This window comes from Ambystoma mexicanum, chromosome 5q, assembly GCF_040938575.1.
Source record: "Ambystoma mexicanum isolate Mex_15411 chromosome 5q, UKY_AmexF1_1, whole genome shotgun sequence".
NCBI lineage: Eukaryota > Metazoa > Chordata > Amphibia > Caudata > Ambystomatidae > Ambystoma > Ambystoma mexicanum.
Window position 1 is genome coordinate 1,107,644,818 of NC_090933.1, and position 72,089 is coordinate 1,107,716,906.

Sequence of the window (72,089 nt, forward strand, 5' to 3'; positions counted from 1 at the left end):
GGATAATAAAAGACAGTATACTTTGCCCCATGGCTGAATCTTCTGCATTTGCATTGGAGAGGCTTTGATGGGCCCAAGAGTCTCTGCTAACGTGGGACATTGTTATTGCAAATCCCCAATTCATCTGGTACACATCTATTACTTTAAAAAAAATTGCTTCTTTTTAAAGTCTCTCTGACTTCATAAATAAATTATTTTCGTAAATGGACCCAACAATAACGTAAATAATTTATTTATGAAGGCAGAGTGACTGCAAAAATAAAGTATTTCTTTTTTAAGTCATATGGCTCCCCCACCTCATGACATTGAGGCCTCCAGCATGGAGGCTTCTGTTTCATTGGGCAGGTGCAGCATTCAGACTTCAAAAAGAATTTGTTTCTTTTTGAAGTCACTCTGCCTTTTTTAAGTCTCTAAGGCAGAGTGACTTAATAAAGAAAAGATTCAACAAAAAAAAAAAAAAAATGTTGACATTTTCTTACCCGAGGGGGCCCACTCCCAGGACATATACTGGCAGAGTCCTGCACCGTATGCCAGTGTCTTTTCTCCGTGCCAGCCTCTTCCCTCTTCCGAGCTGCTCTGATGACGGGCCAGTCTGCACCTGCAACCCTTTGTGTGCAGCGGTCTTCTGTATACTTTGGTATGCAGTTTTTTTTACCTGTGTTACATAGATCACATGCAAAAGGCTGCTTTTCCACTTTCCATGTGCACCGCAAGAGTTTATTTGCTTCAAGGTAAGCAGCTCCAACTTGCCTGTTAACTGACAGTGGGCCTCATTATGAATGTGGCTTTAGCCTTGCCGTTAAAACTGGCAGGCTGCCGCCAAACTTGAGAACATTTCCGGCTCCGCAAATTGGCAATTACCGGTTCATTACGGCCCTGCTGAACCCAGTAATTGCCCATTCGCGGGTGCCGGCATGGAATGCTCCCCATTCCCATTTGAGCCCCATAGGGCTCAATGGGAATAGGGAGGTTGGATGCACGGTGCCGGTGCATCCGATATACTCTGCTCGCGGTTGCCGGTACGGCCGCCAGGTCAGACCTGGCAGCCGTAATGGCACTCGCGAGCAGCACTCGCAGTTTTGCTGGTCTGGGCTCTATGGTACCGGTGTAGTTGTAATGACCCCCAGTGTGCTATGTTGGAGGGATAAAAAGTGACAAAGAATGGATATGCTTTCCCTAAATAGTAAGGCATTGCAGGAAGAGACAAAGAATGGATATGCTTTCCCTAAAGAGTAAGGCATTGCAGGAAGAGACAGATAATAGATATGCTTTCCCTAAAGAGTAAGGCATTGCGGGAAGAGACAGATAATGGATATGCTTTCTCTAAAGAGTAAGGCATTGCAGGAAGAGACAAAGAATGGATATGCTTTCCCTAAAGAGTAAGGCATTGTAGGAAGAGACAAAGAATGCATATGCTTTACCTAATTAGTAAGGCATTGCAGGAAGAGACAGAGAATGCATATGCTTTCCCTAAATAGTAAGGCATTGCAGGAAGAGACAAAGAATGGATATGCTTTCCCTAAAGAGTAAGGCATTGCAGGAAGATACAGATAATGGATATGCTTTCCCTAAAGAGTAAGGCATTGCAGGAAGAGACAAAGAATGGATATGCTTTCCCTAAAGAGTAAGGCATTGCAGGAAGAGACAAATAATGCATATGCTTTCCCTAAATAGTAAGGCATTGCAGGAAGAGACAAAGAATGCATATGCTTTCCCTAAATAGTAAGGCATTGCAGGAAGAGACAACTAATGGATATGCTTTCCCTAAAGAGTAAGGCATTGCAGGAAGAGACAAAGAATGCATATGCTTTCCCTAAATAGTAAGGCATTGCAGGAAGAGACAAAGAATGCATATGCTTTCCCTAAATAGTAAGGCATTGCAGGAAGAGACAACAAATGGATATGCTTTACCTAAATAGTAAGGCGTTGCAGGAAGAGACAAAGAATGGATATGCTTTCCCTAAAGAGTAAGGCATTGCAGGACGAGACAGATAATAGATATGCTTTCCCTAAAGAGTAAGGCATTGCAGGAAGATACAGATAATGAATATGCTTTCCCTATAGAGTAAGGCATTGCAGGAAGAGACAAAGAATGCATATGCTTTCCCTAAATAGTAAGGCATTGCAGGAAGAGACAAAGAATGCATATGCTTTCCCTAAATAGTAAGGCATTGCAGGAAGAGACAACAAATGGATATGCTTTCCCTAAAGAGTAAGGCATTGCAGGAAGAGACAAAGAATGCATATGCTTTCCCTAAATAGTAAGGCATTGCAGGAAGAGACAAAGAATGCATATGCTTTCCCTAAATAGTAAGGCATTGCAAGAAGAGACAACGAATGCATATGCTTTCCCTACATAGTGAGGCATTGCAGGAAGAGACAACAAATGCATATGCTTTCACTAAATAGTAACGCATGGCAGGAAGAGACAAAGAAAGCATATGCTTTCCCTAAATAGTGAGGCATTGCAGGAAGAGACAACGAATGGATATGCTTTACCTAAATAGTAAGGCATTACAGGAAGAGCCAAAATGGAAAGCCACCCTAAGTCCATTAACAAAAGTGGTAAAGAAAATGATGCCCCATATCATCTCTCCACTGTGTTGCATCAGCTACATTAGGCCAGCTCGTATATATTTGAACTGACTACATCTGGAGAAAAATATCAACTTGAAAACTTGGTGCCTCGCTCAACCAGTCACAGACTCGAAGAGCCCTGGGGATATCTCACCTCTATGAGACTTCAGAATCGGGTCAACCCGTATGTGTTTGAATCTCCATAAAGAAGACCATACAAACACGCCCTGAACGCCCTGCAATGGCTCATGGGAAGTGGATAGCGAGCGAGGAATGAAGGATAGGGACTCAGGGTGCACACCTGGTGGGATTCTAACAAATCTCAAACAACAATAACCAGACTAGCCCCCTTTTAGGCACTTCAAAATCACCAAAAGATTAGATGGAGCACTTCATAAAACTCGGCGAATGAATAAACTAGGCAGACAGACATGGCTGACATTTCAGAAATGTAGAGCAAATCACGCGACTCACTAAAAGCAGTCTGGCAGAAGATGCATGCAGGAGAGCTGACTTGATTTTCCCGGGGATGCCGGTAGACAGCTTTTTAGGAAGTCCCATTGAAGGTATTGGGACTTTTAGTGCAGATGGCTTTTCCTGGGGGGGTGCCCGAGCCCCAGAGCACCCACATACTCAGTTCTCCTGGAATCAAGCACACGCCTACCCTGAAGAAAAGGATCTTCAACTTCTAGCACTTTTGACATTTCTGACGTCAACTCCCACAGGGGGGCAACAAAACATAAATTTGGGGTGTGGGGGGAGGAGTGGGGCTAACTGGTTATGGGAAGGGCCACTTCAGAAACTGGGTGGGGCAAAAGTGGAGGCTCCGCCCCCTCTGTTCTATCTGTAGGGTTTTCTGGCATGGGGCCCAAGTACTTTTAAAGCACAATATGCCAGTGAGAAAGGCTAAGTGGTTGGATTTAAAGAAAACATACACACTTACAGGCCGATTCATGTAATTCCTCACAAATGTGTCGCACGCGGCTGGCGCACAGCGTGCCCGTGCGAATGCCTGCGTCAGCCGCGTGCGATAAAATCAATTTCCGCGCACAGCGTATTCATGGATTCTCGCTTCCAAAAGCAGACGTGGCGCAGCGACCCTGCAGCAGCGCCAGTTACGCCCACAAGTACGACCTCGCGCAAGGAAAAGCCATCAAGATCTCAAAACCATCGCAAAGGGCTGTGCCAACCCTGTACCAGTTTACCAGACTGGCAAACAGCAAACGCAAAGCGGGGAACGCGTATTACGGGTGTCGGGAACACTCGTGTGTGAGAAGTTTCACACGCGATCTGGCCTGGGGGAGCGTGTGTGTGTATTTCAGGCGTGCGCGAGAAGTATTACACGCGAATGGCCTGGGTGCGTGTATTTCAGGGGTGCGTGAGAAGTTCCACACGCGAATGGCCTGGGCGCGTGTATTTCAGGGGTGTGCGAGAAGTACTACACGCGATCGTGAAGTTCCACACGCAATCTGGCCTGGGGGAGCGTGTGCGTGTATTTCAGGGGTGCGTGGGAAGTCTCACACGCGATCTGGCCTGGGGGGGCGTGTGCGTGTATTTCAGGGGTGCGCGAGAAGTCTCACATGCGATCGGGCCTGGGGGAGCTTGTGCGTGTATTTCAAGGGTGCGCAAGAAGTTCTACACGCGAATGGCCTGGGCGCGTGTATTTCAAGGTGCGCGAGAAGTTCCACACACGATTGGCCTGGGCGTGTGTATTCCAGAGGTGCGCTTGAAGTTCCACACGCGATCGGGCCTAGGGGAGCGTGTGCGTGTATTTCAGGGGTGCGCGAGAAGTTCCACACGCGATTGGCCTGGGCGTGTGTATTTCAGAGGTGCGTGAGAAGTTCCACACGCGATTGGCCTGTGCCCGTGTATTTCAGAGGTGTGCGAGAAGTTCCACACGCGATTGGCCTAGGCGCGTGTATTTCAGAGGTGCGCGAGAAGTTCCACACGCGATTGGCCTGGGCGCGTGTATTTCAGAGGTGCGCGAGAAGTTCCACACGGGATTGGCCTGGGCGCGTGTATTCCAGAGGTGCGCGAGAAGTTTCACACGCGATCGTGCCTGGGGGAGTGTGTGCGTGTATTACAGAGGTGCGCGAGAAGTTCCACACGCGATTGGCCTGGGCGCGTGTATTTTAGAGGTGCGCGAGAAGTTCCACACGCAATTTCAGCAGGGTATGTGTATTTCAGGGGTGCGTGAGAATTTTCACACGCGATTTCAGCAGGGTACGTGTATTTCAGGAGTGCGCAAGAATTTTCACACGCGATTTCAGCAGGGCACGTGTATTTCAGGGGTGCGCGAGAATTTTCACACACGATTTCAGCAGGGTACGTGTATTTCAGGGGTGCGTGAGAATTTTCACATGCGATTTCAGCAGGGTACGTGTATTTCAGGGGTGCGCGAGAATTTTCACACGCGATTTCAGCAGGGTACGTGTATTTCAGGGGTGCCGGGGAGTCCTACATGTGATTTGGCGGTGTGGGTCCTCCCAGGTGTCCCCTGTACACCCTCCACGGCCCCTCAGGCAGCCCACACCACAAGGGACTACCCTGCATCGCTGGCCATGTCCTGCAGGCAGCCCACCCAACCTGGGCATGCCCCCCAGCAAAGGCACATGTCTCCTTGCACTACTGATTACCAACTCATGTCCCCTTGCACCCCACCCCCAGCATTGCGGGGCACCTACCAGCAGACCCCCACTCATGTCCCACTCATGTCCCCCTGCACCTCCACCACCCAGCATTGTGGGGCACCTGCCAGCAGGCCCCCACTCATGCCCCACTCATGGCCCCCTGCACCCCCACCCCCCAGCATTGCGGGGCACCTGCCAGCAGGCCCCCACTCATGTCCCACTCCTGTCCCCCTGCAACCCCACCCCCCAGCATTGCGGGGCACCTGCCAGCAGGCCCCCACTCATGTCCTACTCATATCCCCCTGCACCCCCACCCCCCAGCATTGCGGGGCACCTGCCAGCAGGCCCCCACTCATGTCCCACTCATGTCCCCCTTCACCCCCACCCCCCAGCATTGCGGGGCACCTGCCAGCAGGCCCCCACTCATGTCCCACTCATGTCCCCCTGCACCCCCACCCCCTAGCATTGTGGGGCACCTGCCAGCAGGCCCCCACTCATGTCCCCCATCCAACATGTCATCACAATCTAGATCCCTGGTCCTTATGGTCAGCCTCCAAATGCAAAACACCCACTCGAGTATTGCATCCACCCACTTAGAAATGGCAATGACATGATAGAACCCCAATAGCAAGTTTGGAAATGAACACATGGCCCTCACATACCCAATGGGTGTCAGTGAATCTCAAAACCCATATCATGATATGCATGTTACCAATGAGATGATACTACACATTGAAGTTTGATGAAAAAAAAGTATTAAAAACAGCATAAATGGAATTAAAAATAAACAAATGACAATGGGAATCAAAAACCAAAAGCAGCATGTCCGTAAAATAATGAAAAACGACAAATCATAATCCAAAGGAAAGGTGTCCAAAGTCACAGTTCAAGAAAGTAAATCCAAGGTAAAAACAAAACCGAAAACCATTGCTCCATGGGTAAATCCAAAAAAAATAAAAAAATCCAACAGTCAACTATATACAGATAAACAAACCAGGGTCCAGGATCCCAACTGAAGAAATGAAACCTACATAAAAATACTACCTAATAAAATAAAACTATATACAAAAATGTGGCCCATTGTCTAAAAGGTCCAAAATAAATAAAAAAGCAAAGGAAACCTAACACTAACTACATAACTATTTACAAGGGCAGCGGGCTAGTCCGACGGCTCACTGGTTGTTGTCATGGGCAAGGGCATCATCGAACTCCTGTTCAATGGCTTGGAGGCGGGCATGTTCCCTGGCCCCGAGGTCCCGCAGGGATAATGCAGTGTCCAGCTCCAACTCCCTGCGAAGACCCTCGAGGCACTCAGCCCGCCTCAGCGCCCTCCGCATGGCCTGACCATTGTGAGCCGTTCCTCCTCTGCCCGCTGCCGCTCTGCACCTATCTGCTGGCCTAACCGCTCCCACACGGAAGCCACTCCCATTCCAGGGTTCTCCTGCCCCCCTGATGTTGATGGCCCCGAGCCATGATGCCTCCCACGTCGAGCCTGCCGCTGCCTCCGACGCAACTGCCTGTGCCAGCACGATGGCATCCAGGCTGATGGAAACCACCGACGCCGTCGTGCACGTGCCCTGCCCGATGATGCCGTCACATCCTCCATCTGCTGGGGTCCAGTTGCTGGTGTGTCAACCCCTGCTGGACCTCCGACTCCCGACTGTGGCAGGGATGGGATCCCCACCAAGGTGGCTGCATTGGTCGGGGCAGGTCCACAGGGGGCCCTGGTGGCATCTGGGCCGGAAAACGGCATGGAGTACGACTGGCGCATAGCCTCCACAGAGGAGGAGAGGGTCGCCAGAGTGCCCGACACATGTACAAGACCCCCGACCATGACCGCTCCCAACTGGGCCACGTTGGCACGGTGCTCTTTGTGATGACGTGCGTGCTCCTCCCGGGAAGCACGCACCTCATCACGAATGACAGCCGTGCGCACCGCAACACCAATCAGGACCTTCTCCATACGGCCAGGGGTCCCCTCGTCCGCATGTGGAGGGGAGTCAGATGACATGGACATCCCCCCTACCTGCGGACGGGCCTGGAATGGGGCATCCCTGCTGGTGCATGGTGGTGCAGTCACAGTGTCAGGGACAGTGACATGCACAGGCACCTCCACGGCGACCTGTGCTGCCTCCTGCCCCTGCCCCTGGACTGAACCACTTGCACCAGCAGGGATGTCCCCACCAGGCCCCATGTGCGGCTCAGTAGCGGCCTCCTCATCCTCTGTGGAAACCACCAACCTGGATAGCTCCACACCGTCTTCCGCCGTTGCAAGCACCTGTGGGGGCTCACCCACCCCTTCCGCTGCAGCTGTGGGGGCATCCCACGGCTTATCTCCACAGCGCCGTCTCCGCCCTCTTCTTCACTTTGCGCTGTGTAGAGGGAGACATAGAACACAAGCATCAGGGTACTGTACAATGGTCCCCTAGACAGGAAGCAATAGCAGATGAGTGGCACTGTCAAAGATCACTTCCATCATGTCCCTCCACAACACATGGGTCAGTGCAGGCAAAACACATGCAGTAACAGGCATGGCGCATGCTATGGACATAAGCAAACATGTCCAAGGGACTCTTGAAGCATACAATGTTGTTTTTGGACTCACATGCATCATGGGTCATGCCTATCACATGCACACACTTCAACGTACTTTCATCCATCTGGACTCGTACACCCCAGACACAGTGGATGCAAGGATAACTAGGCTGCATCAGTGAATCTGAACATTGTCACAGACATGTGTCATGCATCCATGGCATTCACAAGTCACAGACACGCAGGTCAGAAACACAGACATGGACACCATACATGTACATGGCATCAGCACCCATCTCTCACCCACACCCATGTCCAGGAACAGAGACTGGCATGCTCTCATGTGTCCATTCCGCATAGGGCTCCCCATGTTACATTTAAACACATACACCAACCGTGTGCTTCACACATTACTGGTCTCACATGCATGACCATGATGTCCCTGCACACACACACGCGTACATGGCCTATGTCACACATACAGGCAAGTATCAGACAACCAGCACGCTGCAACATGCCCTGTCTCACACAGCAATGCTTGGCCACTTACCGCTCGACTCCAGATGGGTCTGCCTCTCAAGGATCTCGGCAGGGAGCGCTGGGCGTACGCGTTCCAGGACCCTCAGCTGGATGGTACTCATGCTGCCCCGGCCCCCCTCCATGAGGCGCCGGGCCTTTATGAGGGTCCTGGACCTGAAGTCCTCCCAGCGCTTCATGACTTGCTGCGGGTTGCCACCCCCTCCGCGTTGATGGCAACCACAAAGTCGTCCCAGATCCTGTCCCGTCCTTCCTTGTCGGCGCATGGTGATCCGAAGAGGGCATCATAATGCCCCAGGACAAGCTCCACCAGGACACCAACTTCCTTCTGACTGAAGCTGGTGGCCCTCTGGCTGGGGGTCGCCAGTGGTCTCGGATGGTGTTTTCCCCGACATGGCGACCCCCGAGGCAGGCATGGGTGGGCAACTGGGTCCTGGGGCTGGGCTGTGAAGCAATGGTATCCCAGTGTTCTGTTCCAGCACGGGTGGACACAGCAACTGGACCCCTGCAGATGGCTGATGTGCAGGCACCAAATGGCAGGGCACGGTGGCAGCAGGCAGGCAGGCAGCAGCAGATGGCTCGTGGGAGGCTGCTCGGGGCTCTGGGGGGGCAGTAATTCGGCCTTTTGCAGGAGCGTGGTCTTCTGTGTGCTTACGCGTGGCTAGCTTGATATGGAGTGATTTGGCACGTGAAAATTCTGCACATCAGCGTGTGAATCGAGGAAAGGCCCTTAGCGCGTAAGCGCGTCAGCACGCATACGCGATTCCATTGGACCAAAGGCCCTTAGCGCGTATGCGTGTCTGTGACGTATTGCGCACGGGCGTTGCTTTTCGTGGGGTGCGGTGCGTGTGTTTTGCAGGCGTTGGGTTTCACACGCTATTACTTCACAGCGGGTGGGTGTTGGCTACGCGTTCTTCTACACGCAAGGCAGACGGTGAGTGGTACCCTGCTCCCCCAGGTTCGATCGCGTGTAAAACCACCCGCGAGCCCCTGAAATACACGTACCCCGCTCCCCCAGGCCTGATCGCGTGTAAAAACACCCGCGAGCCCCTGAAATACACGTACCCCGCTCCCCCAGGTCCAATCGCGTGTAAAAACACCTGCAAGCCCCTGAAATACACTCGCCCAGGCCAATCGCGTGTGAAACTTCTCGCGCACCCCTGAAATACACGCGCCCAGGCCAATCGCGTGTGGAACTTCTTGCGCACCCCTGAAATATACACGCCCAGGCCAATCGCGTGTGGAACTTCTCGCGCACCCCTGAAATACACATGCCCAGGCCAATCGTGTGTGAGAAACTTCTCGCGCACCTCTGGAATACACGCACACGCTCCCCCAGGCCCGATTTTGTGTGGAACTTCTCGCGCACCTCTGAAATACACGCACACGCTCCCCCAGGCCCGATCGCTTGTGAAACTTCTCGCGCACCTCTGAAATAGACGCACACGCTCCCCCAGGCCCGATCGCGTGTGAAACTTCTCGCGCACCTCTGAAATGCATGCACATGCTCCCCCAGGCCCAATCGCGTGTGGAACTTCTCGTGCATGTAGAACTTTGGTGCACATTTTTTTCCTGCGCAGGGACGCTACCTGTGGCGGACATGTATGGGCCTGTGCGCGTCTTTGGCCGTGCGCTGTTTTTCCCTATTCGATTCCATGAATACGTGTTGTAGGCAAGCGTGTGGGCGTTCTGCGCACTTGCCTCCTGTATTTCCCCCGTGACGCCCACATTTTCACGAGTTGTTTCCCATTCTGCGTGTAACGCCCCGTGTTACGCCTACTTTTGTTATGTGCGCCGCGCTATGTGCGAATTCGCTGTGGCCTTATCGCACAGCGTTCGATGACCTGTGCGCCAGCGTGCGCCAGCGTGCGCCGCGCACTTTTTCAGCGCACATCCCACATTTTGCGCGTGCACGGACTTCCATGAATAGATGTGCGATGTTTTCTGTGCAATAATCACACTTGCACTGCGATTTTCGCTATTTCTCTGCGAATCGCACGTTTTCGCACGCGTGCACCATTTTTTCGGCGCACATTAATTCCATGAATTGGCCTATTAGTTGCTTTGATCATTTTTATATCTAAATCTCAGGTATCCGGTTAGGCATCACCCTTTAAGCAAATCCGACCACCAGGGAACCAGGCAGTACAGTGTGCCACAAATCCAACTTCCACATGAGATACACACCATATATTTCTTTTCATTATACCATTTTATATGCCAATGCAAAAACAGGTTCACACTGGCTGTGCCCATACATTTCTATTCTGGTTGTACTAAAATTTGCCAATGTTCTGCTGATATATAAAAATATTCATGTTTGCAACTGGCATAATGCCAGTAATGGTGCCATAAGAAAACCTGTCCACCCAGGCTCTGCCAATATATGGAAGTCTCCCCACATAAGGACATACTTCTGGTGGCTCTTTGCCATTAAAACTGCCATATCACAATAAGAAAACATGCCCAAAGCGGCTACACAATATTGCCAGTCTAGATACATAAGAACGCTTACTTTATAAGAGATGCCCAGTAAAAAAATGTCAAGCCACAAAAAAACATGCCACATAACACATATCATGCATATTGATCATGGTTGCCCACTAAAATGGCATGTTTACTGTGGGTTACATAAACGGTAGGGCCAGTGGGAGACACCAGACACAGATATTCTTTGGAAGGCATTAGTCTGCTTTTATTACATTTGTTACATCACCAGAATGTTTGAAACAGTATCAGTAAGGGTACATTCTTTTGTTTAGATGTTCCACTTTTGGCTGAGTATCCTTCCTAGTAAGGCCATTCCCTACTAACCCCTAGTGGGTTTCTTTGTTACCAATTTTTGGCAACCTTGTTGCTTAGGGATGTCATTGATAGGACTTGGTTACACATCCTACCTCAACTGTCCATCACCCTTTATACTAACCTTTACACTCTCTCCCAAGAGTAGTTTTGCTCGGTCTCTGTTCTCACAGAGGTATTGGACGACAGGCCTCACGCACACTCTTTACCCAGATTACCTGAAGCTCTTCCTTTTTCTGGGTATGGCTGAGAATGTGACATTAAGTTTCACTGACCAACAGATTCAAGAAACCATAAGTGGCTCTTCGTTCTTTGGCCCTATAGGTGACAATCCCCCGTTGGGCATAAAAAATACAGGAAACAGTATTTTACGTCTCAAAAAGAAGTGCTTCCGCACAGAATTACTTGCTCATTTCCTAAGAGAGTATTTGAGAAACAGCATCATTCCTAGTGGGCTTGCTGTGAGAAACGTCCCCTGTCTTTTTCTAGATGACAAAGAATATGTAACTAACTTTAGTTACGTAGCAACAAAGTGCAGCCGTGACTTAATGGTATTGACCATTACCACGGCACAGCGGATTGCTACCCAAATCCAAAAGGATCTAGATCTAGAAGAGACAGCTTTATAACCAACACAACCATTGTTAATACAAAAAATCTACTAACTGATCTTAACAAACAGTTCTCTGATTTCAAAACTGCAACTCTTGGTAGAAAAACTAAGAAACTCCAGAAAGACATCAAGGAGTTTAAACTTGAAGTCATCTATCCTTACGTCTCTAAAACATACAGTAATTTCACTAAGCGAGTAGAAATCTATGAATTACGGATGATTCAGTCCTAGGATTTCCAGAATATGGAAACCTAATTCCCCTTCTAAATAAATTGAAGCTAGTGGACAGATCCAGAAAATTAAATATCTGTTCACTTAATAATGTTTATGGTTTGAAACAGTATCAGTAAGGGTACATTCTTTCGTTTAGATGTTCCACTTTTGGCCCAGTACCCTTCCTAGTAGGCCATTATCTACTAACCCCTAGTGGGTTTCTTTGTTACATCACCAGAATGTGACAACAATATACATGATTGACAACATATGAACTGTTACATAAATCACTTAGTTGAGCGTGGGTGAGTGGCAATGATCATTGGGGCCAGAGGGTAATAAGTGACCCAGCAAACCGATCAGAAACCCAGTTCCATTCCCCCATTTCAGGGACCATTGAGGACCGCTCAAGTGAGTGCCTGGCATGACACCTCACCACCGTACATTGGACCATAACATAAATCAACAATAAATCTCCCAGCCAGTGACCAAATTTGTTGATCCCATATCTCAATTAAATGCAATGTGCCCCAACGTATTGCCAAACGGTCACTGGCCTACCAGTAAGGGGCATTCTCTCACCCCTCCAGAAGCAGTCTGGGTGCCTGTCCCTCGAGAACCTCTATGCCTTTGATGTCAATGCATCTAAATTACATTCCCACACCTTCTTTACTGGTACTTGTGGCAGAAGCCAATGGACAAATGCTTGTGAGCCCACATTCAATTGGGATGGCCACCACACTCCTCCTCGGTCCTGTGCAGGCCGCAGCTATTCACTCTCCTCAAGCCTTCTTGACACTCCTTCAACCCACACCCACCAGAAAGCTGCCTGTAGGGATGAGGTGGCCCCTCAGCAACCACCCCGATTGAGGATGTTACCCTGGGTGAGAGGTCCCTGACCCTTGATGTACATCCCATGCCCCCCTGGATCCTGATCTCTTGGCCCCTGTTGTCCCAACTGGCCTAAAGCCCACCTATCAGAGCTCTACTGAGGCCTCACACCTGGCACACTCCGGGTACTGGGACTGCAGCCAGGCAGCAAGGATTAAACAACCTCGACCAAGGAAACCAACACTGACCCTCCATACCATTGCAAGATGTGATACCCCCAAGGCCTCATCGCTGACCTGCAACTGGCACGCCCACACAGGTCCTCCCACCACGTAGCCCGATAGGACAACAATCCATGAGACATATAAACCTGCCAACTCTCAACCGCCTAACTTCTGACCGCATGGAAGCCCTTCCCCCATGTAAGGGGCCGGACCATCTATGAGGCCACCTTGGCCTTAAAAACAAACAAGCGCCCTTAAAGTTAAGGCCCTCCCCCGAGCAGACATCTACTATGCATAGCCCATCGCCTCCAAACTACCACCACTGTCTGCAATTTCTAACCTACTCTGAACACATAAGGGTGGGCCTATCTCCTGCCAAGCCCCCTGGGAATGATAACCAGGGGTCCCCAGGCACCTTGGCCTGTGCAGGGCCTCTCCCAGATCCCGATCCCCAGCCCCCACCGGCCCTTAGCCCTGTGCCATGCTTAGAATGTAATCCGACAATCTGTTAGTGCCATACACCAGGACTGCCCATAATACCACAGTGCACAGACGGGGGTGGCCCATCCACAGCCAAACCCCCTTGGAACAACCAGATGGAGCTCCAGGCCCATGCCTTCATCTTTGGGCAATCCCCTAGCCCTTGCAGTCCCCACTGCCCCGAAGCCCCTTGCCATGCTTGGACCGTAATCACACACTCCATTAGTGCCATACGCCGGTACAGCTGCCAGGGGGAAAGTCCGCCATCACAGGTGGACCCTTCCGCTACTAACACCCCTTTGGAATGACACCCCAGGGGGACCCACTTAGCCTTGCCCATATGCAGCTCTGCTCCCGGATCTCTAACACACGGCCCCCTCCGCCCCGACTCCTTGCCATGCTCCAACCATAACCACACCTTCCGTAGATGCCCAACGCCAGGACTGCAAAGCACCCATCACCTGTGTCATCACCATGATTATGGAGTGTGGAGAAGGTCCTGCATGCCCTTTTTTACACAAAGTGGTGCAGGCCGCTGGGCCTCTTATGTCCAATCTCATGACAACCTCACTGATCTGCTCCTACTACCGGAGAGCCATACCAGCCATAATACAACCCCCTGGCATCCCCTCTGTGACCCGAACTAAGGAGAACCGCTAAGGACCTTGTAGAGAAAATACACTCAAAAATCACAAATATTGCATCCAAGTACTATTGTTTGTACAAGTGCTTTGAACCAGCGCTGTGGCCCATTAACTTTTCACCTCTGCAGACCCCTGTCCTTTCTGCCTTGCTCCAACATACCTCTCTAGGCAGTCCATCGTTTACAATTCGCAGGTACGTAGCCTTTTCTAGACTGAAGCTGAGCGGATGTTACAGTCCCTGGAGCACAGCCAAGCACTGTCCTCAACTAAATCCTCTCCTAACCTAGAAATATGCCATTTTAAAAACTGTAAAATAAGATGAGAAATGAAACTTTTACTAGAGATAAAACACTCTTCCACCTAAATGAGTGTTCCCCGGCTAACCTTTTCATTTTTTTTGCCTTTATTTGTTAATTAAATTATTTATTGTGCATTTGTTAGGTGCTTATACAGTAAGTCAATTCTGTTTCAAAAGACCCACAGGGCAACAGGGAGGGAACAAGGGATTGAAAAACAATGAATAAAGTGGAAGATAAAGACAAACCTACTATGCCTTGTGAGTATTCAGAATGTGCAAGTGCAGTGAGAAGAGGAGAAGTGGGGGGTGAAGGTATGTTGGAATATCCGTGCTTTTGGGTGGGCAGCAGATGAAGTGCATCGTATGGTAAGTGCTATTTGGCCTGGGCCCACATTGGGTAGAAGGTGCAAGCCTACAGGATGGAGGCCGGTCGGTGTCGAGGCAAGTGCTGTGAGGTAGGCAGAGACTGTGGTGATTGGGTATTGGAGGCCAGGTCCCAGAGGAATACATAAGGGCCCAGGCCACCAATCACAGCGACTGTGAGATTAGCATATGAGGGACAAAGGGAAGGAGGAGGTGAAGAGGAACGTCTTGAGAAGCTTCCGGAATTTGAGGAAGTCCTGCTGAAGACAAAGAGGGAAGGGGAGGCTGTTCCATAAGAATGAGCCTGCTGAAGAAAGTGATCGGCCTACGGCCCTCTGTTTAGAAAAATGCTTTACACACGGAGAGTTGGTGCCAGAGGACTGCAGAGGTCTAGAGGGAGAGTATTTAGTAAGAGAAAGTTGCAGATAGCATGGTCCCAGGCCCCAGACAGCCTTGGAAATGGAGGGATTTGAATGTAATCTGTGCTGCAACCAGGAGCCAGTGAAGAGTTTTTAGGGCAGGAGAGATGCGGTCCCTGGGCTTAAGGCCAAGGATAAGTCTCAGTTCCCTATTCTGGATTAGCTGGAGTGGTCGTAATGTGGAAGAAGGTAGATTCAGGGGAAGTGAGGGAAAGGTTTTGGCTTATAGGATCCGGTCTGCCAAAGCGACGCTAAGTAAGCAATTTACAAATAAAAATTGTTCTAAGTACCTAAGAATTGTTAGAACCTATTTGTCGTGTCTTCCCGAGTTGTGGTTGCAAAGCCAAAGTGAACCACTAGTGGATATTGTAAGCCAAAAATACTCTGGAATCAGACAGCGCCAAAAGTTATTGCTTGAAAATTGAATTTATTCAAACTTAATTGCCCTTAATGATGACACATGTTTCGGCTTTTCTTGTAAGCCTTTTTCAAATCAGGGCCTTATTATAATTTCTTAAGATGTCTGTCCCCATTATGCTGTATATTAGTGAGTTGGTCAAATAAAAGGGTTCAATCCACGCAGTTTCTTTAGTATGCCACTCAGGGGGTATCTCATTTTCATTTTTTCTTCTGTTCTTAGTGAACCTGTACTTTTATATATTGTGGTCGTACAGCCATAAAGCTCTGCAATTATTGTGCATTGCTTAGCATTATTCCTTCATATCTTTTCTTCAAAGTGTTCTCTATTTGGTTCTCACACGCGTGTTCCTCTTGTATGCATGGTATACCTTTTTGAGAGAAGATATGAAAGATTAATGCTAAGCAATGCACAATAATTGCAGAGCTTTATGGTTGAAAAAGGCTTACAAGAAAAGCCAAAACACGTGTCATCATTAAGGGCAATTAAGTTTGAATAAATTCAATTTTAGTTTTCGGGAAGGACTGTATGTCTCCCCTTGCCTACGTTACACGGCACATGGGTTTAAGGTGGAACACCGGCACACTATCTGATGAACACTTCGGCAGCTTGTTCTGTCTTTCAAAGTCTCTTGGTAATGCAGACCATGGGCCTCATTGCGAGTCCGGTGATAACCCTGCCGGCACTACCAATTGGTTGCCGCCGGACTCAGAATGAATTACTGGTACCTGACTTCCAGGTAACACCAGAGGATTACAACCCCGGCGGTCGGGAAGTCAGGCACCAGCAATTTTGTAAATCCCTATTCCCATGGAGTGTCCATGGAAATGGGGATAGGGGACAGGGGAGCACCGGCACCGTTAACAACGGTGCCGGTGCTCCCATGACAAGTCTGCCTACCGTGGCTGCTGCACCCGGCAGGGTCAGACCTGTTGGGCACAGCGGCTCCGGCAGGTAGACTTGTAGTTTGCCAGACCGGAAACAATGGTGTGGGTAGGCTTACCGGCACTGTTGTTACCGGACCAGGTAATTTATAATGAGGCCCCATTTCTCACAATGGTTCAGCAATGGCTCCCCTCGCTCGGGCCCAAGCCAACAAAGTCTCTTTTCATCACTCACCCTTCCCCTAATGGTTTGCTAGCACCTTGTCAAGACTTCCCTCGGTCGGGCTCGAGTCTTCCTTTTTATGCATTAAAATTCATAGAACATTTCACAGAGACCTTTGACTGGGCTTTCATCCTTCGTCTGACCATTCGGTTACTCGGTTACTCTGTATCCTTATCTATTGCTTTCATATATGTTACCTAATCTTCGCTCGCGTTTCATTTTCATTACGCGCAGCCTTCAGCTTCTGACACAATTGTTGCAAGCATTGCATGACATAAATAGGGCTTTCATCCTCTCTTGACTCACCGATTGTGAAGGGAGGCTTGCTACTTTCGCAGCTTTTTAACGGAAGTCAAGGCCTTGGCTCACTCAATCTGCTGGTATCTCCCTAACTCTGCCGTTCACCCAGGAGGGCAGCTGTCAGCCTTGTGGCAGGGGATACAAAAGTCTCTTCCCAACTGTGCTGGATCTCATAACCTTCCTGGCCTCTTGGAGTTCTCGCGTTCTGGAAAATAAAGTGGCTTTCGCTTGCAGCCTTGCTCTCCTGGTTCTCTAATCTAGGACTCTCCTTCGCCTGGTCAGCCACCGCTCTGGGGAAGCAGCTCCTTCAATAGCTACAGTTCACACTTCCACAGGTCTCCCTCAGCCGGGTCTTGGACTGGTCTTCCACTTTAGTTCAGTATTCACAGTAGGCCTCCCTCAGCCGGGTTTGGGCCTTTCGTTCACAGTTCCTCAAAATAAATGGTTTTGAACTTGCAGTCCCAGAATGCATTTGTTTCTATGTTGCTCCTACTTGGCTAGCTCCCCAAAACAGAATTCTAGCGGTTTAGGATCAGCAGGAGCACAAGTGGATGTTTAACTGGTGTTAGGAATTTACCACCTGCCCCCCAGATGCCTGGGATCCTCTGTTTCACCCAGGGGAGCAGCTCTGATGTGGGTGCTGCCAGGTAACCCCAGCTTCCCCTGGGTTTAGTTTCCTGGGGGCACAACTTCTATTCCACACTGCAGCCTCCCCTGCACACTCAGGCTCAGTGTCTGGGTAGTTCTCCTTCCTCCAGGCTTTCTAGGTTCCACCTGTCTCTCTCTGGCTTCTCTGCACCCCACTGCATCCCCAGCTCTCTCAGTATGTGTGTCAGTGCTCCACTTTTTATACTACTGGGGAGGAGTAATATGAGTCCGGTGTGAGAAATTGTCCAGCCCTGCCTGACTTTGCCTGACCTTGTAAATGGGACAAGATGGAGACCGTGCATAGGAACTCATGGTTTATTGGTCCCTATGGGTAATCTCCATCACTCTCGTCTGGCTCATCCTCCTCCTAGTGGTTTTGGGAAAAAGCAGTGGGGAGGAATTATGGGAATTGTAGTTGTATCAGAATTATGGGGGTTCTTATCAAGGTGAAGGGGGTGAATATACAAAGGTGGTTTTATTTTCTTTTGTTGTTTTTTTTTCTTGTTATAGAAATATACAGGGGTTTGATTGACAGTTTCCCTAATGACTTGGGGGGGGTGTGCACGGGAGTGGCGGAAAGGGGGTGTTCCTCCCATAATCTGCAAGGGTCCCCTTCCCAGTTGATCCTCCCTCGCTTGTCCATCCCCAGGGTTGGGATCCCAGAGTGATTGCCCTTTCCTGGGCACCTGAGTCAGGGATCCCCGGACACAGCCTGGGAGAAAAGCCTCAGGTTTCTTACACAGGGGAGAAGGAGAGAGAGGCAGAAGGAGGGTGAGAAGCCATAGGAGGCAAGGGAGTGAGGGAGTAGTTTGGCAGAAGAGTTGCAAGCGTGCTCAAGATGTCCAGAGTTTTATTGGTTAAGTGTTTGGCCAGTGTGCTGCAGAGGGCCTGGGACGAAAAAGGGGAGGTGGAGACTGTGGAAGGGTTGGGTATTTCCCTGCAGATTTTAAAGTGATCAGCCATGTTGTTGGATGCATCCGATACCCGTGCCTGTATGTGGGCCCTTTTATTGGCATGGATGGAGAGTCTGGGAGCAGGCGGCAGGCCAGGTTGTCAGAGGGTAAGTCTGAGGTTTGCCACTTCCATTCCACAGCTCTACACTTGCGTTTCAGGGCTGCAAGTTCAGAGACGTAGCAGGTGTTATGTTTGGAGGTGGGTTTCATGCAGATCCTTACGGCTGGGGAAAGAATGTCAAGGGTGTTGGAAATGGCCAAATGGAGGTTCCTGAGAGCAGAGTTGATGTTGGAGTCTGGGGGTGGGGGAAAAGGGGTGATGAAGGTGGAAGTGGAGGCAGCAGCTGACACTCGTTTCATCGGACAGATGTCCGTGAACAAGGTTGGCAGGGCTTTTGGAGGGGCGATCAAAGGGCCGAGGAGACCCAGGGGTGAGGAGAGGAGAGAATGGTCTGACTAAGAGAGTGGATTGACCAGCAGGAAGAGAGAGAGAGGTCAGAATGGATGAGGGCATCACGAATCTGCCCAGCCAAGTGGGTTGGGCCAGAAGGGAGAATGGAGAGGGGTAGTGATGTGCAGAGGTCAAGGAAGAGAATGGAGGCTGTGACAGGGGAGTCCAAATGGATGTTGAAATCGCCCATGAGGAGGAGGCTAGAGGTGGTTGAGAGTAGTTAGGAACAGAAATCAGCCCATTCAGCGAGGAACAGGGTGGTATTACCAGGAGACGTGTAGATGATAGCAATGGTCAGAGAGGAGGACAGAGATATTACCAGCTTGCAGACCAGGCTCTCAATGGAAGAGTAGAGCTGGGTGGGTATGACGGAAGCAGAAACCCACTCAAGGAAGATTAAGGCAACCCCACCACCAGCACAGTGAGATATTGGCTTGGAGATGATTTTGAAGTCATCAGGGCGAAGAGAGTCAAAAGCAATGACTGAGCTGGCATTGAACCATGTCGGTATGAGTGAGAATGACGAGGTCAGTGTCTTCAAGAAGGTGGCAGATGTTGGCGGAGTGTTTGTTGGCTGAGCGGGTGTTAAGAATAGCCAAGTGAAGGCGGTCTCCACCTTTGAAAGTTTTCTAAGTTGGAGCACCGGGACATGGTACACCAGTCGGGGGGGGGGGACAGACAGATTGGTAGAGGGAGAGGCATGTGAAGGAAGGAACTTAATGAGGGATGGCAGGCTCCGGTCAAAGAGGAGGATGTTGGGTTGAGGAACCTGAACCAAGATAGTGCCTGTGTGAAAGACATTAATGATGCAGCATGACGATAGGAAGCTGGACAAGAGGACTTCCCACTTGATGCCACCATTAATGGGAGGTGATGTGAAAGGGAGGAGAGTGGAGATGAGATGAGGAGTCCATAGATCTGGAGAAGGGACAGAGAAGAGGATATCAGTAAAGACCTGTCTGGAAGTTGCGCTCACGTAGGTGTCTGCGATGGGAAGGCCAGGGTTCGTGGACAGGGTATGTTTTATGAGCTTTTTCCTTCCAGACTTCGTGAGAGAGGGAGGATAGGTAATAGTGAAGCAGTTAGAGAAGATGGGTCAGATGGTGAGAGCTATAGGGGCGGGAGAGTTTAGTTGAAGAATGAAAGAAGAGTGGCTGCACAGCACAGTTCTAGCTAAACTCACCACGTGGCCTAGTAGTCACAAAAGGCACACATGCAATCCCAAACGGAAAGTCGAAATTCAAAGAGAGTGGCACAAATGCAATGCAAATGGGGCGCAGAGATGAAGGAGCGCACATACCAAAATTAGAATTTTAACAACAGGAGCACAAATGCAATGCAAAGAGGGCGCCGAGATGTAAAAGCGCACTCACGTAAATCGAAAATTCAAAAACAGTGGTACAAATGCACCTCGCTTGCCCTTTCTTTATAGCCTGCCCGAGACCGCTCGGCCTTACGCTTCTGGTGCTTCATAGCGATGCAGGAAAGTGACGGCCTCATGTCACCTGGTGCCACCCTGTTCCTCCCATCTTCCTGGTGTCCCCCACTTCTTGGCCTGCCACCACAACTCCCAAGTCTGTGCCCTAATGAAACCCCCCATTTTCGAACCCGTCCCTCTCCCACCTAACTCCACACACGCCTAACCCCTACACTATACCCGGAAAAATCAGTTCATCTGTCCAGCATTACACATAAGTGCACACACACACACAAATACAAAAACATTCACTCACTCATTTAAACATACCATTCACGCACATTACATAACACATATACACACTCCTTGTACACATGCATACATACATAATGAACTAACATGCAACAATGCTTCCCTCACCTCTCTGCTTAACAAAAAGCAAGTACGCACATCGGTCCCCTAACCTCGGATGTGAAAGAACACGTAACGTTGTTATATGTTGGCTCGCAGCTGCGGGGAGGGCGCTGCTGATGTGCGCATTTGATTTTTGTTAGGCAGAGAGGCGAGGGAAGCCTTTGCTGAAACTAGCAGCTTTAAAGTTTTGTTCCATTTGTTGCAATTACTTTTTTTCTGCACGAACACAATAAAACTGCCCGCAGTTTCAGGGAAGGCTTCCCTCCCCTCTCTGCCTAACAAAAAGTATGTGTGGTAGCCCGTGCCCTAAACTCACATTTCGGAGTGGGGGGTTAGCTCAATGGCATTGTGCGCCTGGCAGTGGAGCCGATTTATGAATTTCCGGGAGGGGGGGGAAAAACGCAGGAAGTGACATCACTGGCAGTTATATGAACGCAAATTTGCATGTAGTCGCCCACCTGGTGCAACGGCGCGCCGGAAGGGGTGGGAGGTCGCGCACAGCGCAGAACAGTGGAAACATTGGCTAGCATGCACTGCATATACTAAAGTCAAGTAAGAAGGAGATTTAAGCCATCGAGTTGCATTCCAGTAAGACATCACTGCCCCTACTCCACCGCTCTATAATCGTCCAAGTTGTAGTAGCCCTCCCTCAAAAGGCAGAGCAACACAACTATGATGGGAGAATGAAATGCTTGCTAAACAGAAGGTACAGCTGCAAGGTGGGGTACCACCACCACCAAAAAAAAGTTCCCAATTCAAGGGAAACAAGAAGGAAAGACATTTCCCGATTAGAAACTACCAAGCAAGACGTGTGTGGTGCCATAGTTCAGTAAAACATCAACAATTCAAAATTACAATAGTGCTGCTGTAGATTGGCCAGCCACAAGTGACATTTGCTAAGATGTTACCTCTGGGTAACCAGATAGAGTTAGGGATGTAGCTTAATCTTAAACCTTTCAGTGGACACATCAGATGTTCTGCTGAAGTATAATGCAATCAAGTGTGGTTTCAGACTTGGGGGGAAGAGTGTTAACTGCTTTTAACATTGTAGTTTACCAGAAATTCTGGTAAAGTAGTGTACAATGTTAAAAAGCAGTTACCCAGGCTCACCCTGCACCCAAGTGATGTTTGGGACTGAGGGAAGCACTCGCGTCTCTAATGTTGTAGCCATGGTTGTCTCCATGTTTTAAAAACTCCCACTTTCCTGGTTTTCAACATTCATTTGAAACACCCCTTATTCAAAAAATGAAGAAGTCAGTAAAACAAAGTACACCCCACTTGTGCTTAATAACGTCTTACCTTCCAAGAAACGAGCATACACATCATTTGTCAGGGACTGCTATTAGAGGCTCTGGCAGGGCCAGTGCTATCACTAGGCAAGGTTGGGCGCTTGCCTATATGTTGGAAATGTTAGAGCTGCAAAATGCTTTTTTTAAGACCCCCCACACTACTGCCTTGCCTGGTGATAGCACCAGTCCTGTTTTTAGTTACTGGCTGCAGTAAGGCTGGCTGCAGCAGCAGACCAAATGGCGCAGTGAAGGTTGGGATTTGGGGCCGGGACAGGGTCACGATGGGTGAATGGGCGTGGTGGCAGCGCTGGCACCCGTGCAATGTGCAATAGCACGCCACCAAGCACCACAAGTGCCCCCTTGACCGATCCGATTGTCAACTCAATGGTATGAATGCTGCAGTGCAGTGCGACGACGCAGGAGTCAGGACAGGTGAGGAGGACCCCTGGACCGAGGTGCCGTGCCGACTACACTGCCAACCAAGTAAGTGGATGTACCAGTGCTCAAACCCACGTTAAACGTGCTTACTTACTTGCAGAACACATATGCTGAAAAACTGCATTGAAGGGATATGTGGCGGCTCAAGAATGGGTTCCACATCAAGCCCCAAGCAGACTATTCATATCAACAAAGCCAGAGTCAGTGCCTGCGAGATATCTCAGCAAGATTGGGGGTGGAGGACTGGGGTGTGGTTGCTGAAGATGGCAGTGTGTCGGTGACGAGCAGCATCTCCGCCAGCGAGTGCCTCTCTCTGGGACTGAAATCCCTTCACTGGCTCCCTGTGGCTGCAAGGCTCAAGTTGAAGACCCTCTGCATTGTCCACAAGGCTTTCTGGAGCCTTGAACCTACCTATCTGCAAGGTTGCCTACCTAAATACTGTCCCTCCCGAGTCCCCAACTCATTTACCTCCAACCTTCTGCGAATGAGCCGGTTCTCCAAGCAGAGATTGGGATGGAGATACTTATCCTCAGCAGGGGCCTCTCTCTGGAATAGCCCCCCTGCCACCCTCCGTCTTGAGCCTGATATCCTTAAATTCCGGAAACTCCCTAAGACCTTCCTTTTCTCCTCTTCCTTCTCTCTCCCTCTCTCCCTCCTTTTCTCTACAGCTTGCTGACTGGCCGCCTGGTGTACCTCAAAGTCTCACACGTCCCTGGCACCCCACCAGTCCTCTCTTGCACTTGCCTCAGCGCCCTGCACTCACCCAAGAGAGTGGCTCCCTCTGCACTTACCCTAGTATCCACCGACTGGGTGCACTTAGACCCCCCCTGGAACTGTCTGTGCACTTCCACTATCCGAATGCACTGTGTTTGAAGATTGTCTGTCTGTTCTCCCCTGTCTACCCACCTTAATTACACTTGGTAAAACTGCAAAATTGTCGGCAGGCCTATTTGCTGTGTCCCAACTGTTAATTGTGTTATTTGCACTTACTCTGCCTGTGAAGACTATTGTCGTCTCAGAATTTCAAGGGCTCTGAACGACTGTTGTTTTGTCCCCATGTTCCCACCCTCCTTAAGCGCTTTGAAGCACTTGCCTTGTGTATAGGTGCTTTATAAATAAACATTACCATACCATACCATGACTTTGAGCATGCTTTAGTCAAGCCTTACCATACAACTTTGTACTTGTAGTGGCTGTAAATGTTTTTTCAAAGCAGTCTTCTGAGAGTTATTCACTTAATTTGAGCTGTACGTGCTACTGATTATAATAAGAATGTCTTACCAGGCCTGCCCACAGCCACTCAATTTATAAGCACTATGGTGTCCTTCACTGAAGTCCTGTTAAAACAAGCCTTGGCAAAGCCAACAGTTTTGACTTGTATATAGGTACTAGGCATTTGCCAGGCACTGCAGTTATATGCCCAGGTAGCCACACCATTTGCACCTGCTACCATCAATGGCCAGTTTATACCACTACAGCAGGTCCTGGCAAATGCCTTTCCCATGTCTACAAAAAGGCCCAAACATTGGCATTGCCAATGCTTGTTTCTTTTGTTTTTGTGGTATGGTGCCAAATCTGTCAGGGCACCTGGAGCTGCTGTTTTGAGCTGCCCCACATTTGTTTGTTGATTTCTTTTTATGCATGCTGGCCTAGAAGTCACCCCCTCCTGCAGGGCAATACACATCTCGTGAACACAAGGCTGTGGGGGGGCGGGGTTGGTGGGAGGATGGTTGATTGAGAACGGTTAGAATCTGGAGTGGGGGCGGCAATCTGACAGTTTGCCTAGGGTGGCAAAATTCCTTGCACCGGCCCTGGGCCCTGGTACTCACACCATTTTGCACCTGCTACAATCAATGGCCAGTTAATACCACTATGGCTGTGCCTGGCAAGTGCCTTTCCCCTGCCTGCACAAAAGCCCAAACAGTTGGCATTGCCAATGCTTGTTTGAGGTTACTGTAGACGGATGAAGAGAGAATTAAAGTGTGCAAAATAAAAAACGGCATTCACCGAAATATTCCAAATTGCGAACACTTGGGCAGTTCCACACCACTGCTGCCACCAGGCTCGTTTCTTGGCCCGGGCAAGGCGGGCAGCTGCCCGGGGCACAATTACCCCGGGGGTGCAATTGCCCCAGTCCCTGCCCCTAGCTGGAGGGGTTCACATGTCTGGGTTTGTGGCGGCGATTGCCGAGGGCAGAGAGTTTGTCAGCGCCGTAGCAGGTGCTGGCGCTGCCTCTTCTGGCTGTAATGTCACGTAGTACTGAAGTGCTACTTATAGGCTCTCCCTAAGTACTGAAGTACTATGTGACATTACGGAAGTCAGAGCAGGCTCCCAGCCCACCCCCACTGGTCCCTGTGCCACAATGTGTGCCCCCACTGGTCCCCGTGCCACAATGTGTGCCCCCACTGGTCCCCTTGTCCCACTGTGTCCCAATGTGTGCCCCCACTGGTCCCGTGTCCCAAGGTGTGCCCCCACTGGTCCCCAAGTCCCAATATGTGCCCCCACTGGTCCCCATGTCCCACTATGTCCCAATGTGTGCCCCCACTGGTCCCTGTGTTCCAAGGTGTGCCCCCACTGGTCCCCGTGTCCCAATATGTGCTCCCACTGGTCCCCATGTCCCACTGTGTCCCAATGTGTGCCCCCACTGGTCCCCGTGCCACAATGTGTGCCCCCACTGGTCCCCTTGTCCCACTGGGACCCAATGTGTTCCCCCACTGGTCCCTGTGTCCCAAGGTGTGCCCCCACTGGTCCACGTGTCCCAATATGTGCCCCCACTGGTCCCCATGTCCCACTGTGTCCCAATGTGTGCCCCCACTGGTCCCTGTGTTCCAAGGTGTGCCCCCACTGGTCCCCGTGTCCCAATATGTGCCCCCACTAGTCCCCATGTCCCACTGTGTCCCAATGTGTGCCCCCACTGGTCCCCGTGTCCCACTGTGTCCCAATGTGTGCCCCCACTGGTCCCTGTGTCCCAATGTTTGCCCCCACTGTTCCCCGTGTCCCACTGTGTCCCAATGTGTGCCCCCACTGGTCCCTGTGTCCCAATGTTGTGCCCCCACTGGTCCCCGTGTCCCACTGTTGTGCCCCCACAGGTCCCTGTGTCCCAATGTGTGCCCCCACTGGCCCCCTAGTCCCAATGTTGTGCCGTGTTATATTGAGTTTTGGAGTGGCGCGCGGGGTGCAGTGGGAGTGAGGTGCGGTGGGAGTGGGGCGCAAGGTGGGGGGCTCATTCCTAGTGTTTCACCCTGGGCCCCAAATGGACTAGAAACTACCCTACTGCCACCACCCATAGTGAGACAGAGGCTGGGCCTTGTGGGGCCTCAGGCTCCATTAGGAGCCTATTCATGAAGAAAATAAAAAGCACAAACATTCTTTTGTCTTCATAAATAGGCTGTTAATGGAGCCTGAGGCCTCACAAAGGCCCGGCCCCTGTCGCACTAAGCATGTGTAGCAGGGGCCATGGATCGGGCCGCGGCTTATTGATGAAGCAACAGCCCGATCCTTTGGTCATTTATTCTCTTTTTTTTTTTTTCTTTTTCTTTTTCAAACTGTGGATGCACGCCCCTGTGGGCATGAGGCTGCTGCCCACCAGAGGGACGTGCCCCACAGTTTGAATACCACTGCCCTAAGCCCTCCCCTCCAGGACCAAACACCAATATGAGCCTAGAGGGGAGGGCTTAATCGGACATGTTCGCACTTTTACCCGGCCGGAGAGAAGTGATGCAGTATCGATGGAAAGGGCCATGATGCTGCATCACTTCTCTGCGGCTGGGAGGGGCCGATTTGATTTTGCCTGGGGGGGGGGGGGGCTCGGGCCCCAGGAGCCCCCGTATTCAGCGCCCCTGGCGCCTGGGCTCCCATGATGCATCACCATTGACTATTCTGGAGAGGGCTGGTGAGATTTGTAGTCCAAAACAACTGGGGAGCCAAAGGTTGCAGACCCTTTCATGAATGCATTCACTATTTAGGCTTGACCGTGATTTTCTGAATGTTTGTAAAGGCGTAAAAACACCCCTGTTCGCTGTTCATTGTTGACTCTGCTCTTTCATTGCTGTAACCATCTGAAGGTCTTGCATATTGTCGCTCTGCATGACGGGAACTGGCCCCATCCTGATCTGATCTCACTTAGAAGCAGTGTCTCCACGGCAATAGTGCTCTACAAGACACTTGAATAAATGCATATGTTCTTGGTTGTGGGGTGCAACCCGTTGATAAAGGGTTTAGTAGGAGGTCTTTGATGTGTATGAGTTCACCGCTGGTAGTCCTGTTTTCCGCCATATGCAGAGTTATTGAAATTTTATGTAGTTATGTAACTAACCCCCCACCCCCCTTGCAATCTATGCAAGAGGCAGCCCCCCTTCCGCCCCCAGCCCCCATAGTGCTACTTATAGGCTCTCCCTAATGCTGCAGCTGATGGTAACAACACGCTCTGTCCCCCGAGGTGTTATTAGTCTTCAAGGAACACAAAAGACTCCTTCACTCCCAGAACAGAAGCCAAGCTGCCATCACAAGCTGCGGAGCTCGCACCCTGCCGTGAATGGGGCAATTATCACTTCTCTCGCCCCAGGGATCCGGTGACACCTCGACTCTGCTCGCCTCAGCAGCCCTGGTCCGGTTCCTGATAGAAATGCAAGTGTGATGGCCACCGGAGTGTCATTTCTGAGTCCTCTGAATAGAGCTTAAATTGCGCCATTTAACCTTTTGGCTTCGTAATTACGCATTTCCCTCCTACCCTGGGTAGAAGAGAATGTGCTTTGAAAGACGCTGTCCGCCCCGAAGCGTGGAATGCTGAGGCCATATCTATGTCGCCTCCATAGGTATGCTATGCTTAGCATATGAGAACAGCACCGTCGCTTTTGGCACACCCTGCCACTGTAGTGCACTGGACATTGCCTCCAGTTCATACTGTTAGTATCATCAGTTATATTTGCAACATGTAAGGTTATGTTCAAGGCTTTCTTACCTCCCAGCTGTCACCCGAGTAACAACATAATCACATTCTAGTGCTTTCTTCTCCGCTCAATTCTCTAAAAATGATTCTCGGCAAGATAGCTCAGTGAGTCATTTGTTTGTCTCAGAGATCTGTCATCCCTCCAGCAGAGGTCCACAGTGTAGCATTACATTTGGCAAATAATAATAATAATTATTATAATAATAATAACACTTGTATTTGACAGTGCTTAGTGTGAGGAAAACAGAGAAATGCGCTGTAAAAGGACGTTACATTAACATCATTGCCTTCTTTTCAGTGTTTTATCAAAGATCAGAACTGCTTTTCAAGCATACAACATGCATTCAAGGACTTCGAGGCTGTTGAAGAAGATTATTGCTGGAGAAAGGAAATGATGCAGCCTGTGTACATGACAAAAACAAAATAGAAAGAAACACCGTCAGCACTTAAACAGTGACACAAACACAAATAATAAAATAGAGAGCAATGCGATGAAAAGGGTCAATAGAGCAGTGGGCAGCACGTGACTGAAAATGGCAACAGAGTGAATTCATATTAAGTGGAGGAGATAGCCCAGTGGGTTGCAAGCTCATGGAGGCGGGTCCCCTCCCCGAGTCGATGGGCCGCTGCATGGGTGGGGCGGGAGGCGCTGGGAAGACTGGGGGAATGGGCGGCTGGAGCAGCAGCTGCCGAAAACTGGCTGCGGGAGTGGTGACACCCCCTCAGCCAGAACAATAGAAAAAGCCACAAGGGACTCGCAACGGTGCAAAATGGCGACATTAAGAAGGGCCAGGGGTGGGGAGAAAGAGCAGCAAGGATAGCAGACCTTCACAGAGACCAGGACATTGAGATGTTGGATGACCATCTAGCGAAGCTGAGTAAGAACTTCTGCCAAGGACTGGATCAGAACCCAAACCCTCTGATCAGAAGACTCACTGCCGCCACTGCAAACCCCTTTGACTGCTACCCGCGGCCCATCACGGCGAAGACCCTTTGAAACCAGCCCTACTTTGACAACTCCACACAGACCAAGAAGAAACCAATCCCACGACTACATACTCAACCCGAGAAGATGGAGTAATGAGGCTCAACCCTCGGTATCCAAAAATCACAGCTGATGGATAAAATCTATCAGCAAGAAGAAGAAGAAGCACAGAGAAAGAGCAGCATCTCTTCCACGTTGCCATTGCGACCCTGCCGGACGCCTCGTGGACATCCTGGACCCTCTACCTGCCTGCCGACGTTTCAGGGGATGGGGCAACCAACGAGCATGACAGGTGAAATGGGTAAATAAATGTCCTCCTCGATCTGGGCAGTGTGCAGACTCATTGGGGGCTTTTCAAAGAATAACAAAGGAGTTGGGGGTGCCATTGGAGCAGGACAAAATGCAGGGTCCAGTGACCATTATCACATTTTTTGGGATCAAAACTGATTCAGTACAGGGAACATGCCTCCTCTCAGCCGAGAATGTGGCATAATTCCAAGAATCGGTGTACATGTGCCTACAGTCCAAAAAGGTGACCTTGGCACAGCTACAGTGCCTAGTGGGACAACTCACCTACGCTCTGAGAATGATCCTAATGGGGCTTCCATTCTCACGTGCCCTAGCTGGGTCAATGTCCTGTCTCACAGAGAAGCATCACCATACTAGACTGTCTGCTTCTATTAAAGGGGATCTCCTGGTTTGGGACAGTTTCCTGTCAGATTCCAATGGGCTCCAGGTGGGGCCAGAAAAAGCATGACCTAACCAAGAGATTGGGTTATACACAGATGCCGCAGGGAGCATGGGGTTTGGGGGCCATCTGGGGAAACAAGTGGTGCAGGGGAAGGTGGCCAAATGAATGGGCCAACAAGGGTCTCACTAGGAACGTTACGTTTTTGGAACTATTCCCTATCGTGGTAGCCCTGACAATTTGAGGTAAGGGCTTGCGGGGGAAACACATGGTATTTTGGTCAGACAGCATGTCGTTGGTGATGGCAATTAACAATCAAAGGGCATAGTGCCCCATGGTACTCAGACTTTTGAGACATATGGTGTTGATTTGTTTAAGGAACGGAGTGCATTTTCAATCTAACCACATCCCCGGGGCTTCTCAATAATGCTACTGAAGCATTATCTCCTTTTAAGATGCAGGAATTCCACAGATGGTTGCAACAGGCAGAAATAATGATGACCCCCTTCTCCAACACACTCTAGAGTTTTGGTGCCCCGGTTTAGCACCCCTGATCACTGGATCGCTGACCGGGAAGACAGACAGCATACGAAAAAGCATTCCAGGAATATTGCAAATTCTGTGGGGATAAGGGGAGAGGGGAGATATTCCACAGGGACACCTTGACTGCCTTCCTGGGTCATTGATATGATAGGGGGGTGTCCGCAGGGATGTGAAAAGGGAAGGTGGCTGCTATCAAATTCATGGCTGGTTTGCACGAGATAGTAAGTCCCCCCTATGACATTGCAGTGAAAAAGGCCTTAGCCGAATGGCAGAGGACTGGGGTCAGGCGAACAGACTTAAGGCGTCTGCTGGACCCGCAGGAATTGGAAAACATTATGCTATCCCTAGAAGGGATATGCAGAGATGGCTACAGGGACGTATTTATTAGGGCTGCATTCATCACGGCTTTCTTTGGGGCTTTCAGATTAGGGGAAATAGCAGGGGTTGCCAAGTTGGACACTTCGGGGGTCTGGCCTTCTCTGACATTTGATTTAGGGGACTTCTTGGGGTACAAATATATGTAAGAAAATAAAAGACGGATCAAGAGGGGAAGGGGGCTGTAGTGGACCTAGCCAGTAATGGGAACAAAATAATTTGTCGGGTAGCGGCTCTGGGAGGTTTCATCACACTCAGAGGGGACTCTGCGGCACCGTTGTTAAGGCACTGGGATGGTTCCAGTACCTCAAAATTCAAATTCAGGGTGATTTTTCAGAGGTGTATTGTGGCAGCAGGGCTGGGATGGCTAGGGTTTGCCCCTCATTCCTTCCGAATAGGAGCAGCCACTACTGCGGCAGGACACGGAATTCACAAGGCAAGGGAGATGGAAGTCCGGGTCCTACAAGGGGTACATAAGGCATCACTTGGCCTGTTAAGGGCTAGGGGAGTGCGGTAGCAAGGAAGATGTGAAGAGAAATGAGAGGGGGTAAGGAGAAATATCAACGCTGCTGATGAAAGGATGGTTTCTGTTGTTCTGTGCATAACATGTCCTTTTCTTCTGTCCTTCTGTCCTTCTCTTCTGTTATTCATAGAGGATGCCATAGAGGATGGAAGAAGAGTGAGGGATCGACACACAGAAGCAGCGATACACTGGATTGGAAAGGAAGGCATGAGAATAGGCCGGATTTGGTGATCCTGCACATAGGGAGAAATGACCTAGTGCATTTGGGGCGGAAGGAACTTCGACTGGCACTGGTCTCCCAGGGCGGTTGGTTGGGCCACTTTTGCCCATGGGCAGTAATTGCCTGGTATCAAATCATCCCAAGGACAAAGTGGGCAGTTCCAGGGTCAGCAAGGCCCCTAAACATCTCTGCAAGGAAATTAAACAATGAGCTAGCCCGTTTAGCAGGACGTTGACTGCGAATAGTGGCCAATGGACTGGTGAGCGGGACAGAGAATTTGCATCACAATGGAGTGCATTTATCAGACCAATGAACAGACTTGCTATTTCAAAACCTTTTGGCTGTGATACGCACAACCCAAGCGGGGGGAGTACCTCCGACCGGTTGGTCAAAGGTCCTGTGGTAAGCGGGGGTCGACCATGTGGTCAGTAATTTGCCCCTTCCGTGGGGACCCTGAGACCGGTTAGATGCAGTGGCGAGGGCACAGTCTGCCTCTAACTGGGATGGCTTTGGCCCGGCAGGGGCGTCCGATGGAAAGGTGCACAGATAAGGGAGGGGGTCGGGCCAGGAAGCAGAACGTGTTGGACAAGAGAAGTGTCTCCCGGGATCACACTCCCAACATACGGTATGGCGGGGTGGTCCGCAACAGCATAGAGGGTACCTCACTGCTGTACAATGCCATAAGAGGGCATAGTTTGCGTTCCACCTGGGACTGCCTATTACAAGGAGGAAGCACTATAAATATGTGTTTCATGAATTCTTGAAATGTACCTGTTATGGTCATGCGGTTTGGTATTCTTAGGCTTACGTTTATACTTGGATGTGTTCAATCTGCTTAGTAATGTTAAAGGATTAAACATGGCTATATATGTCCAAAAAGAAGGTGTCTGTGTTGTTTTCTCTGGTCTGACTGACACTGACTTCCTGCTGAGCCCATTGCTGAGATATGTAAATAACGCACAAATCACAAGTGAATCGAGTGAAGGCCAACCAACTCAACCTTTTATTCTTCAGAGGTCTGTATGATGAATAGAATTAAAATAGTTTAATAAATGAGCCTTGTTATAGCACTACAATGCTGCAGTAGCAAGCAAAATATGTTTCAGGCCTGTGGCTATCGCTATGGGCACTATCAGGAGTTAAGTTAAAAGGTCCGACAGTCTGACCACTGGGCCTAATTTAAGGTTGGATAGCAGTAGATTTCAGTACTAGAGCTGGAAAGTTACATTATTTACTCTGGGGTCCTACCAGCCAAGAGGCAGGTGGAGCGGATTGTTCACACCCTCCTCCATAAACATTTTCCTCTAAAAAGGTGAATCATGAACGCCTGGAAAATTACCTAAGAGAGGAGTGTTTCCTATAATGTTTCTGGCAAAGTATAACATGTTCACATGTTGAAATTCTTTTTTAAAACAAGTTAATTGTTTTAAAGATAAAAGAACACGAAGGAAGCCACAGAAATATAAAAAAAACAGTATTCAAATATTTCCTTTATAAACCTAAACCTAACACACATTTCTCAGATGATATTCAAGTGGCCTTCTGTGCAAGTACTGCATCCCTAATGACTGGGGTTCAAAATCAACCAATTGAAGACTCCAAATGGATTTTTTTCAGACTCGAGATCCAGGGAGAAATATTTTGCCACATGCTGGGTTCTTGGAAAATCCAACCTTAAAACCAGCACTACCCAAGGTCATTAATGCCTCGTATTGGCCCGAAGCGAGAGATTACTGGTAGGATGCTACATTTTGACATCCATTTAGTGGAACAGATTTTTTTTAAATATCTAATATGGCCACTGAGGAATTGATGTTTGGTAGCCAGGGTAGAGAAGCCTATTCATGATGTCATGACCTGAAAGAGAATGATTTGGAAGATGAGGGTGGACGAGGAAAAGGAGGCCGGAGAAGGAGATGAAGTGATGGGACTAGTAACTGCAGGGACGGAGCTTTGAAATCTTGTCACCTAATAGGATCCATGGCTACCCTGGTGATTAATGCTGCACAGATGTGCAGAAACCAAGTATCCTGATTCTATTTTAAAAAAATAAAGTAATTTGAACATGTGTATGGTGCCTACACAGCAAGAAGTATTTCCAGGTGCCACAAGACAAATGAGGGGGCAGGGGGTGAACAGAGGGGAAAAAAACAACAACAGTCCTACTAGGGCTTGTGACATTCGGATCGAGAAAATACAACAACAAGAAGTGCACGGGATAGGGAAGGAAGTCATGGGAAGGGATGAGATGGGGGGTGGGCGGTGATGAGGGAGAAGTGCTGAGTGGAGGGGGCCCAGGACCTGGGCAAGTGCAAAGGGAAGCCCAAGAGGGCAAGTGCAAGAGGGAAGAAGGGGAAGGGAAAAATAGTGTGAAGGAAAGGGCTGGACCAGCCTCAGCAGGCTGGGCAGGGAAGGGAGCCCGAGGTCAAGTGCTGGTAGGAAGTGGTTATGGGAAGGTCTGGTCAAGGGGGACCTGACCCCAGTAGGACTCATAAGGGAAACAGGCAACCAGTGACAGTGGCAGTGGAAGACTAGCAGGGGAGGGGGAGATGGAAGGCGTAGAAGAGTAAGGTCTTGAGGAGCTTCCAGAACATAGTGAGATTCTGTTCAAGATGGAGAGGGGCAGGGAAGACTTTCTAAAGGTCGACTCCTGCCGAAGAAAGAGGTCTTCTCCCCACTCTCTGCTTGAAGAAATGTCTGATGTGCAGAGAGTTGGAGCTAGAGGACTGAAGGACTCTTGCAGGGAGGTATGTAGGGAGAGAGATCTGGATGTAGTGGGGTTGCAGCCCCCAGAAAGCCTTGTGGATGATGCAAAGGGTCTTTAATTTGACCCTTGCAACCACCGGGAGCCAGTGGAGAGATTTTAGGGCTGGAGAGATTTGGTCCCTGGGCTTGCGGCCAAGGATAAGTCTCAAAGTCCTATTCTGGATTATTTGAAAAGGGTGAAATGAGGAGAGGTAGTTTGAGGAAGAGGATGTTACAGTAGTCAAGCCTCGAGAGACCCAGAGCGCTGGAGACATTGAGTTTCTGGGGGAAGGTGAGGAAAGGGAGAATGCTTCTGAGGAGGTGAAGCTGATAGTGGGCCTTCTTGGCAAGATCAGCGATATGAGTAGGAGAGCAAGGAGTCAAAAATGACACCCACGTTGTTTGCCACACACAAGTGTAGGAGGGAAGGAGGGCATAGGGGGCGTATTGAGAAGGATCTCGGTCTTACTGGCATTAAGGCAACGATCATTAGCAGCACTCCATGCCTGCATAGCAGTCAGACAGTCAGAAATGAGAGATGAAGGAGAAGAGGAGGAGAGCAGCTTAAAAGAGAGCTGGGCAAAAATGATTCCCCAGCATCTAAAAGCAGTTATGTGTTAATGTGGCAAGTTTGTTGATTTGGAAAAAGGATACACGAGTTCTAATCCTTATGAGCTAGGGGACTAGTTATTTGTAACTTAGTGGTCACAAGCAAGACCCATACATTCAAATGTATGATTAGCTGTACGTTTAGTGCCAAAGGTAATTAACACTGCCATGATTCTCTTCAGTAGAATTGGTGTACCTGCTGTAGAAAAAAATGATATTATAATTTATTTTTACTGCCAGCGTAATTACCCCTGGCAGAACCCCCCTTCCTCTCACACACACACCCCAATGGTAATGTCATATCACTGCACTGAACATAATGGGCCTCATTCCGACCCGGGCGCAAAGGGATACCGGGCACCGTTAAGGACACCAGTGCCAGTAATCCCTTTGCCGCCCTATTCCGAGGTCCCTTTGCGGGTCCCGCTAAGGCCGCCTGATTTTACCAGGCGGTGTTAGCGGGAGCCGCAAAGGGTCCAGGGAGCAAATAACGGTACCTCAAATTGCGGTCCCATTATTTGCACCTTCCCCATTCCCATTGAGCCCTATGGGGGCCCCAATGGGAAAGGGGAATTGTATTTTCAATGGGGACTTACCGGTCCCGCAAAAGTCAGCACTATTAGCGCCATGGCTACCTCCAGTTTCGGAATGAGGCCCAATGTGTTATTTTAATACCACCAGTGGTATTTCCCAGTGGAGTGGTAACCTTGCTGGAGCAGTATTTTACCACTGACAGTATTTTTTATGCAATAAAGCCATCATGTTCGGGAAGCTCATGCTGTGGTAAAAGTTGTCCAAAGGACTCTCCACTACTGCTTGGAGCTATGGCGGCAGTATAGCAAGGGCACGCAGGCAGCTGGCAGAGAACTATGAGTGGTAAAATGATGTAACCTCTGCTAGCGTGAATATGAACACAAAGCAATATGAGTATTGAGCTGATTTATGGGCTGTAAATTTCACTACTATAGATAGGTAAAGGGATCAGGGAACAAGCACTGCAAAAAGCATGGTCATTACTTTAGGTATAACGAATAGTGATTAGCAGCCACTTTCATATCTAGGACTGGCATTTGTTTCACGTGTACACTACTTTCAGACTGGAAAGAGGATATTTTGATATTTTTACCATTTAACAAAATCTTGATGACCTTCAAATAGGTAATCTGATATGATTTTCACATATGCAACATTGGGAGAATGAAGGGTGAGGAGCTGTAGCGGCCATGAAAGTTTGTTTATGAACTTTCAAAAGATATACACATGTGTTTAGTCTTTTACTACTTCTTCTAGTCTCAACATCAAACGTAGGGGATATATTATTTGTGTTCAAACCTTCTGACGAGCAGCAAAAGCCTACAAAGGTTAGCCTCGGACTCCACAAATGACTTTGGCACTGACGTATGTTTGCAGCTTGTGAACATAATAAGCACTGTGTCTTAAGTTAAAGGTTGATGCCTGTCTAGTCCTTGTCAGACCTCTCAACCTTTTAGGACCCAGAAGAAACCAAATGATTTTGTTTTGGGCGGGTGACAACCCATGGAATTATATGGGCAGGTAAAAGGCTTAGCTGGAGATTTAACTATTTCCATGGCGGATGACACCTGCCAAAAGCGTGTGAGTTAAGAGCTATTCCATATGAAACAATGAAACGACAACGACCGAGATGATTAATGAATGAACACCGGGAAAAATAAACAAGTGAGTGTGTAAAACACACTATCGTGGAGGGCTAATCCGCGGGTCCACTCTTTGGCCCTACAGCCCTTCCCTGGAGTTGAAAGTGGGTTGAGAAGTAGCCTGTGTGATGTTGCCAGAGATTCAATGGGAGGGCACAAACCAGGCAGAGGAGTTGGCATCTGCAGCTGGACCATCAGTGGTGGCTCCTCCACAATGAGTAATGGGATGATATTCCACCACCCATTGCGGAGTACAACAGAGGGAGACAGGCTAAAAACAGAAAAGGATGCCCAGCCTGTATGCTGCTGAATCAAGCTCGCCAAGCTCACCTGTGCTCTCTTCCAGGGCGTCACTGGCAGCCATCCACACATGTACATGAACCCATACGTGTCGTGCACACAATTCAATTGGCAGCACGTATGTGGATTTATTAATTTATTAATATTTTTAAAGCGCACAGCAGCCCTGAGGCATCGTGGTGCTGTTACAATACAGGTCTGTTACATATAACAGGCAGAGAATCAGATCTGGTTACAGTGGAGCAAAGGAAATGTTACAAGCATGAAAGGATAACAAATACAGTAACAGCTGGTTATGCATACTTAGTTACACATGTCAGTGTTAGGGGAATACAGTTTGAAGTCAGGTAGGTCAGTTGAACAAAGCTGTTTTGAGGTCTTTGTGGAATGAGGCAAGGGAGGTTTCAGCTCGCAGAGCGTTGGGCAGGGCATTTCAAAGTTTAGGAGCTAGATAGGGGAAGTCTATATCTCCTGCTTTGGCCCTTTTGATTGAAGGTATGCGTAGTTGATTGGTGTGATGTGTCCTTCTAAGGTATGTAGAGGTGTCTCGGGTGATGGTTTCAGAGAGGTAGGAAGGGGCGGAGAGGCTGAGGCATTTGTGGGTTAAGGTAAGTGTTTTGAATGTTATTATTTCCTTAACTCGTAGCCAGTGGGCATCTTTCCTAGCTTGGGAAATGTGGTTTCTCTTGGGGATGCTGAGGGCCGCTCTGACAGGGACATCATTTGGGGGTCACCAGGGGTCGCAAGTGCGACCTCTGAGGTCTCTCTTGCGACCTCTGTGGTCTCCCTTTCGACCTCTAAAAAAGAAAAAAGAAATGCAAACATTTTTTTTTTTTTGCAATGCAAGTGCCTGGGCTGTGGCCTGCACCATGTGGCTCTTTAATTCTGGAGTGGCTAGCTTTCTTGGTCAGTCCCCTTAAAAAAAGAAGGAAAATAAGAACATGAGGGCCACAAGTCTAACACTTTCAGCACTAAACCTAAATAAGAAAGAATAGGAATGCCAAAAAATGTGTCTTTCTGGAATTCTATACAATAATTGCTAGACTCATTAAAGGTTTATTTCAAGAACACTTCAGGGGGTGAGTCAGTGATTTAGTCTGTTCTCAAACGCCTCAACTCAGCCTTTCATCCTTCTGAGGTCGATAAATGGGTACCAACACAGGGTGGGTGATATTGGGTGTATGTTTCTTCTATGTAAAGTGCTTAAGCGTAAGTGCTATATAATAACACATCATTATCATTTGGTCATGGACGTCTGCTTGCAATCACAGTAATTTGGTAATATGGGCCTATACAATGGGCCTATACACACTGATCTTAATGATACATATGGCGATCCATTCAGGTATGAAATGTACATCACACTATAGTGATATCATAACCATATTTTTTGTAGTGTACAAAGCTATGTGATGCCACTTACTGTTTTGTCAACGGGTGAAAGGTCGTGTTACATCGCTTCCTGCGATATCACTTTGGGGTGGGGTCAAATTACACCACTTCCTGTGATGTCATCAGGGGTCAAGGGTCATGTGACGTCCCTGCGCTCTGAGCGCATTATTTTGTACCGTCTGAAGCCGGTTTAGGTTTTTTGCAGAGGTGCCTACTAAGAGAGCATTACAATAGTCTAGCTTGGCACCAATGGTGGTTGTAGCAAGGGTGAGGCAGTTTTGGTTGGTAAGGAATGGTTTAACAGCGTTTATAAGTTTAGTGGTGTGGGCAGAAACAGAGGCAATGGCACTGCCTTGTTTGTCCATGGATAGGGTGGCGTCAACGTATACGCCTGGGGTCTTGACAGAAGGGGATACTGGGATGGTGGTGTTTTCAATGATGAAGTTGTCATACTTGGGGTTCAGTTTACAAAGAGTTCCTTTAGGGCCTATGATAATAATGTTGGTTTTGTCTCCATTGAGACATAAGCCGTTGGTCGCCATCCAAGCCTGGATGGTAGAGTAAATTTGGAGAAGGGCTGCCAAATCATGGTCGTAGGAGCCTGAGAGTGGGAGGAGGACTGGAGTGTCATCGGCATAGTTGGTATAAGCTATGCCGAAGGAGTCAAGCTTGTCAAAAAGGGGCTTGGTGAACAAGTTGTAGAGTGTAGGTGCAGTGCACGATCCTTGTGGTACACCACAGTGGATTTTGGTGGCCTCTGCGTTGGATATGTCTGAGAAGACTTTCATTGCTCTTCCTTCTAAAAAGGAGGTGATCGAAGAGTTTTCTTGTGTTGAAAAATGGGCTGTGCTAGTGAGGTGGGAGGTGCGAGTTTGGTGATCTACAAGGTCAAATGCGGTGAATGAGTCGAGTAATAGTAAGAGGGCTGGTTTGCCTGTGTCCATTATTGTAGTAATTTGGGTCTTTAAATCCAAGAGGGCAGCTTCTGTGCCATGCCCTTTGTAGAATCCTGATTGCCTTTTGCCTAGGATGGAGTAGGTTTCAAGGAAGTCCTGGATTTGATTGTGGGCGGCTTTGTCAAGGATTTTAAGGAGAAATGGGATGTTGTTATGGGATGGTAGTTGTTAGGGGATGAGGGGTCTACGGATGGTTTCTTAAGAAGGGGACGGACCCAGGCTTCCTTGAGGCTGGTTGGGAGGATGCCTTAGGAGAATGAAGCATTAATGAAAGCTGTAATCAGAGGTGCAAGAGAGTCAGCGCTATGTTGGGTGGGCAGATGTTGCCTTTACATGTGGGGGGTTTAATGTGTTGTAAGAGTGCAGTGACTTCAGTGACAGAGACGTCTCTGAATGTGAAAAGTGGGGGGGCGGTTTCTGATTAGGGGGAGGTGGAGCATCCGAGGGGTCAGATTTGGATAGATGAGTGCGCTGCTTAAGTATCTTGTCCTGGAGGAGTGAGATTTTGCTTAGGAATGCATTTTGTATACTGTTGCACCATGCTTCATCTTTGATTATCTCGTCAGGGGTAGCGGGAGGGAAGGTGAGATCTTTGAAGAGAAACAGGAGTTGATGTTGGATTTGGCAGAGAATACTGCTTTTTTGTATATTGTTGACGTCTTCTTGAAATCATCTCTACTCTAGTGACATCACAGGGGTTGGATTGCCATTTGGACAGTGCAGTTCGTTTGATGTCACTGAGAGCCTGTAAGTCCTCAGTGAACCAAGAATTGGGGTTCATAGATTTTTTCTCTTTTTTGGCTTCCATGGGGGCAATGTTGTTGATGGCATGCGTGAGGGTGTGAGAGTAGATGTCTGCCAGGCCCTTGCAGTCATTGGAGAAAGGAGGTTTAAGTTCCTTAATGTCTAGGAGAGGGCAAAGGTTGTTAGCTGTGAACCTTTTTGAGCTTCTGACCATGGCGGTCGGAGCATACAAGAGTGTTTTGGTGGTGGTTTTGGTGGGGATGGAGAATTGGATGCAGTTGTGATCTGTCCATGGGTAGGCCGTGTTGGAAGTTATGTTGGAGGAGCAGTTGGGGTCTGCCACCCAGTCAAGGGTCCGGCCTTTAGAGTGAGTGGGGTCGGTGAGTTTTTGCGAGAAGCCTAGGTCTTTAAGGTCTTTGGCAAGGGCTGTGGCATCTCTGTCCTTCGGGTCGGTGAGACCTAAATTGAGGTCGCCGAATAGGATGGTTTTACAAATACAACAAGCCTATTCTAATTTTGTAAAAACGATTTTGTCAAACTCTTTCCAGATATAAAATGCTGCAGATGTAATTACTACTGAATCTCCTGAATATGAGGTGCTCCAAAACGGATCTAGCTTTATATGACCCCAGTCTGTAACACATTATGCAGATCCCTTCTTATATAAAATGCTTAATTTTGTGCAGTTCATTAATACATCTCTAATTGTTTCCACTTCAGAATGGCATAACCTACACACACGTTGGTCGTAGGGAATGTTAGCCCATGCTCGTAAAATTTCAAAGGTATAAAGCAAATTAAATCTGAACCGCCTAATAAAATTCTTTAATAAGACACATTGGGCCGTATTCAGACACTGCCAGTCCGGAAACAAGGGTGCCGGTAAGCTTACCAGCACCGTTGTTTCTGGACCGGCATATTACAGGTCTGCCTGCCGGAGCTGCCGTACCCGATAGGTCTGAACCTGCCGGGGAACATCGGCCACGGTAGGCAGACCCGCCACAGAAGCACCGTCACCATTCACAACGGGCCTGTGCTTCTGTGTCCCCATTGCCATAAAGTCCTATGAGACTCTCTGGGAATTGGTAACAACATTTTACCGGTACTTGACATACCGGGCCACAGAGGTTGTAATCTTCCGGTGGCACCGGGAAGTCAGGTGCCGGTAAATATTTACGGGTCCGGCGGCAACACGCCGGTAGCACCGGCACGGTTACGGCTGGACCTGTAATGAGGCCCATTGTGATTTGATTAAATAACTCAATGGGTTGATTAAATAACTAAAAGGATGCAGAAAAGAAAAACCCTGTCTAGCATAAACCTTGTATTTAGTATTTAGTTATAATTGTTCCAGTAGCCTTCCTCCATCCCACCGATGCACCTTCTTCTTTAAGCTCTTTAGTGCAATACATAGATTAAGAGGCTGCTCAATAATAAAACCAATCGTAATATGAAAATCTACAACTTCAGCTTCAAATCTACTAAAGGTATTTGATTGTATTCCAGTTCTATTCATCATCAGTGCAAAAAGGTTAATAAAGTATTCACATCCTCAAACATTTTCAAGTAAAAAGCAATACGTGGCGGTCTCCAAGAAGTCATGAGGGAAGTGAGTCCTAGTTCCAAAGGCAAATTCCTGCCATTCTGGGGTTGCCGGGTTGGTTGGGGGCCAGAGGGGAAGTGACAGGCAGATGCCTATTGAAACTGCGGGCTCTGTGTGCGGCAGGTAGGGGTGTGGCAGCACCAATCTGGGCGTAAATAGAGCCCCTTGGGGACGAAGAGAGCACAGATCTCTCCCTTGTCCTACCAGGGAATGTCACTCCCATGCCTGCACCGCCCGCCTGAGCCGACTGCCACTGGATTTCGTTTTTCGTGCCCTGCCTGCTTTTTGCCTTGACCCTGCCGCCATCGCTGTCTTGTGGATCCCTGGGCAAAGAGGGATTATTGTGTGGAGCTTGAGAGTTGAATCTCCCGTCTTTGCAAGGGGGACAGCAGACAGTGAGGTAAGGTGGGCTGGGTGAGGGAGCGAGGTGGGCAAGTAGCAGTGGGGGACCGAGCTAAGGCATGTGGGCAAGGTTGGGCCATTGGGGAGGGCAGAAAAAATAGCTTAGATGTTGCCACAATAGTGCAGGCAAGGCACAGGGTGTGAGGACGTTATTGTGTGCGCTCGCTTATGGGCGGCGTATGCGGTAAGGCCGAGAGGAACCACAGAAACAACCAAACAACCAGACAAATATTCTTTGGGAAGCAAGCGGCCTCATTTCTTACATTTCTTACATCATCAGGAAATGCAACAAAAACCCATACACGAATCTCATCACCAAAAATGGTTACAACATCATTACGCCATAGTTACATCATCAATTATGTCATTTCATCTAGAGCGTGGGGGAGTGCCATCCCCTACCATCCCCCCCAAACTCGGGATGGGCCTGAGGGAAATATGTGACCCCCTAAACCTCCCAGACCTGTTCCCGCAGAGCAGTGAGAACCACTCTATGAGCCCCTCGCATCACACCGCTCTGGCCGAACATAGACCCATAATCGAATTCAGCCATAAATCTCCCTCCCAGTGACCCAAAGGGTTGAGCCCCAGCTTAATTCAATGCAATGTCCCCCAACCTACCACCACAGGGCCACTGGTCTACCGGCAGGGGCACCCTTCACTATTGCCAATCACTACCTAAAAACAGCTCTTGTGACATACTATGACCTCTCTCCGTGATCACCTCCCCATTAAGACTCAAGGAACCACCATCGAACCCAGAACTTCCATTCCACATTATGCGGTCCCTCAATTGGCCCATGAATCGTGCCTATGATATGATATGATGTGGCATTTATAATGTGCCTGTACACAGGTGTTTCTAGGCATGACAAGACAAGGAGGGGAAACAAAGGGAGGACAAAATAAAGATCTTACTAAGCCTTGCGTCATTCAGATTGTGCAAATGCGATCTATACAGACTTAGACGAGCTAAATCAGGTTTGACAACTTGCATCACTTTTTTATTCCCATTGAATCCTGTGGCGAGGAGCCATCCGGGACTGTACAGATTCTTCCTTCAGCTTAGGCTGACCCCTATGGGTCTCTTCACCCCTGTGCGGCCTGCAGACATTACCATCCCAGCCGCAGTAGATCTAAAGATGCAAAAGAAGAAAGGTAACACATCATATGCTGGAACAGTGAACACCACGCCCAGACAGCTGTGACCCTCCAGGAAGCCCTGCCCGGCCCACCTGCCAACTACCAGTGAGACCAGGAAGCCGCCTTCACCGCCCAATGGCACCCTCATCAGCACCACCATCTCATGTGTGTGCCGGGCAAACTACGGTGAGCTCCCTCGCCTCCCGACGTAACCACTGTCGGGCGGTGCTCGCTAGACTCCCACGCCCCGCCAGTGCCAACTAACTTAAAGTCATGCAACCCCACTTGCTGTCCCACAGCGACCTCTGCAGACCCTACCATACTACCCACACAAATGGCTCAGGACGCCCGGACTGCAGAGGGGTCAAGTTTCTACCGCACCGATTCCCCCAAGAGACCACCACTGAAACCTGCCAGCCGATCCTCAGTCTGGGTCCAGCGCCCTAGTATCCTTGTCTTTCGGTCCCGCCAGATCCTACCTGCACCGAGGCCACTCAGCTGCTACCAGTCGGTATGACCTCCCATACCAATGACTTCTTACACCAAGCCTGATGCCAGGGGAAAGCATCCGACCCCCCAAACCACACTGAGCCACCACCACTGACACACTGTCTTCCGTATGGGCATTGCCCAACCGAAGGGTGAGACCCCTCGCCTGCCCCACCGCCTGAGAAACTATATCCGGGGTATCCGCAGACCCTTTGCCTGCCTCCAATGCCCTCCGGTCCTGATATTCCTGTCCCCCATGGACCCTGCCCACCCGAAGCCCTCCAGCCACTCCAAGTGGGAACACACGAAAAGGGCTCTGAACATGAGGACTGTCGCCAGGGGATAACATTATATCACGACCATCCATCCAGTGACCTACAGCTCCACTGTGTCATATGACCTGGCCAATGGACCACCACAACCACCTGAGAAACGATACCCAGAGTGCCCACAGCCCCCTGGCATGTGTCCTAGCGCCATTGGATCGTGATCGTGTGGCCCACGCAGAACATATCTGCCTGAAGCTTTCCCGCCCAACTCCAATTGCGACCCCCACACAACAATGGCTCCAGACACCAGGACTGGCACCAGGGGGCAAACATACAACACACCAGCCCGACCACCACTGAAAGGACTTGCCCCACACCATGGGCCAAACTTGGCAGAAAAAGTGCCACATCCTTTGCAACAAATGATATCTGGGAAGCCCACTGACCCATCAATGACAGTACCACCCGGATCCTGATCTCCTGGCCCCCACTCACCCTATCTGCCCAATGCCCTCCAGCCCCAATCCAATTGGGACACCTACCCGTCCATGGCTCTGGACTCCAGGCCTGGCACCAGGGTCAAGGGTCCGGCCCACAAGCCAAACATGCCCACCTCGGAACGACTTGTCCCCAATGATGGACAGATGCCCAGCAGAAAAACGTTCAGGCTCTCCTCCCAGTCCCGCCCCCTACGAAACTCTTCCTGGGTGCCCCCAAACCCAGGGACACTGGTGCCCCCTGAATACTGTAACTGACCAAAGCCCTACAGCCATGAACCAACTGAGACCCCCACAACCAATGGCTCCAGACACAAGGCCTGCCCCACCAGAGGGGGACCATTAAAAAACTCTCATCTCTGTGGTGACAGGAAAACACACTTTTTCACAGACCAACAAGCCGCCCCCGTGGGAGATGCATGGTGGTGAACCAAGTCTCTAACCAGCACCCTTCAACAACCCAGTCACAACGAAAACATAAACATTATAATCATAACTGTTCTTTTATGATATGATATGGCAATTATAATGCACCTACACACAAGTGTTTTATAATGTGCTTTATACCGGGGACCAGTTTCTAAGCGTGAGCCCGGGATTCGAATCTGTGTTACTATGCGCTGTCTTTCTTCCAAGACAAATGTGTTGCCCCCAAGCTATCCCCCGTATATAAGATATGTCAGCCCTGTGGAGGCAAACCTCACTCGCCCCGCCCCAGCATGGCTGTAAGTGGGCCCATTCCGGGGAACCACCCCTCACAACCTCCAGTCATGATAGCATCAATCCTGACCTTGATCCAATACTGTAGTATTTAACTATATAGTTTTAAACTGTGCAGACTTGATGCTGCACTGTGAAAATAATCTTCTTAAAATGCAACAATCCCCCTGGGACAACTGAATTTTGCACTCAGAATTATTCCCATGGGGAGGCCCTTCCCATGGTCCATCGCAAGGGCCAAGTCAGGTTTGATAAAAACACATCACCACACCGGGTTGTCAAAAGAGAAGAAGCAGGAACTGGTGATTTGGGACAGTTTTTTGGCTGATTTTAACGGGGTAAAGGTATGGGCACAGGCAATTGAGAATAACGGCCAGTTGGGCCTGTTCATGGACAAAGCTGGGAGTGTAGGTTTTCGGGGGCCATCATGGGCAACAAATGGTGCAGAAAGCGATGGCCGGACAGCTGGGGTAGGGATGTGGTTCTTTGGTTAGACAGCATGTCTGTGGTCTGCTCAATCCACAGCCAGAGTGTGACATGCCCGATGGTGCTGAGGTTGCTGAAGAGATTGGTGTTGCTGTGTCTAAAGGGCAATATGCGCTTCCAGGCAAAACTTGCACCAGGTGCTCTTCACAATGTGGCTGATGCTTTGCTTAGTTTTAAACTACAGGAGTTCTGGAGATGGTTACCAGGTGTGGACCTAGGATGTCATCCTTCCTCGGGATACTATGGGAACTTGGTGCCCGGAGTTAGCATCATTGATAGAGGTTTCAGTGTCAAAGAAGACAAAAAGGGCATACAAATGAGCATTTAAAGGCATGGTCTAGTAAACATTTTTATTGTCCCAATGGGTCGGCCATGTTTTTTTAAGCCTAAGTGGCTCGATTTTAGAAATCTTTCCTATGGACCTTACCCGAGTTTTCGTCCATTAAACACACGCGAAAACAAGCACCAGGGAGCCGCCATTTTCTGATAATCCTATCTTTTCCCCGATCGCCCTGGCGGACCTGCTTTTGCGGCACTAAATCAATTCCCACGCCCCTGAGCCTGACATTATCAAAACATTCATATTCCCCGCCTCTCCCCGTGACGTTACTGTGCTGCGTAGGCAAACGCGCCCAGTCGTCTTCTGCGCGACTCCACACAGAACCCGGAAACCAACACAGATCAACTCACAACACAGCGCGCCACAATTCGGAATATGAAACTGTACTTTACAATGAAACAGCAACACGGTACATTTGGTAAAGTACATTTATTTGACATTAAATGTTTAGAGAATATTCAGCAATTGCCATATGAACTCCGGAAGCCATTAATTTTCTTTTATCTGTATCCGCAATAACTGTTCCGTTTCATCTTGAGTCACGCGGTGTTCCTTTATGGTACACAGGGTGTTCATTTTCGTAAAAAGAATCACTTTGGAAGCGCGGGGAACCGCAAGGCTGTTCCATCAACTAGGCACTAGTCCAGCCTAAAGGTTGTTATGTTGCTTCTAGCCACTAGTACAGCGTAAGGGCATGTGGGCCCTTGGCGATCGTCCCATAATATGGTGATCGTGCTCCAGTTGTTGACACAAAGCTGCAGGTGTCTGCTGAAGATTCCATCCGCCGGTGTCTCAAACAGATGGCAGTGGCAGTAAGGGATCAAATACCTGTTATGAAAACAAAAAAATTATAATTAGTCTCGCTAGCCGAACTTCATTAATATTACTCATTTTATTTATTACGGCCGATCAGAAACTATTTGCTTGCAAGGGTAGTTCAATGGAGTATGTTCGTCTCTAAAATCAATGCGAAAAGTAACGAGATAAATCGAGGCCAACACACAATGATAAAGGACAGTCTACATGTGTGAGGAATGATATGATATATGATATGGCATTTGTAACGCGCCTATACTCAAGTGTTACTAGGCATGACGAGGCAGGTGGGGAACAAGGGCAGACAGACAACGATCCTACTAGGCCAGGTGTCTTTCTGATCGGGCATGGGGATGGGCTGTACAAGGTTAGTTGAATACAAATTAAATAATAGGGCCAGCTGGTGGCAAGTGCAAGGTAAATGCCGGGAGAAGGGGATGAAGGATACAGAGACAGTGCCGTAGTGCAGGGAAAAGTGGCTGGGCCATGGAGCGAGATCGGTGAGACCAGTGGACCTGCATGCCCATGTGCCCACTACGAACAGTTTTACTTGCTTTTCCTAGCTCTTCATTCATTCATTTATTCATGCATCCATTCATTAAATCTTCATTCCGGTATAAAAGCGTGTAAAGATTTACTTACATTATATTTGAAATTTCCATTGTGTCTCTTCGTAATGCAGTCTGTAAAACGGACCGTGCTCTTAACAATGATTTTTTGTATACTGACCTAAAACTGAAACTCGGTCTAGTTTCTGAATTTTCTGCCTTATCGTCTCTTACGTTATTGCGCACTCCCTTCAAATGTAGTTCTTTTGGCATGGTCCCTGTCTCAAGGTCAAAAAACAATAGACCCTTATACTTCCAGTGCGACTTGTGGGCCTCATCTGGGCGCTGTCCTTCGCATTCTTTATTTGCAACATCACGTAGTATATGCATCTATGAGAACTTGAAGTTTAGAATCCGTCTATGTAGTGCGCCTCAATGTGCAAACGGGAACTGGCTTCTCTCCCAAATGCCACGGCCCGCTTGGCTGGCGCGTTCTAAGTGCCCCAATTTTGTCACCGTTGTCTGCGAGCTTTGCAGCCCAAATTGAGACATTTAATTATTGGCGGAAGGTCAGGGAAAGTATAAAGTACCACAGGAGTTGAGTTAAAAGTGAGATTTATTGTTTGTTTGTTTGTTTTATTATTTGCAATACGCAAGCCTCCCCTCCGTTAACAGTGCGCAGCATTTACATTTACATGAGATGAGACATGAGAAAAATATATACATACACATATGTGAGGTGAATAGAGAGAATTCAAAGATGACACCCAGCTTGTTCGCCACCCATGATGGTGAAGTTAGGGGTTAGGTTTACAGGTACACTGTACAATAACATTTATTTACAAAAAGACAATCGTATTGCATTTATTTAAACCGGGATTTGTACTTCACAATCAGCTGTGCATCGGGTGGGCATGGCACAGTCGCAATGTTCGGTGGCAATGGATCACTGCTCTGTACAGAAACGTCCAAAATTCCATATCTGTGCTTCTCTAACACAGCAACAATAAGGCCTTTCACAAAGTCGAACTGCATTTCATCATAGACTGGTTTGATCACCCATTGCTTACTTTGTTTTGAAAACACCTTAGTGTAGCGAGGCATCCTTATTTTACCCCTAGTCCTAGATTGTTCACGTCCGACATTGCTGTTATGGGCCGAGACCACTAGTAGAGTGCGATGTTTCATGCCCCGAAAGCTAAAATGCAAGCGCTTTGGCCTGTACTTTAGGCACATATTGTGGAACACCTCCAAATCTCCTGTGTGACAGAATTCTGTCAGTCCTCTCAAATCTCTTGATAGAGTTTTGTCGAAAACAATCTTCTCAATGGCTTTGTGTGTCGGTGAAGATGGAATCAACCACTTCTTCTTCCGTGCCTCCTCTGGGGACAAAGGGCCATGTTCACATTGGTGGAAATGTTCATTTGCTGTCCAGCGGTGAACGTTGGTACAGTGGTGCATCAGTGACCACCATTTTTCAAGTAGTATTTCCACTGACCCCTCACAAGTTTTTGAGCTCCACCAAAGATGGTTGGTGATAGAATGTGACCACTGCAAAATACTTTCAAAACCTTTTTTTTTCCTGCAGCCGAGATTTTCTTATTGATTGATTTAGCAAGATGCCATATGTCAAATTGATGTTTAATATGTGGGAACTGCTCTCTCATTGTCTTGGCAATTGAAACGTGTCTATCCGTGGCTATGAGGTCGATGTGCATCCTCCTCGATGGTAGATGTTCCACTGATTTTATAAATCCTAGTTTCTCCATGGCCACTTAGGATGTACATTGTGTTACCTGCACGACCACCGAACTCACAATTTTCTTACTATCCATGTCCTGAAAGTGGTAGGTGCAGTACTTGGCAGAAAATCCAGGGCTATCGCACTGTCCATCGCCGGCTAGCCTGAATCGTTTGCCTTCGAATGTACTTGCTAGAGACAATTGTTCAATTTTCCAAGCATCACTAATGGCCGGAAACAGATAATCACGTTGGTATGTATAGTACAGCGCTTTAGAAATGAAATGGAGTCCCACAAACTGAAAGAAAGCCTCTAACTTTCTAAAACTGGAGCCACTAAAAAGTGATGCAGCTGCACACAGTAGATTGCCTGCTGGCATTTTCCCAGCATTGGTTGTGCAGACCATGAGAACCTATGATTTAATCTACAGGCGGCATTTATTTTGACGTTACTGCCTTTTATTTGACGAGTCACATTAATCAATGGCTTCCCACATACATTCCCTCTAATGGAACGCACACATTTCAGCATACTTATAATTTCCATCAAACAACTGTCGAATACAATGTATTTGCTCTCTTTCATTAGACTGTCATCCTGCGTCAACGTTGTTTCGGCCTTTGACGTTGTGGAGATTTCAACACATTGGAAAGTAATATCGCTGATATCAAGTTCTGATGCGTCTATGGATGCTGCGGCTGGTTCATTCTCTGTCATTTCAACATCTATTACTTCAACATTGATGGGAGAACACAACAATGTCGACAGGTGTTTTGGTGGCAAATTTTTGGTGGGTGTAGATTGTGTAAAATGATCTGCAACTACTTCAGAGCTATCTTCAATACATTCAATAACATCTTCTTGTGGTGGTCCGGTCGCACTGTAGCTATGGTCCAATGCAACTTTGCTGTAGTCTCCAAACACAGTTAATTCATGTTCTGGCCATTGGACATGAGCATCTCGAGCCTGAACACGCCTCGCCTCAATTAATAGTTCCTCCATAGTGTACACGGTCTGGCAAGCCACATCTCTCATTCGCTTCACTATCTGTGTGTGTATAGTTCTGACACCCACGGGTAACTGGAGGAGAGATTGGAAAAGGGATGTTCAGTTTAAACACAAGATGGAGTGTAGTAGAATTGACTGGAAAAAAACATAAAATAGTCCCCACCACAAAAAATGTTTTAAAGTTATGAACTGTTTGTAACTAACCTTCTTTTGTTTTTTTTCTTTGCAACTTTTTTGACTCGACCTTCAACATCTGCACGCTGTAGCTCCGATTCGTTTCCGCATGTCCTCCCTTCCTCTTGCGCTGCAAGGACTATATTTTCTGTATCCGCATAGACAGCACGGAATGAGGCTCCATTGTCTCCCTGAAACATAGTACTTTCATTACTATCTATCAAAATATTGTTAGCATAAAACACACGTGAGGACGAACACACAGGTACATCTCAATAGCCAAATACAATTTAAACATTGTGTGCAACAATCAAAGGACAAGTATTCGACCAGTGATGATCTATTTCGATGGAACTGTCAGTATCCATACCTCTGGCTCTGCATGGACTGCCATGAATGGTTGTATTGGAGAGGAGGCATCTGCATCTCCCTGAAACACAGTACTCGCATTAGTATGCTTTTCAATATTGGAAACACAACACACACTTGGGGTCGACGGCACAGGTACATATAAAGAGATAACCGCAAATGATGCATTGTCCAAAAGAATGAAGGAAAATCCAAATATGATCACATTTCATCGACTTATTTCAACGATTCCTTTACATCTGCATCATCTAAATGAGATGTTGTGATTGTGGTGGAAGCTCCGTCGTCTCCCTGAAACACAGCACTTGGATTAGTATGGTTTTCAATATTGGAAACATAACACACACTTGGGGTCAAACGCACAGGTACATATAAAGAGATAACCGCGAAAGATGCATTATCCAAAAGAATGAAGGAAAATCCAAATATGATCACATTTCATCGACTTATTTCAACGATTCCTTTACATCTGCATCATCTAAATGAGATGTTGTGATTGTGGTGGAAGCTCCGTCGTCTCCCTGAAACACAGCACTTGCGTTAATAGGGAAGAAAGTATAGCAAATGGAATCACGTTATACGATCACGCATGATGGAGCTGTCATTATCCATACCTCGTGCTGCTGAAGAAGATCTATGGATGTTGCAAATGTAGTGCGCACTTCCGAAAGCTGTTGCGCCGATTCGTATACTTGAATGTCAGGCTCTGCATCAAGTGCAGGGGTTGACGCTCCATCAACTGCCTGAAACATAGTACTTGCATTAGTGAGGATTACAATTGCGAAAACATAAAATACACCTGGGGTCGACAGCACAGGTACATATCAACGGCTAACCACAAATGAAACATTGTGTAAACAATCAAACAACAAGAATTCCAGCTCTGTTGATGACGCTCGATGGAGCTGTCAGTATCCATACCTCCTGCTGGTGAGAAACATCTAGACACGTTGTAGATGTGGCGGACGCTTCAGCATCTCCCTGAAAGACAGTACTTGCATTAGTATGGATAACACTAATTATAACTGAAAACAAACACCAGTGGATGATAACTAAGGTGTATATTAATTGGAAAGCAGTAACCAAACATTCTGTAAAATAATTACACGATAGAATAAAACTATTACTTGACATGCATAAAACAAGTATGTAGCGGATTAGCCTAGTAAGATTACCTGATACGCGCTAGAAGTGGTTGATAACTGCAACCACGTCAAGGATGTAGAATGTTCTTGCTTCAGATTCAAGGGATAGTCAAGAAGTTGTAAAGGTCAATTAATGATTGATAATGAAATGCCAATATTAAAAATAGCCATGTAAGCCGACAGAATACTTGAAAAATGCTCAATACAGCACAGTTCCCTGTCCCCATATATATATACATTGTGTTTGTGGGTTATGAAATCGAAAAAGAATATATTGATAAATGTCATTATTCAAAAAAGTATACACTCATATCAATATCGAAATTATTACAAGGGATAGAACACCTACAATATCTATTAATCCATTCGGCTACACACTACCGCAAGGCCTAAAGCTAAATCCGGACACTTGACTCACCGGTGGCGGAATGTGGACGAATAGAGTGGGAATAGCGTTTTCGCGCAATTTCCGTGTCGTTCGCCGTTTATTCTTCTTTGTTACCCAAGAAGTTGTGTACATGTCCAAGGAAAAGTGCCGGCTGCAGATGCGGTATCGATCACCCCTCTTGTCCTCTAAGACTTGTTGGACTCTACTTTCCAGCTCATCCAGTGGATATCCGCAATGTCTGACCCATTCTCTTATTCGATCAACAGTTTTCGGGAATACATGCATTGTAGTTCCTTCAGATTTCGCATGGGTCTTCGAAGGGCAACCGCTAATCGAACAGGCAGGCATTGTTGATGAATCTGAAAAGTAAATATCGACATTATTATACAATCTTCAAGAGTAAAGATTTGATACAAAAGTAAATGAATCATACAATGATCAATGCAAGGTTTGTTTTGGTCGCAGGAACTATACCAGTTCATTATGTGCTGCTTAGTATTTGCATAAGATGCAATTCAATCACAACAGTCACAGATGAAAATAAATAGATCTATTGATAGCATAGCAATGGAAACTGAAGTCAATACCAATGAGACCAATGAACATAGCACTATTTTGTACTCTACTGGAAAATAGATAGAAATTTAAAAATCTGCGAAATATAACCAGGATACATGGCCTTACCTTGACCAACAAACAGTTGGGTTCAGCAAGCAGAGCAGTATGTTGCGGGAGAATAGGTGGATGGCCACAGGTAGCGCACTGATGGGTATGCTCGAAGCAGTCGGTCACAGAGTTCACGCATAGCACGACGACAAGCAGATTAGCATAGATCTCAGTGGTTCCCAGGTAGCACGTTCAAGAGTTGACTTGCAAAGCACAAAGATGTTCTCATGAGACATATCGAGTGGTTTTTAAAGTATTAGAAACTGGGGTGTGTTTGTGAATGAATGACGTATGTATGTCGTGGTATTAGGGGGGCGGCCTGCCTCAGGGGAGGCCTGCCTGCAGACACGGGGTCTGAGGAGGCCATGTGACCGATGGCCCCTTGGCGTGGGACACCTTTTGAAGTGTACATGCAGTTTGGCACCTTGGCCTTTCGCGCCCCGGACAGCCCCCCATGCCAGCGCTCATCCCCGGGTGTGAACCGCCTTTGATAGAGGGGGGTGGGATGGATGGCCCTGGGGCTGCAGATAAGGCACAGGAAGACTGCTGAATGGAGACACACTTATGTGGATTGCAGGGGGGCGGCCTGCCTCAGGGGAGGCCTGCCTGGAGACACGGGGTCTGAGGAGGCCATGTGACCGATGGCCCCTTGGCGTGGGACACCTTTTGAAGTGTACATGCAGTTTGGCACCTTGGCCTTTCGCGCCCCGGACAGCCCCCCATGCCAGCGCTCATCCCCGGTTGTGAACCGCCTTTGATAGAGGGGGGTGGGATGGATGGCCCTGGGGCGTGCAGATAAGGCACAGGAAGACTTCTGAATGGAGACACACTTATGTGGATTGCAGGGGGACGGCCTGCCTCCGGGGAGGCCTGCTTGGAGACACGGGGTCTGAGGAGGCCATGTGACCGATGGCCCCTTGGCGTGGGACACCTTTTGAAGTGTACATGTAGTTTGGCACCTTGGCCTTTCGCACCCTTCACAGCCCCCCATGCCAGCGTGCATCCACCGGCGCGAACCGCCTTTATATCAATATACAGTATATCGCCTTTATATCAATGATAGTATATCGTTGCTTATCAATAACAAATGCCACATACCGGAGATTCTTGTGAGCACAGGCCCACACTTCAACCGGTGTATTATAGTGGCCAAGACCCTAGGGCCTGTATAATCCAATGGCAATTGTTAGTATAGATATATGTGTGACTTTTATAGAGACATAACCTACTGAAAGACTTTGAACAAGTGTTATTTAGTGCATGCATTATCGAGAATATGTTATGTTAGCTTAGATAGATAGTGACCACCCTGCACAGGTTTCTGACGTCCATCCTTGAATGGAGACACACTTGATTCATTTAAAAAATCGAGACAAACGTTGTTAAAATATATGTGGTGTTTTATTTTGTATCTTATTTTCATGACACAAAAATACAAGACTTTAAAGATTATACAGGTCAGGTTGCAGCACAGAGAGAGAAAATCCCCTGTACTGACCGCTGTCACTCGGGAACGTTTCTCTAATGGCACGAACGGCACAGGCGGGTATCACTCTTCGAACGCGGTGTCCAAGCCTCTCGTGAAGTCACCAGGTAAAGGAACGATAGGCCACCAGCCTGTACCACCTGTGAAAAGGAATGAAACAAACTGTTTTTAAATGACCCAGATAAGTTTAATAAATGTTTGTTGTCAATGACAATTCTTGTAACTAATGGCATTTTACACGGACAAATGATTCAGGTATGGGGGTGTCTTGCGTCTTAAGTCAATAAATCCAAAGAGGAAAAATCCCTGTTCTCGCCTGAAATGATCCCTGTTCTCGCCTCATGTGGCCGAGTCCAGAAATGTTCTAATCTGGTACCCCAGTTTTTTCTCACTGCGCGGTGATTCCAGTTCAATGTTCCATGGGTTCCTTCTCTCTTGTCCTGCACACACTAATTGAATCTTTGATCAGTATAGGCGCACAGTTATCTAGCACCACTGCAGGATTTAGTCCATCGTTGACACGCGTCTCCATTATTTCCCGTGGAGATTGAGGTTTGATGACATCCTCCACCTTTTGACATTTCGGAGTGGTTGCAACAGAACCATCCGTCTCCTGAAGAAGGTCGCTTATATTTACTGGCTTATTAGGGGCCTATTGTGACGACCGAAACATATGTTGAGTTACAGCAAATAAGCAGGATGCTATTTGTTTTTGTATTAACACTTACTGTAATCACCAAGAGGTGTTGAAATTTATGTTAATATATTGGTTCTAGGTGGTCTGAGTACCACAAGTGTGGAATATTGACATGTATAGTGAGAGTGTGAATGAATGATGGAATGAATGGTGGTGTTTAAATGGGGATGTTGAGAACAATAAATATTTGTGTAAATTGTTTATAAATAAATATATATATTTTTTGACAAGACCTGGTATTGTTTAAATGTGTACAGATGTTCTGATCTCATTTCGCCCAGGTTCATATTTGTTGTTCCATTATGACTCCCAGTGAGGCCTCCTGAGAAGAGCATGGTGGGGAGGGGACAGGGCCTCACCAGCATGTGACATCCCAGTGGGACAGTGATCCATGGTCTGCCTGGACAACTTTCCAGTAGAAGTGTTGGAAACCATGTATTGATTGAGAAATTTCACTTTTTTGGGAGTTGATTCATGTTTGCTGTGCATCCAAAAAAGTTACGTGTCACATGTCATGTGTGTTCACATTTCACTTGGACATGCCCCCATTCCCAGCCCACAAAGCCAAAAGCCTGCCATTCCGGGGTTGCTGGGTTGGGTGGGCGGTGGATGCCTGTTGAAACCAGCCGCCCAGCAGGGGGCATCGGGTGGTTCCCGGGCTCAGTGCACGTGGTGCCAATATGGGCTTAAACAGAGACCCTGGGGGACGAGGAGAGCGCATATCTCTGCCTTGTCCTGCCGGTGATGTTCACCACCTTGCTTGCACCGCCCGCCTGAGCCCACAATAGCCGTTGGATTTCGTGTTCCCATTATACCCACCTTTATGGTAGCAGGAGGGGAGAGGTGTACAGTTGGGGCAGGGCCATGGAGACACTGATATCCCTTTCCGGGGGACTCCAGAGCTAGAATGGGGCATGGCTACCAGAGGGTTCCCGGCATGGTAGGGGTGCGTTAGGACTGGGGGGCAGCTGGTTCCTGTAAGAAAAGGGGCTACCTTCCGGTAATACCTCCTGAAAAGGGCATGGTGGGGAGGAGACAGGGCCTCACCACCATGCAATGCCCCTACGGGGCGGGGAGCCATTGTCTGACTGGCCCACTTGCCAGTAGAAATGTTGAAAACTATATATTGATTATTAATGTCTGAGACATTTCACATTTTTGGGAGTTGCTTTCTGTTTACTGTGAAATAAAAAATGTGGCCGGTATGGCATCCAATAAAAGTTGTGTCACATGTGTTCACTCTTCACCTGGGCATGCCCTCTTGCTCAGCCCAACTACAAATGGCTTCAAATGGCACACAGTTAGGTAATCCAAAATTACCACTCCAGATTTTGCCTTCAAGTCGGTGAAGCCATGTTACTTCCCTTTCTTCAAAACCTTTCAGGCCATACAAAATACTAGTCATAATAATACTCTTATAAAGGTTTACAAAGTTTTACAAGACAGCACAGAATAATCCCCTTTATTAATATTAAAAGACTTCATTAATCAGACTTTCTTCAGTATATTTAATTCCACAAACCTGGTTAATACTTTTAAATTAATGTGATTACTGATGGCTGCACCCGAATATATGTATTCATCAACTACTTCATTAGAATTTTGTCTATTTTCCATGTGAATGCACTCTTCCTAGCATTGTGTTCTCCTATGATTATTTTTTTGGTCTATTTTGCATTTAATACCAACCCTTCAGCTGTAGAATAAGCAGCTAATTTGTTAATACTGGGCTGAAGGTCAATAGCAGTTCTATCAAGGAGTAAAGTGTCACCTGCATAAAACAACCAAGTCAGCAGACAGGCCGTAGACCGTGGAGGAAAATTATTGCAGTTGGCTAAACTCTCTGGCATAATTGCAACAACAAGATCGTAAAGTAAGGGGACTAAGACTCAACCCTGCCTTACCCCATACTTAGTCTTAATGCTTGCCGAGCAGCGACACTCTTGGTCCAGTTGAATACGGACATTAGTACCTTGACAAAGTTGCTGAATCATATTAAGTAAAGATATGTCGTAGCCCCAGTGTGCCAATTTCCTCCACAGCAATGTGCGTGATACAGGATCAAACACTGCTGCATAATCACCATAGCAAATATACAATTTCCTTCCTTTGGTAACCAAAATAGATCTTATTAAATAGACAAGGTTCCATATATTATGCCTTGTGCAGTCTCCTTTTCTGAAACCTGTTTGCTGATAAGGGAGCAAGCCCAATCTTTCAACGCACATTCAGTTTTTGTAAAATCCATATCAAACTAATTTTTTATACGGAATGAGTCAAAGCGAGTAGGTGATAGTTGCTCTGGTCAAGCCTCGACCTCTTCTTAAATATAGGGACAAAGGTAGCCGATTTCCAGGAGTCCAGAATATGGCCAGAGATTGCAATTTTAACAAAGAGGGCTTGAAGTATTTTTGCCCAAAGATAAGGGTCGGCCTTGGTCACTATATTTGGGATGCCGGTGCTCTCAAATGTATCAGGGTCTTTATAATTTCAAATATATCTTGGATCTCAAAAGACTACCATCAGCCCATAGAGCTATAGCTAGACTCTATTGCAGTATCAAGATGGCTATCCCCTTGATTACTAGCCAAGTCTCTGCATTAAAGTCTACTAAAATGCTTGATCCAATCGGAATCTGGGATGGAATTCACTTCAATCTTGCCTTCCTTTTTCATATGTTTATTGGTATAAAACCAGAATTTATGGCAACTCAAATTTTAGTGTTGCACAAGAAAAATAGGCAAATGTGAAGTTATTTATAGAGTTAGAATTTTTAGTATTGATCGGATCATAGTTGTTGACAGGGAAACCTATGCTTGGTGTGCAATTACAACTAAACATGGCCTAAATAGTATATTTTTTCTTTTAAAATGTAACCGAAACTTATATCGCACCTGAGTAAATGATCAACTTAGTCTGAATACAAAATGTCTGTTCGTGCAGAAGTCAGCTATTTTGTAAGGCAAGAATGTTCAGACCCCATGACACATAATTTGATCAATGCATAAAAAGTTTGGTGGCCTATCTGTGCTTACCAAAGACAACAGACTCTGTTTCCTAACTTCACAAACAACATGTAAATGTGAGCACCTTGACCCAGGAATGCCCCAAACCATGGTTTTATTCTTTTAAGCAAATCTGAAAAGTAACCAATTCCAATGTCTTGTCAATCATTTAGTACTTTCTCAGAAAGCGATCCCTCCAATCAGACCTCTCAATTCTGACTGTGCAGAACATTAGGTGCCATAAGAACTGTGTGTCTGTTCCATTAAGCTGAATTTCAAAATTGTGATTTGCTCAAAAGAGATGATGATCTGCTGTTATTAATATAGTCCACGCATACATTAAATGCAGTCTAGAAATGCACCGCACTAACGGATGCATTTAAAGTGAACATTGGAAATACATAATCAACTGTAACCTCTGAACCCTCTGTCTGATTAGGAAACCAAATGTAAACTGGATTCAGCATAAATGGATTTAGCAGAAAAACACAAATCAAATACATATAAAAATACATTACAATGTATGGTTTTTGCATATTTTGAATATTTTAATAACTCTATTTTGCAAGAGGTAGGAACATAAATGATATCTTCAGATTGAGAATATTTGTTCAAATCTGAATATAAAATTCTCAGCAATGACACATTTCTATGTAGAACATTGTATTTAAAAATTGAATATTCAAGTTTAATATCCATTACACTTAGAATTGAGGGGAAGAGTTTTGAGCTAGTATAACCATTCATGGTGCATCAAAATTCAATGGGCAATGGAAGCAAGAAGGAGAACCATATTAGGAACGAATAGTTTGTTAAAGATAGCGTCCAACATTTTAGATTGCTGTGAGTCTAAGGATTAGTAAACTGTAGTAGAGAAACATATTTCTCTAATGCCAATATTTGTTAACGTTTTCCGCGAAAATTAAGGAACATATTTTGTTTCCAAGTGTATTCTGAAGACTGTTTCACCTTTTTTATTTCACAGGGAGGTGAGTTCCGTTCAGTATCGTTCTATAATGAAATCAAACAATGTGCATTTGTGCATTTACATTGTGAGGTATTTTGGTATGTTGGCTAGAGAAGTCATTCATAAGGTTTTTTTTCTATGTATAAATGTAGTGTGATTATGAAAAATAGTTTGGACATTATATTTGGAATGTAAACTTTAGTGAAACAGCAGCAGGAATGTCACATTTTAATTTCTTTAGCCAGTCCACCTGTGTGCATTTGAATTACTCTGGGTAACTTATGTATATTTCTCTGCAGTAAAGAACCAAGCGGTGGAACCTTAAAAACATTCAATATATACATTTCATTCCTGTGCCGATGAGTTTCAGGAGGTTTGTGATAATGTGAGTACTGGAGCTTTTCCAAAATGTACAGATACTGTGAGATAGCAAGTAATAACATTTCTTCAGCAGATGGATGCAGGCGTGAGACATTAAGTCGATACACCTGCAGGTTTCTGGTATTGCAAGTACAAACACATTCTGCCTACAAACAATGGAACACTTCTGCCTACACTCCAGGTTTCCACTTAGACCCAGGGAGATGGGCATAGGTAATGCAAAGAAGATGATGTGAAAGCAAACAGATTTTCTTGAGCCAAAAGAGACCACCATATGTGCGTTTGCTCTGCATGACACAGCTAGCAAACATTCACTATGCAACCTATATTAGGCTGGCTCTGGAGAGTAGCATCACCAGTGCACCTCTTTCAGAAAGCACAACAACCCTAGAGCAGTCACCCCAAACCATTCCTTCTAGTCTCTAGAAGCTGAGTAACATAACATAACAGGTTGGGGGAGTAGACTTCTTCTCAGGACCTCCCAGGGTTGAAAATACAGCCACAGAACTAATGAGTGCCAGGGGAATTACCAATTTCCGGTGATAACCTGCGAGTATTCATCCAGCTATTTTTGGGGTCAATAATTACAGAATTATTGCTTTGGGGTGGGGCATTTGCACAGGTTCCTTAGAAAGAGAGGCAGGATAGTCTCCTTGGCATGTAAAGCATCTCAGTGTGTGAAGCGCTCACCTCATTGATCTATGAAATGCAGGCTCAGATTCTTGGACTGTTGACACCATTTATCATTCCAATGTTGGCATATTGATTACATTGATAACTGTTAGTAGTGCACTTAAAAGAGGGAGAACGCATACCAAAGCTCGACATGAACTACAATGTTCCTGTTATTAATATGTAGCTATTAGTTGATTGCAGATCACTCAGTTGCTTCTGATTGGCCAGAAGCCTGTGGCAGAGTCATCCGCTGTTATGCTCACCTGGTCTCTCTGGGAACATTGGGGCACGGTTGGAGCCCTCCCTGGACTTGGCTCTCTTGGATCAGGTTTCTTTCCCTGCTCCTGTAGTGTGGGCTGTGCTGGTTGCTGGAACTGCCCTTGAGAGAATATGAGAGGCCGTGAGAATGCTGTGGTCGGACTGTGATTTCCCTCAAACCCTTCTTCCCAGAATGAGGTGAGCATGTGTTTACCCATATAGTCTCACCTGTTTATTTATGAGGATGAGCTCGCCATCCTGCTTCTCATCTGCAAGGGTGCCTTGAATGGACCTAGTTCCTTCACTGGTCCATGTGCGTGGTAGCCCAGACCGACTGTGGCTGATCCACTTCTAAGGTAAGTGTTTCTCTACAATGATTACTGTCTGTATCCTTTTGCAATGTCTTTTTTTCTGTGATTATTGTCCGTAACCCTGGTAATGTCTTTCCTTCTCCCCAATAGGTGGTGAAGCGCCCAGTAGAGTCGCAGTATTGGAAGTGAGTCCAAATGGGGGCCAGAGGAGATTCCGATGTCTCAAGTAGAAGGTAAGTTTCGTTCTAAGGTCAAGTGCGAGAAATGTGCTGGGCGCAACCTTAGCGTAAGTCTTTATTTTGTTTCTAACCTTGTTTGTCCTTTTCTCCTGCAAGGATGGCCTTTTGACGTCTGACGAGGGGCAGCTATCTGAAGGCCTGCCGGCCGTTGCTGGATGGATGGATTTGCGAGGATGCTGGACGAGAAGAGCTCCTGCATAGCTTAGACACCCAGAACAGGTGAGGATGCGCTCAGACTGCGATGACTGCTGGAATCAGGTAACATGCGCTGCAGGCGATGGGATTGCGGGAGTCAGGTGAGATGTGCTTGGGCAATGGTTTTGCTGGAATCAGGTAAAATGCTCTCAGGCAATGGTTTTGCTGGAATCAGGTAAGATGCGTTCAGGCGATGGTATTGCTGGGAATCAGGTAAGAAGCGCACTGGAGGTGATGTTGCAGGAGTCAGGTAAGCTGCGCTTCAAGAGATGGTATTACTGAAATCAGGTAAGAGTGCTTCAGGCGGCGGTGAGCATTACACTGCTATAAGCAGACTAACGCAAAGCGCTTGCATGCAGGAGGGGCAGGCTTAAATAGCCTGGCCCAGCCAGGCCCCCTGGGCTCCACCTTGTGGCCCCACCCTCCCACTCCCAGAGGATGCTGCACGTGCAGCCCAATGTTTTCCTCTGGCCACGCCCAACCTGGATGCACGTGAGGGCACTGCAGAAGAGGAAATAACACGTGTACCAGAAATAAAGTGTGCAGAGCACACTTTCTCATGAGCCGTGCACCAAAGGCGCCAGGACTGGGTCCACCTGGACCCTTTGTACAATGGAACTAGTGGTCCTTGCCCAGTGGCCATGACATCCACCTGACACTAGGAGCCTGCCCTAGAAGCCTTTCAGAGATAGTGTTCAGTTGTGCAATGTCCCAGCCTGTACCTAACCAGTCCCCGCGGGCGATTGTGGGTAATCTGCGACATCCCTTCTTTACCATGTGCTCCCCTCTACCGTCTGAGGAATTGCTCACTCGCTCTCTGTTCATCGTATTTACTGCACCTGATTCAAAATTGATGCAGTGACTTTAGGTCGATTTTGGTCTTGTGTTTGTGTGAAACGTTGTGTTTACAATATTATAATATTTATAATATAATATACAATATTTCTGCTGGTCAGTTTGCCTCTGAGGTGAAAGTCATTGGCGAAGATCCACTTCTGTCAATAACCCATTTGTGCGAGCAACTGCTCTATCACTGTAAAGAGGCAGTGACAACACTTAACATTTTGAGGTGTGGGGTGAACCAAGAGTTCAAGTGTGCTTTCCATAAGAGGAGAACTAAACTGTGTGCACCAACGACGTTAAGAACACTGCAATAGCTCAGAGGACTTTGGCCTGCGTTTTATTACAAAACCATTTGGAAATGTTACTAATTATCTTGTATTTTTGCAGAAAAGAATTGGTTCCAGCAGAGTCTCAGCACCCTTGATATTTTTTTTAAGCCATGCAACATTCGAAAATAGGGGAAACCAAGCAGGAGTACACAGTGTCCCACTTGGTATGCGAGGCATTATGGAACCACACAACGTGACATTTTCTCTTGTATGGCAGTGCAAGCACTGTGAGAATCTCACCGGTGTAGACACTTTAAATCAATCATTTAAACTCATAATCAGTGCACTCGATGCTCATTCTCTTCCCCTGTCTCCCAGGCTGTCCCGAAACATGTGGGACTTATTCCGCAGTGATCAGCTATACAACAATCCAGCATGAATTGCATAGAGTAAAACCAAAGACACAGATTAGATGTGCAGATGTGGTCTATTGGCTATGTTCTGCTGCTCTCGAGCTAGGTCAGTGTTTTAAACAATAACAAGAACATTACAAAAATAAGTTCTTAGCCATGGGCAGCTGGGTTCTAAGGTTCAGGCTTTACGACAAAATGTCTGATTCCTAGAAAATGTATTTATTACATTCAAATGGGCTGGCCCTACCTGGCCCTCAGTTCCTGCACTTCTTATTTTTTTAGCATTTAAATACCTGCACTTCTCAATGCCTGAAAGAGAGTACCAGTTCTTAACTATTTTGCGATGTGAAAATTAAAACCTTTCCTTTCACTTTATCCCAAGTTAAAGACTAACCTTCTGCAGTCTTTGCTGGGGAAAACAGAGCCACCTCCTTTCTCCGCCAACTGCAGTGAGCATAATGTCTACTTCATGGCCCACTTTGCACAACGAAAGGAGAGACAAACATGCATCAACTGCATACCTGCCTGCATTTGAAAATCAAAAACCATGAGAATGATACCCCACCCATAGCCACACAAGACTCCGCCCAATTACACCAGACTCCGCCCACATGTCAAAAAGGTAAACTATATTGAATGTGTATGTGCACAAAACTGCATCAAATGAAAGTGTGCCATTAAAAACGCATTTACCATTTTCACAGTGCCCTTTTGAACTTGGAATCATTACGCTTATCCAGATAAAGGCACTTTTGCTAACATGTTCAGGCAGGTCTTCTCAGCTGCAGGCAAGGGGGCCTCCAAACATCATTTTGAAATGCGCACCCACAAACCATTCCATTCGAAAATAGCCTTCCTGCCTCTTTAAGTTGATTCTGGCAATATACCGCTGTTTTCCCCGTTATACCTACAAGAGTACAAGTCGCAGAATGCAGTTCAGTCATTTCAGACTGGCATGCATCTTGTTATGCAGGACGTGAATAAAATGTGCAATGCCTCATCAAGGGTAAAACATTGTTTTCATGCCAACCATGCAGACACTGCAAAGACTAGAATGCATTGTTAGTCTGGTATTTACTTTAGCATAGATGTAGATTATGGGGCTTTTAAACGGTAAGCAGCCTGTTAGGCAAGATTGTATGCAGTACCCTTTGGGTGCACTACAATAACCTTGACATCCTGGCAATCGGGACCCAACCTTCGGTATAAGTCTGAACTACACAGGTTGGTAGTGTGGCTGAGCAGCCAGGCTTATCTCAAGAGGGGTCAATGTGAGCAGTAATGTTGTGACACAGAGTTTCACAGTACAGTTATTCAAATACTCTTAGTTTCTCTAAAACAGTGGCACACAGACACTTCGTACATCCTTGGGTGACTTAAATAACTAGGACACTGTGGACATGGATTTATAAGTGGTAAATTTAGAGCAATACTGAGTTTGGTGTGAATGATAGAAGAAAGAAATACAACAAAGGTTAACAAAAATTCATAAACTGGTAAGTACTTTTTGAAACATTCCAATGTTCAGTAAATTAACCCTTTCCTGGGGAAAAGAGTCAGAGGTAAGAAGAGTCATTCAGGGAGCTAGGAAAGCCAATGTTAATTGCACAATGTCAAGAGGAGCTGCAGATCTTCTTTGCAGGTAGGTAAAAAGTCTTTCACAATGTTTTTAGAAATGTTTGTAGAAAATACAACACTTGAAGGGCCACAAGCTGGGAGGCTTGCGAAGGGCAAAGCTTTAGCAACTCTGTAAGGTAACCAAGACAGGTCTCGACTGAGAGCAAGCAAGGCTACACAACAAGAGGTAAGTTCTCTTAGACTTTACAGTACCTCTGTTTAGAAGACATGGTTCAAACTGGCTTCTGTTCCTGTACAGCTCTGCAGATCTTGCTGTTCCTGAGCCTCTGTCATCGGGACAAGAGGGAGGACATCTCGGGACTCCTGCTCTGCAATGGGAAGGTCAGCAGCAACAATGGGCAAACTTCAATTCAGCGGTTCTTTGGTGTTTCAGCTCCTCACATGTGACAGCAAATAGCAACACTGCGGTTCTCAAATACCACTCCAGACTTTCCTTGCTTCTGGGGTCCAGCACTCTGTTGATGTGGCTCAGGCTTGGTCAGTCCTGCATCAGGGAAGTCCGGAGAATCTTTGTAGCGCTCGGGTCCGACTTCAAAGCAATGCACACAATCTGGTGTTCCTCTCCTTGGCACATCAGTTCCAGCAGCATCAGCAGTGGAAGTACACCCAGCTCCGAGAGGATGTCCAGACGGGCTTACTTTGGAGTTGATTGGTCCCACCAATTCAAAGGGGGAAGTCGTCCTTGCAGGGCTTCTATAGTCAAGGCAAATTCTGAGCTTCATCACAGCAGCAGGGCTTCACCGGGCAAACCGATGGTCCAGGAGTTGCAGCAGGCTTATCTTCCAAGTTATTATTCAGATTCCTTTGTCCAGTGGTCGACTCTGCCTTCCAAGCCCAAAAGCCTTGCCATTTATGCAGGTTTCTCCCATTCATTCCAGCCTAGCTGTCAATCACACAGCAGGGTGGCTGTCCTTGTCTGACAGCCAACCAGCAAATCACCTAAGAGTGCTTTCTTGTAACTAAGGGGATTAAGCACAGGGAGTTTTGTGCACCCATCTCACTTCCTGCCCCTGCCAGACATACTGGAGGCAGAGGCGGGCTTCACTCGTCAATCGTCACTCGTCAATCCCGCCAAAGACAAAATTAACAAAGGGACCAAACCTAGTTTGGCACGCATAGTAAATTCCACGAAGGATCTTTCCAAAAAGAAATGGTGAAAAAAGAAGACCGGGCCATTTTGACAAAATGGCCACCCATGGGTGCTTTATTGCAGCTGCCAACGAAGCCCACGTTAACAACACACAATGGTAGTAAAAAGAAAACCACTGCCACCAGACATTAATTGTTGAAAGGGTAACAGAAAAATGTTACATGAGAAACTAGACAGAGGGGATACTAAGTAGCCCCTCCAGCACCCTATTGTAAGATAGCTTGTGCTGGGTCTTGAAAGTTACAAAATGTAAGTAAAGTCAATTTCACTTCACAGCAACAGCAGTTTCACCAAGAGAAGATATTTAACACTTTGTGAAATCTAAAAGACTTCCATGTTCCACTGCACCAAAGGTGCTGCGTGTCTCATTGTAAAGATGATGCCTATGGAGTTTGTCAGACTCCAAAGTCAAAAGAAACACAGAAAACACATAAAATTAAAAGTACAAAGTCCCAAAGTTCAGAAAAAGAGCTGGGGTTCTCTAAGGTGGGAGGAACGTAGCACTAAACTGAAAATTCTCCCTAACACAGCCTATCCCAGTGAGGAGTGGCTTCATAGAGAAATTGACCGCACACTTGTCTGCTAACACCTGCAATACGATGTGCCAAGTGGGTTACTTAAAAGAAACAAAGAGAATGAGGCGAAAATGCCCACAGCCTGTATAGTCCTGCTGAGACATTTATTTTTACATTTTATCAAGCCCTTGATCAGAGCTTCCCTGGCAGGAACAAATAAAAGTAACCCTTAATTAGAAAATCACGGACAATATTAAAAAAAACACCCTTTTCAAGGATGCAGGTGCGGCAAGTGCCACCATAGCCGCTTCAATGTTGACTGCTCCAGTCCTTTGGAGCCTCTCTGGGCCTGCTGCAAAAACCCAGAGACTCCAAGCTGTTCCCCGCAGAAGAGCGTGAAACCCTGAGTCTCCGGGATAAACCCAGAGGTTAGGCAGGTATGACCTACTGTGCTCTCAGCAAACTAGGTTGTGGGAGACTGCTTTTCTAAGTGGGCTTCATCTGCTTCCATTGGTGTATTTTGATGGAGCAGGGATTGATTTGGAAAGCCTGGGAGATGACTTGTTAAGCTGTTTCTTTTTTATTAGGAGCAACCATTCTAATATCTAAATGTTTATGTAATTTGAGTTTTCATGGAACGTTTTCAACACACAGCTCCAGTTACCTACCAGATTCCTTATGATGCAATGAAAGCTAGCAATAATAAAACTCGTCAACAGAAAGTGGGAGGGTTATCAAGCCCCGCGCTCAAACCTTAGCGGTATCCGAATGATGGCGTTATAATGCAGAGAAATCACTCAAAAAAGAGAAAGTTCCAATGTCACAGAGGTTCTTTAATATGGTGGACAGCTGACACGTGTTTCGACCTCTGGTCGTCCTCAAGGCAGCCAATTGTCCTGTTTAATCTGATACAATCATTGTCCCCTATATGAAGGCCTTTTTAAGTCTCGAAGATAATATTTCAATCGGAACCATTGGTGTTTTAAAGTGTATTCATAACAAATGGTTATATGAGGAAAACATTTCATTTCTATCCGGCAATGTAAAACACTGGTTGAAGACTAAATTACGAGAGGCTGCTTTTGTGCAAAATATGCTGCATATTGGGAGTATGTCATTTACTAGTGATTTCTGCAATGAAAGAATGGTACGTACCTCCTTTCCGAGGTACATCACTGCCTATCCGATTCCGTATATATTTCGTACTTACTTTCTAATCAAATTTAATGCGTCAGTGGTCCTTTTGTCTAATAGAAGTTACAACTATTCTCACTATTCACACACCTTTTGTCGATTATGTGGAAATTTGGTATGTGAAACAGTGTCTCACTTGATAACAGAATGTGATAGCTCAGACTCACTACGCATGTAGTTTTTCAAAGCATATGACAATACGACCACTATTAATGAATTGCCGTCTTTATGGTTGGCTTTTATTCAGGGAAATATATAAATTTAATATATTTTATTGTTCGATTTTACATGCACTTAGTCGAAATGTTTAAATGTCTTAAGTCTTGATCATTCCGTGAATCATGAGATTTTTTGTATATGATCTGTATTTTATGTGTTATACAAAGCCTTGTTGCTACACGTATATCAAATAAAAATTTAAATTGAATAAATAAATAAATAAATAAATAAATAAATAAATAAATCCGTTGTGGAATAGGGAAAGATTTGCTGGCTGACATAAATTCTATGTATCAGCATGGTCATGAGTTCTGTGTATCAGCTCGTTCGTCAATTTTATTTGGTCAACAGTATACTATGGCTACCAGAGAATCAATCCTGAAAAATAGCAGTCTTCTCCTTAAACCAATTTTAATTATTGGAATCTGAGATTTTAAGAGTGGTCACTAGCGAACAGTTGATATACGATCCCAAACTTGCCAATAATAAAACTCCCCTTCTAAAGCTTTGCTTACATCCATGATTTCTGCTAGTTTGATATGTAAAATCAAAAGTCTAATTTAATATAGATATTCACACCTTCTTAACACAATGCATAACAACAAACTGGAAGTTTGTGCGCAAGGATCTCAGATACACTTCTTTACCAACACGTGTGCTCCTTGGCACATTATTTAATCTCACTGGGCATTGTCTGCAAACAACATGATTTTCCTAAAAGGGACCTCTGCCCAAGGTGCTGCACCGAAACGGCCTGTGCCAAACGCGCTGTGCCGGAATGTCCAGCTTCGTAGCTTGGTGAGTACCTGCATTTCTTTTTTTCCACTTAAAGCTCTGCCTTGTGCCAAAAATTGCACAAATGTTAGGAAAAAAGCCTGCAGGGTATGTCCTAGAGCAGTGCACCAATTGCATGCACTGGCTTCTGTCCTAAGTGGACCCCCCACCTGTGCAGTACTGAATGCCTCTGCTATAGGCTATGCTCTCAGTCAACTGATCCATGGTTCCCTTGATCTAGGTGGTGGCCTGTGCTGTACGGTTGGTACTTTCAGGTAAGATAGCTCTGCGAGTCAACCGTAGGCCATAAGGCACAGGTTCAAATAGGAGCAGGTCCAACTCAGCCCTTTATCCTCCAGGGGTTGGTACGTTTCACACGATGAAAACGGGAGTAATAGTACACCTTCTAAATACAGTGCTTCGAAGTTGAACATGTCCAGGCATACAGCGTTATATGAAAATGCAATATTTGAGTGCTGTTTCCTTTCTCTGGTTGTCTGACAGTGCCAGGAACTGTAATCACATCTCCCAAAAAATTGGATTCATTTGGTACCTGATTGGAACCAATAATCTATCGATTCCTTTGCCTGGGGGGCAAGCAGTTGAGTTTGAGCTGGCTTGACTACTGGTCAATAATAAATTCATTAAAATTAACTTGTGGTTTTCAGATGGGATGTAAATAACAGGGGTCCATGTTTGCACGCAGGGATGCAGACACGAGGCCCTACCTGCTGGGAGCAAATATTGGGGGGCAGCCGCCATTGTCCCCCACAAGCCTGACTGTCAAAAGGACGTTTACGGCCTGTCGGGAGGTGGGCCCCTGCATTTCAAACGTCGGAGTGGCTGCAAAAATAGCATCCCCCTCTTCCGGGCTGGGAAGAAGGTTAATGCAAAGAGCTCCTGCGGGGGAGTTTACATTGCAAAGAGCTTCCAACGCCCAGAATCAGCAATGGAGGGCTGGCATTGGACTTCCAGGCCGGCAGCGGAGTGTTTATGCTGGAGCTGTCCCTGTCAGTCTTTGATCTTCCGGCCCCGCCGGAAATGCCTGCGATTAGGCCGCGCGGAGTGTGAACGCAGCCTCCCAGCAGAGAACTTTCCATCTCAGTGGGGAAATCACCCGAATTGAGTGTGACATCCATTCAAGTCGCTCTTTGGGCAGCCTCGGCGAGGTGGCCGCGCATAATTGCAAAAGTCACATAGAATGGAATGTGGAGGCGTCTCGTGAGATACCTTTTGTTGCAGCAATTTAAGCTGAATGCAGTTGCATGCACGGCCTTTGTTTACATATGCATTGTTAACACCTTGACCGTTGTAAAAATCTATATACTCATTAGGCATCAAACAACCGCAGACAGTAATTTTTCTAGCAACCACAAAGGCCGGGTGTGGGAGGGGAAGGCAGATGTTATGCAACTATATCTGTGTCGCACCTTCTTGCGACTGTTAACGTCTGTCAAACAGCTGTGGGGTCAATGGCCCGCCATCAAACTGTGCACTTTATCATTAAATTAAAATAACATTATACTGCATGCAAATAATATTTATAATTTCAAGCGACTGTTCAATTAATAGCCGATGCGACTAATGCAGTGACATTATAATTAAGACTCCCTGTTTTCTGTTTTTCATGATTTTTACACGGTAATACAGGAAAATCAAATCTGTTTCCTGTCTATTTGTAAAAATGGATAAAACACACTGAAAAGTATGTATTTCCTCTGCTGTCAAAACATGTAAATCAGGAGAAATATTCGTCTGGGCCCTCGAGCACCAAAATGTTAGGCAATTCTCCTCTGAACAAGAGTACCTACAGCAACGCCAGACACGTGTTTCAGCCTCCTTGGGCCTCCTCAGTGAGGTGAAGCTATGCTCTAAGCACAGTGAACGTGGGGTATTTGACCCATGTTCGTTCTCAGTAGAGGGGCTCTCACACTCCTCTTTAATATATCTTAGGCCCAGTGCCTTAAGTGGCACTACAAATCGAGCCAGGCCTCATTGAGGGGGCGTGGCCTAACAGCGGGGGCCTTGATGGCCTGTTAGGCCACACCCCCTTGACGAGCCCCGGCTCAATGGGTGACTGGCACCCCTGCCAGGCAGCTTTTTGTAGAGATTAGCACCCTCTCCCCCATGGGGGAGAGGGTGCTGATCTCTGCATTTATATTCTATAGGCTTGCCTGGCAGGGGACAGCGCCTCCCTATTCAGCCTTAATGGTGGTGCTGCCTCTCGCCAGCTGGGGAGGGGCAGCGTCACCATCAAGGCTGAAAGGGTGAGGCCACTGGAAGCAGAGGCCTTTTTCCTAAAGACTGAAACTCCCACGAATCCGCGGGAGCTTCAGTATTTAGAAAGCAAGGCCTTTGCTTCCAGCGGCCTCACGTTTTCTCCATAATGGTGGCGCCGGCCCACGTGCATCACTTGATTAAAGGGATGCCTCGCAGGTGCGGCACTACCATTGTGGCTGGAAGGCATTTTTTTCTGAAGCCTGAAGCTCTTGCACACGAGCGAGAGCTTCAGGCTGTAGAAAAAAATGCCTTTTCGTGTAGTGGCCGGAGCGACCAGGGGAGATTAGTGGGCCCCGGCAGGGCCCTGCCTCAAAACGAAATTTCAGAGCCTGCTGAGGCCCAGCCCTGGCAGGCCCCAGCCCACTTAAAGCCCTGCTTAGGCCAGCATCAATAATAGGCCCAACTATTTTTTTGTTATGGTAAAAATGGGCCTCACATTGATAGGGATTAACCCAGTTCCATTTGCGTCTGAATGGCTGTGTGGGTGTGTTTTTATTGGTGCACTGTTTGTCATATCAGGGCCTCTGCAAGAAGAGACTTTGGAAGACAAAGAGACTTGGGCACAAAAGGCCCTGATGCTAATGTTTGAACTGCACCTTCGTGCTAGAGAAGCCAGAGACCGTGCTAAGCTTGAGTCTACCAGCTTATACTGTGCTGAAAACGTGGGGAAGGGAAGCCAATGGCCAGAACATCCTGACATTTCATTTCTTGAACACTTCTTTCCTTTATATAAAATTGTTTCCCACACTATTTGTACTTAGAGGTAAGGAATGACAATAGGTTAATTAATATAGGCCCTTTTTATTTTGACAAGACACCACTAGGACTGTGTTATTATTATTTTATGCTCACAGCTTGCTCCCATCTGTAGATTTAGAATTAGATCAGTGTTTTTCAAACCCTTTTTGAAGTTCAATAAACACCCTTGATCTGTGCCTTCCTGATGTGCCACCCGGCTCTTGCAGGCCCTGCCACGATTTCAGAAGTCCCTGCTGGAGGTTTTCAAGACCACATGGCTGGTGCTTCCAGACCCGATTGCCACTCTGTTACCAACCTCACCCATTGTCCCCCAAGCACTTACTCCTTGTTGATGTACTGGCCACTTCGCCACCCCGACTTTGTGCCCTATACCATACTTTGCGGAACATGAGGCAGGAGCCACTTAATTCATCTCTACTGATGGGGCAACACTGAGCCCCCCCGTTCCAGAAACTTTCTCCATGCTGAGCCCTTCCCCGAGAACTGGGATTTTTTGGTATAGTTGCGGGCTGACCAGCTTGGGTCAAGCAGGGCATTGCCCTTGATGCTAGCTGCGCCCCAGTGAACTGTACCCCTGAGGGATCCACTGCCTGTCTCCCCCAGCTCCATGAGTTGCCCTGTGAATCCCCCTCTCCACCCCACTGTCTTTGATGCGAAAATCCGGTAATGGAGCGACCTTCTGGGGCTCTCTAAACCCTGATTGCACCGTGAAGAGTGATGGGGGGCCGTGCTGGCCATATACTGTACTGACGATAAATGTTCCTGCGCACATGATGTCTGTGACCCAGTGGCTAGGTTGTGTGGTCTTGCTTCGGACCATGTGTGCTTCCTCTTCCCTCCCCGTGCCATTTGTACCTGAAGCAAGCGTATCACCATGGGTCCCAGACACCACTGTTGTAACCCTCTCTGCACCTGCTGTGTGAACACATCTGCCTCTGTACTCGTTCACAGAGCCCCCACAGATGAGTCTGCCAAGAACTACTTAATCATGGTTTCCATGTGTCTCTTCTTCTGCCCTACCTTCCTTTTCTTTAAAGGTGGGGAATGCCTCCTTGGGAAGGGCATTCATCCTCCTGTGATGACCTGACCCCTGACCTGCCACCACTTTATCTCATGCGGTAGCTCCGTTCCTGTCATCCCCTCTGCTGCTTCCATCTGGGACATTACTATATCTAACCACCTATCTTGCACAAATGCGAGCAATTAAGCAAATATGGCTGCATCCATCCCCCCTTCCTTACATTAAATAAACCCCACAACCTAGAACAATACCTCTGGGCCACAAGACAACAAGCAAAAGACCCCAAATGCCACGGAAAACACCCCAAACATGCCATAGCCCACTGCCCCACACTTATTGGTCCTTTCTAGTCAAAGATAACAGTGAAACTTACAAACATATACACTAAATACTATTACCAACTCTCCCTGTGCATCTCAATAGGCATACGTGCTGTAATGATCTCCCCAAATGAACGAAGAAGCACTAGAACCCAGCTCCACCCCCACATGGCGATTGCCTGTGTGCCGCGATTTGCAGAGTTCAAGCTCCTCCACATGTGCCCTTTCCCTGCACCCCCCACTCTCTATCCACATCCCCAAGAGTCCCCCTCACATGAATCCATCCCCAAGAGTCCTCCTCACCTGAATCACATCCCCAGGTAGGCGCCTGGACCAAAGAAGAAACAGCACCATTCCCCCAACCAGGGGAA